The sequence below is a fragment of the Lynx rufus genome, unplaced genomic scaffold (assembly GCF_022079265.1).
Source record: "Lynx rufus isolate CCGP_SWC_20201006 ecotype Redwood Valley unplaced genomic scaffold, mLynRuf1.p SCAF_4, whole genome shotgun sequence".
NCBI classification, from domain to species: Eukaryota; Metazoa; Chordata; class Mammalia; order Carnivora; family Felidae; genus Lynx; species Lynx rufus.
The window spans coordinates 50072673-50143433 of record NW_025814856.1 but is presented as its reverse complement, the minus strand read 5'-3'; the positions used below and the strand labels follow the sequence as shown (position 1 = coordinate 50143433).

The 70761-nt window shown below is 48.3% G+C and overlaps 1 protein-coding gene across 4 annotated transcripts; it reads left to right on the top strand.

Annotated features, from left to right (window-relative positions):
- Nucleotides 1–38433: 38433 nt before the first annotated feature.
- On the top strand, nucleotides 38434–59086 carry SSUH2 (ssu-2 homolog). Of its 4 annotated transcripts, none has more exons than XM_047096872.1 (12): nucleotides 38434–39015; nucleotides 41771–41869; nucleotides 42249–42330; nucleotides 43925–44054; nucleotides 45314–45374; nucleotides 46451–46575; nucleotides 48085–48147; nucleotides 49842–49927; nucleotides 51045–51137; nucleotides 51680–51785; nucleotides 53840–53947; nucleotides 58427–59086. In XM_047096872.1, exons 1-12 carry the CDS (start codon nucleotides 38982–38984, stop codon nucleotides 58571–58573), a joined length of 1134 nt encoding a protein of 377 aa, XP_046952828.1. In that variant the 5' UTR covers nucleotides 38434–38981; the 3' UTR covers nucleotides 58574–59086. The 4 variants fall into 4 exon arrangements, with proteins under 4 accessions (XP_046952828.1, XP_046952827.1, XP_046952830.1 ...); XM_047096871.1 differs by having other exon boundaries at nucleotides 43922–44054; XM_047096874.1 differs by lacking the exon at nucleotides 38434–39015 and having other exon boundaries at nucleotides 41853–41869; nucleotides 42249–42708.
- Nucleotides 59087–70761: the final 11675 nt, after the last annotated feature.

Genomic DNA, 70761 nt, shown 5'->3' with positions numbered 1-70761 from the left:
GATCACATCTTTTGCAGAGTCTCTTGTGCTCAAATCTTGTCCCTTGTCATGGAGATGATATTAACTTGGAGCCTGTCTCCACCAACCCTAGGGAAGTCTAAACCCTTGCTCCCAAATTATAACTCCAGGTTTCCTATTTGATAGCGTGACCAGGTAGTGTCTGTTTTGTGGTTTTCCTTTTTCTGTTTTAGAACAAAGCTTCTCTAACTTGCATTGATCACTAAGCAAACTCTCCAAACAATCCTACAGGCCGGCTAGATGATTAAGTGCAATGTGGAGCATTATCTTGCTTCTGTGAGCTGGCAGGCCCAGCTCTGTCCCTACTCTTGTGCTGTCTCCCCACACAGCATAAATTTCTAAAGCTCTCTCACATGGTAACAAATTTAATCATTGAGATTGCCTATGAGGCAGGTAGGACAGGGACTAAAATCTTCACTTGATATGTGAGTGGGGGGTTTAGAGGGCTAAGAAATTTCCCTGAGTCTCAGGCTATGAGTGGAGCCCAGGACTGGGTGAGTAGCAAGGGGTCATGGCTGGCTTACCATTGACTGGGGCAAGTTCAGCCTTTGCTGAAGTTCCCAAACCTCCAGGCCACAGGGCTGTCTGGTTGGAAGATCAGCTCCTGCTCCTACGTGCTCCTCCCTTTGGGGATGCCCCAGCCCATTTATACCTCTAAATATGACCTTGAGTGTTAGAGAAGGATCAGAGTGCTGCAACCAGTGGTTGGCGACTTAGGGATCTGCCCTTAGCCCTGTCTCCATGCTGCCTGCTGTGTGTCCTCAGGCAGGTCATTTCACCCCTAGGCACCTTGGGCAGTCAACATCTGGCTCAATCTTGTGCTAAATGAACTTGTGCTTTGGCTCATTCTTGGCCCCCAGATTGCCTTGGTTTATGACTCTTTTGCTTTTAATAGCTGTTCCCTTTCTTTCCTCATTGTCAGCTGCCACTTCTTGTTACTATGAGCTACTTTTCCAATTTCTTCCCCCTCTTAATTCATTATTTCTCATTCTTTGTGATCTGGAATATTAGATAACTAACCTGCTTAAAATTGAGTCTCTAATATAAGTCCTAGCTATGGATGAGGGCTTTGGTGCATGAACTTGGTGATTACAATAACTTTGACTATGCCCAGGCCCTTTTGGCTTTTTTCTATATCCTTTCATATCTACAAACAAGTAAATACCTTCACTCTATGGACAATGACTTCAGGTCCTGACTCTTGGTGGTGGGCTATTAAGAAGCAGTAGCTATTGTAGCCAAGATCATAGGTCATGGATGCCACTGAAAGGGGACCAACGGTATTAATCCCAGAACTAGAGAGTTTAAAAGGGAGTATTCCAATTATCCAGTGTTCACATGCACATTTAAAAAAATCCAAATTTAAACATTTTTTAAAAGATCATCACAATTATTTATAATGACAAAAAGAAATAAATTAAGGTACACATATATTTACAATGGAATGCTGTAGAACAATGATAATATGTAAAGAATTTCTGATAATGTGGGAAACTGCTAATTACACAAAGCCAACTGAAAAACACAAGTGAGGAAATTGTTAATATAAGATGATCTTGAACATCATCGAGAAAAAATTATTTGCACAAAGGACAGGAAAGCTATACCAAGTGATTATAAGTTTGATGACTGCAGGAACCCATGCTTGATAGAAATGGGTGACTCAGAGCAGGTGTAAACAGTAGGGAGTGGTGAGTACTGAGGCAAATTGGAGATAAAAGGGGCTTTGGGCCAACTGTTGCCATGTATTGCTAGCTCTTTAAATTTTTAAAGGCAAGCTGGAAATCATGGTATTTATGTGACACTTTGATAAATAGCCATAATCTTATCTGTAACTATGAAATGCTGCACAATTGCTATGTGCTAATGCTCTGTTAAGCGCTTTGTATGCATTATACCTTTCTGAGCCTAATTCCTCATTTAAAAAAAAAGGGAGAATTATATTCTTTATCTCGAAATGTCCTTGTGAGGATTTCAGAAAATCTAAGGAACGTGTAGAACAGAACCCAATAAACAGCAGTGCCCTTTGTAGTTCTGGGCTGGGTTTCAGCATTGGTAGAAGCTATTAAATTTCACCTGTTCCCATGAATTCAAGGAGACTGAATGGATGGTGAGAATGAATAGAATAGATTACCTATTCAAAATATCTCATTTCCTCCTTTCTAATGCTTACTCAAAATATGTAATTTTTCCTTTCTTGGTGTCTTAAAAGGAGGACGCTCATTCTATTCCCTGAGATGGTTTAGGAATGGGAAGTAAACTCCAGTCCACTGTCCTGCTTTGCTCCAGGTACACCCTGAGAACAATCGAGCCCCACCCACTGTTTTCTGTGGCCACTGTGTGGCACCTGAGGCTTTTTTATGCATGTGGCTTCTACTTGTTTTTCTTAAAAAAATTTTTTTAACGTTTATTTATTTTTTGAGAGAGATTGACAGACTGTGAGCAGGGGAGGGGCAGAGAGAGGAAGACACAGAATCCGAAGCAGGCTCCAGGCTCTGAGCTGTCAGCATGGAGCCTGACGCAGGGCTTGAACCCATGAACCATGAGATCATGACCTGAGCTGAAGTCGGGCGCTCAACCGACTGAGCCACCCAGGCGCCCCTAAGATGGAGATTTTTAAAAGCCAAGTTCTGGTGTAGGCACTTGACACACATTAGCTCTGTAACTCTCATGGCAACCGTGAAAGGTGGATAATATTACCTTTTTACATATGAGGAAAATAGGCTCAGAGAGGGGAACTAATTTTTCCCACATCACACAGTGACTAAGTGGGAAGACTGAGATCCAGTGCCAGGACGACTGGTGCCAAATAAATGTAGATTTTCTGTGGTTGCCACAATAAAATATCAAAAACAATTATTTTGGTGACATCGTCCTGTAAGTCAGAATATGCTCTACCTTTGCCCAAAAGAAATCGGCATAAGGGCCCACAAATCTGCCTTTTTTTTCTTCCAAATTTTTATTTAAATTTAAAATAAATTTTATTTAATAAATTATTTATTTTTATTTTATTATATATTTATTATTTATAAATTTAAAGTTTATTTGAAGAGTTAACATATAGTGTAATATTGGCTTCAGGAGTAGAATTTAGTGATTCATCACTTACATGTAACACCCAGTGCTCATCCCAACAAGTGCCTTCCTTAATGCCCCTCACCCCTGCCCACCTCCATTCATCAACCCTCAGTTCTCTATTGTTAAGAGTCTCTTCTGGTTTGCTTCCCTCTTTCTCTTTTTTTCCCCTTCCCATATGTTCCTCTGTTTTGTTTCCTAAATTCCACATATGAATGAAATCATATGGTATTTTTCTTTCTCTGACTTATTTCACTTAACATAATACACTCTAGTTCCATCCACATCCTTGCAAATGGCAAGGTTTCATTATTTGTGATGGCTGAGTAATATTTCACTACATATACCACATCTTCTTTATCCATTCATCTGTCGATGGACACTTGGGCTCTTTCCACAGTTTGGCTATTGTTGATAGTTCTGCTGTAAACATTGGGGTGCATATACCTCTTTGATTCTGTATTTTTGTATCCTTTGAGTAAATACCTAATAGTGCAATTGCTAGTTCTATTTTTAACTTTTTGAGGACCCTCCATGCTGTTTTCCGCAGTGGCTGCACCAGTTTGCATTCCCATCAGCAGTGCAACGGTGTTCCCCTTTCTCCACATCCTCACCAACATCTGTTGTTTTCTGTGTTATTAATTTTAGCCATTCTGATATGTGTGAGGCAGTATGTGGTTTTGATTTGTATTTCCCTGATGATGAGTGATGTTGAGCATCTTTTCATGTGTCTGTTGGCCATCGGGATGTCTTCTTTGGGAAAATGCCTATTCATGTCTTCTGCCCATTTCTTCACTGGATTATTTGTTTTTTGGGTGTTGAATTTAATAAGTTCTTTATACAAATCTGCCTTTATGCTCCATTAAGCGGTGAGATGGAATCACAGGCTGCCACTGTCTGTGTATAGGAAGACAAACAAGAATTGATCTCAAAGATTGCTGGATTCCTGGGACTGCTCTGCCCCCCACAGGTCATCACTAACGCTATTCGTCACCCTGAAAGTGCAACCAGTCTCTCTCCTCATTGTTGTGTTCCTCCCCTCTTTTCTTGGGGTGCTGCTTGCTGACTACGGCAGAAAATCCTCCTTTTCTCTAAATTTATATGGCTTGTATCAAGTATGGATGCACGTTGATTGCAAAGAATTGGATATAATTTCTTTGAGATGGGTTATGTGTAAAAATACTAACAATGCAACCATATAGCCCTCTTGACTTGACCTTTGCGTCAAATATAGTGTGGCAGTAATGAAGATACTGACATATTTGCAGCTTCCCTGCTATCTTGAAGTGTCCCTTGTTACTTGCTTTAGACTCTGGTGATGGAGCTCATGCTACCAAGTGGGTAGGAACATTTGCAGGAGCCAGCAAGGTTGAACTGGTTTCCATTGGAAAGGAAGGGAAGGAGCCACAGGGAATGGAATAAACTTAGTAGATTTAGAGGGCTGGAATATAGTGGAGAGACAGAGGAAAGGTTTTTGAGCAGGGAGAGACCCGGAAATAAATCAGGATCCATATGTTTTGTTGGACATCCTACAACAGAATGTCTCTTTGGAGCCTTTTTTTTTAAAAAAAAAATTTTAACGTTTATTTATTTTTGAGACAGAGAGATACAGAGCATGAACGGGGGAGGGTCAGAGAGAGGGAGACACAGAATCTGAAATAGGCTCCAGGCTCTGAGCTGTCAGCACAGAGCCTGACACAGGGCTCGAACTCACGGACCGTGAAATCATGACCTGAGCTGAAGTCGGCCGCTTAACCAACTGAGCCACTCAGGTGCCCCTCTTTGGAGCCTTTTAAAGAGAGTTCTATAAAGGTTAAATCAGTAAATATTTACCTTCATCCCTACAATAACCCGTTTTTTTAAAACAGTCAAAAAACAAAGGGAAAACCTCAATAAATGTGTGTGTGTGTGTGTGTGTGTGTATATATATATATATATATATATATATATATATATATATATATAAAATGAGCAAAAAGAACCCATAAAATTAACACTGAACTGGTCAGTTCAAGGGGTGAGATGTTTGGGGAGTGAAGGCTAAATTTTTTCTCTATATCTCCTATTCAGTTTGACTTCTTATAATAATCATGTACTACTTAAGAACAGTTAAAAAAATAATAATTGTAGACTTACAGGAGAGTTGCAAAGAGAATTCTGAGATTGCCTTCATTCAGCTTTCCATAATGATACCATGGTACATTTGTCCAACACTAAGAATCAACACTGGCACAAGACAATGAAGTAGATTACAGACTTGGACTTTATTCGGATTTCCCCATAATGTCCTTACTCTGTTCTAGGATCCCATCCAGGGTCCTGAGTTATTCAACCATCATGTCTCCTTGGTTTTGTCCAATGTGGGATAGTTTCTCAGTCTTGTCTTTTATGACCTTGACAGTTTTCAAGAGTACTGGCCAGGTATTTTGTAGAGTGCCACTCAATTTGAGTCATAGGATATTTTCTTATGGTTAGATAGACTGAGTTTGTGGATTTGGGGGAAGAATGCCAGCAGCTGAGGTGCCCTTCTCAATGTGTAGCATTAGTTACATGACATGGGTATGTCTGTAACTGCCACTGTTTACCATCATGTGGTGTCTGACAGATTTTGCACCAGCAAGTTGCCATTTCCCCTTTCCTAATAAAGAAATACTTGGAAGGAGGATTCTTTGAGGTTATCAAATACCTTGTTTCTCCTTGAACTATTCCCCACGAATGTTAGTATTCACTGGTGGATCTGGCATCAGTTATCATTATACTACTCAGATGGTGGTTTTCTATTTTTCCCTTCCCTTTCTATTTGTTAGGAATCCTCCTGTCAGGAAGAGTTACCACTTCTCCCTTGTTTGCTTGTTTGTAGGTGTTTGTTTTTAAATTTTTCTTTCAGTGTTTATTTATTTTGGAGAGAGAGAGGCAGAGCACTAGCAGGGGAGGGGCAGAGAGAGAAGGAGACACAGAATATGAAGCAGGCTTCAGGCTCCGAGCTGTCAGCACAGAGCCTGATGCAGGGCTCGGACCCACAAACCGTGAGATCATGACCTGAGCTGAAGTCGGACACTCAACCAACTGAGCCACCCAGGCACCCCTGTTTGTAGGTGTTTTTATTAAAACACTGGAACGGGACAGGCAGGAAGAGCTGCCCTCCCCTATTTATTTACTTATTTAATCGTTTAAAAATATTGGGCTCATGGATATTTCTTTTACTAATTTTTAATTAATTTAATTTATTTGGGGGTCCTAATAAAATATCATAGCTACTTATTTTATTGCTCACATTGTTCCAGCTTTGGCTAATGGGAGCTCTTTCAAGTCAGTTCTTGTGTCCTTTTGACATGATGTATGGCTTTTATCATTTAAACAGTGCAAATAAGTACAAATAATTAAAATTGCTGTTCACTGCTTTTTATTATCTTCTGCTGCTGTTTATTTGAATGGGAGAGGATGCTGAGATAGCCGTGAGGCAGCCTTGCTTTTACTTGAGTTACACAGACAAACCTTTAACAGATGGTGGATTATTTTTTCTTTCTTTTGTATCACAAGGTGCAATTCTCTTTGGCATTTGAGGCTGGATTGTACTCGAATTGAAAATCAGGACTCTAGGTTATGAACATCCGAATTCATTGGTTTTTTTTTAATCACAAAGAATGACAAGCACTTCATGTTGAAGAGACTCATGAAAACCATGAACTCTGAGTGTTGCCAAAACTTCACATGGAGAGAAAATTACAAATCAATTCCAGAGTATTGTTTTGTCTGATTTGACAGTGAAAGGCAGAGAAGATGAGAAAATCAAATTTCAAGGTTAATTCATTACTAGTGAAGGAAAGCTGTGCTCACTGCTTGTTTATGCATGCTGCATTGGAGAGCCTGGGAGATGAGCCCTGAGGCTGACGATGTCTTTGAAGCACTGGTCAAAATTCTTTGAGGGTAATGAGCTTAAATAAAGAGAGAAAAAAAAAAGTGGGTGTCCAATGATGCTATTTCAGCAATGCCTGGTTCAAGATCAGCATTTGGGACAAAACTCCAAGAGAAGATTAACATTTTGAGGATGCCTTATCACTGCCAAGCATTGGATTGAACAATTCTGTGAGGGCAGCTCCATCTAGCTACCAAGATAGCCAGTGCATGGAAAATAGCATGTTAAAACATCAGGTCATTTCCCTTTTTTGTGTGAAGATTTGGGAACTGATCCCAGAATCCTGAGGTTTGTAGGGAAGTTAACCTGGCTGGGATCTGTCATTCTATTTGGGGGATACCTGGTGAAAGACTTTTTCAAACTTTCAAACATGTTAACTCTCCACATACCTTGGTACAGCAAACATTCTCAGTGCTTCACCTGGAGCCCTTGGGTCTCTTTTCCGGGTTTGAGCACTCATGTCACAGTTTCTTTGTGCTTTGCTTCCATGACTTGTACCTGCTATTTTCTTCCAGGGCCACCCTTGGGCAGGTGCAGGGAGCCTAAGTGCCTCTGGGAGCTTGTAGCCCCTGGGAGTTTGTAGACAGTGACTATAGGGCTGGGTATGAAAGTCTTTCTCCCTTGTGTTGGGGTGGGGGCAAATTTGGGGTGTAACTCATCCTCCAGAGTTCCCCAAGGGACCAGGCCATAGTTGGGACCTTGAAAGGCCTCATTGCCTATCCTCACTCCATTACATCTTTCTTCTTAATAAATACCTTGAACATGCATCCTCACCTAGGGTCTACTTCTTGGGAGCCTGACTTAAGATACTTGGCATACTTAACAGATACATTTGAAGCTTTGAATACAGTAATCACGCAACTTTAAGAGATAAGCACCCACCTCATTTGTCAGTATTTTGTATGTCAAGAAATTATAGCCAAATTTTATAGATACATTATATTGGTGTTAATTTTTCTTTTGAGTGTTTGGATTGGGTGATATTCTTGCCTTCAAGGAAAAAAAATATTTCATCTAATGTGTCTGGGTGAATTCAGGATATACGCTTTTTTCCCCCTGGTATTGTGGCTGAAAAGCACATTTATAACTTTGTAAGGAACCCCTTTCTCATAAGTGCTGTCTTTGTCAGATCTCTTACAGGTGTTATTGGAAGTCAAACTTGATTTAGTGGCCAAGACACCTTACATCAGATTGACTTTAAACACTTGCAGGAGTAAATTATTTCTCTCATTTCCTAAAAAAAAGTAAGCATTGGTTGTAAATTATTTTCCATTTTCATCAAGTATGCAAAAAAAAAGGTATGCAACAGCCTTGATGTTGAAAATGATCTTGGGTTTATTTTAGCTGCCATTCTTGACTAAAGAGAGAAAAGCTGGTAGGCAAGTAGATTGATACCATGTGAATAAATAAAGATTTGGTTTCCCTTGCAGAGAAAACCAAATTATTTTCATCTACAATTGCCATAGTCTTGCTTTGTTTTTAGTGATGATATTTGATCTGTTTATACCTTCCAGATGACATTAAAGGAAACCAGTGTTTTTTGTTTGTTTTTTGGCTTAATGGCAAGGAGAGAAGCATTGAAGGTTGTAAGAAAGAACTCCTGTGGGCATCTCTCCAGTCTTGCCCTGCTCTGACATCCTTTGATAATAAGATCCTCTTTTTTCTTAGCTAAGATTTGTCTCTGAGTCAGAATGCCCTTCCCCCCAATTAGGGGATGCTGTGGAAGTTCCATTAAACTTTGGTTTCAAGCCCAAGCACTGAGGAGAAGAGATTGCACAGTGAAGTCCCTCCTGTTTCAACAGACATTACCAGTAAACACTGCCATCTTTGCCTCTTGTGGATCCCTCCGGTGGGGAACTTAGTAGATGAGCATGGTCCTAATTATCAACTCATTCTCCCTGCCTCCTTTCATCCCTGCCCCTCCTTCACTCCTTTTTTCCTTCACCCCCTTTTCCTCTCTTCATCTTCCCTCTCTTCCAATGGCTTTCCCTCCTTGATTTATTTTTCTTTCTTCCTCTTTTCCCTGCCCCCACCTCTTTCTGTTGTGGCAACTGAAATGCACCCATACCGGAGTGATTGCAGTCAGCTTCTTACCCTTTTGACAAGAAACATTCCAGAGAATTGACACAAAAGACCCCCTACAACTGGACATTAAAGCAGAATATCTGCAGAAAAATGGTAGACAGTGGGGTGGGTGTAGATGGCAGGGACCCTTTGTGAGGACTGTTCTTAAAGAAGGCACTTGTAAAGGTGGGGTCGTAGGTGCTAGATGCTAGAGAGAGAACAAGCTCAGTGTTTTTATGATCCTCTTCCAGATAAGACTTGCAGGAATCCAAAGATGTCTTTCTTGAGGAATGTTCAAGAGTCAAATGGATGTTGATGTAATAACCAGCCCAGGTTGTCTTCTAGACGGTTTAATCTGCTGCTCTGTGAGATGGGAACAGTGGTCTTGGCTCCTTTCCATATGTTAGAAATATTATGAGGGCTGATGGCATGGGAGGTCTAGGAGGGCATCATGGTGAGGAGGCCAGAGGCCTGGACTGAGGAGCCAGGACACTTGGGTTTTAGTCCCAGCTCTGCTATTTCTTGGTTTGTCATTATCAGTATGCAAATAGCTTCTGAAGATCTCAATTTCCTCATTGTGAAATGGGAAAGCTGGGTGTCTCAAAATGGGATGCATTTCCTCAATTCAAAGCTACCTCACCCCCACCCCACTGGCACTCTTGGCTATGTGTTTCTCAAAAGCAGGGCTTACCATAGAATCTGGCAAGAAGCAGTTACTTGGAAATGTTGTTGAATGAAGGGATGAATAGTCACAGTTGGGGAGCCTGAGTATGGTTGTACACAGGTCCAAGGGAAGGGGGACACCACTCATGAAGGCTATGATGGGAATCATGTCCCTGCAGTTGGGGAACATGGTGGCCTGCTTCCAGTGGACAAGCATTCAGTGACTGAAGTTGCCAAGATGAGTGTGAGGCTCTTGGAAGATGTAACGTACCTTATGCCCCTGGGCCTAGTTTCATTTCCTGGGAGCTGCAAAACAACCCACGTGGGTCTTCATCTCTCTCACCTTACAGAAACACAGGCCCGTGAACGCCTTCTGGAATAGCAGCGGTCATGGGACTCCATGACCTGCAAAGAGCCTCCGGCAGGACAGCCAAATGAGCAGACCCCTTTTATTGATAAGCCAGAAGAATTTATGAAATAATCCGACTCTTCAGTTCCTTCTGTTAGAAGCTGTATTTTGGAAGTTAAAGGGTCAAAGAGTCCCTCACTTTCTAACCTAGGAAAAAATTAATAGCCTCGTCAGAAAGCAAATCCCTTTTTTTTTTTTTACCGAGTACATTTAAAAGAAAACTAAATTTTCTTAGAAAATACATAATAATTAATTTTAATTAAATGTTTCAATGTTTATAATTTAGTTTTGAGAAAGAGGCAGAGTGTGACTGGGGGAGGGGCAGAGAGAGAGGGAGTCACAGATTCTGAAAGCAGGCTCCAGGCTCTGAGCTGTCAGCATGTAGCCCAATGTGGGGCTCAAACTCACAAACTGCAAGATAATGACCTGAACCGAAGTTGGACACTTAACCGACTGAGCCACCCAGGCGTCCCAGTAATTAATTTTTCTATAAATTAATCTGTGTGTCTTTTCCATAAGTTCATCTGGGTCCATCGGTGTGGTACCCATGGAAGCCTCTCTCTGGGAAACCCTCTTAAAGCAAGGCCTCCTGCAGAATTTTGTATTGAGGCTTAGTTGATCAGTTAACAAATTCATAGCGCCCCCTGGTGGAAGTCGCTGCTCTAATTGACCATGGAATTCTTGGATTTGGCTGAATGGGAACTAGAGCATTCCCAGTCACACTGCTGTGGTTCCCGCTCCACCTCCGCCCCCACCTTCTTAATTTTCTCTGCATTTTTACGTCCTTTTTGTGTTCATTTCTCACAAAGTCACGGTGATGCTATCAGAGAACAAAGGATAGGGGTACAGAGGCCTGGACCCAGAATTAGCATTCATTGAAGGTACTTTCTCAGACTCGGCATGTGCCATTGCTATTCTGAGGCCTTCCATTCCTCTGTCAAACATGAGGGAGAAGGTGATTTCCAAGGCTCTTTGTAGCAGTGTAATGCAGTTTGTTAAAGCTTGGGCTTTGGGGTCAGGCTGGTCTGGGTTTTCGGCTGAGCTTGGAACTTGAGGCAAATTACTTCATCTCCATGACCTTTAGCTTCTGATTTGTACAGTGGAGCTGATGATAATGGCAGTCTTGGGGGTTATGTTGAGCGTCAAACAGGAGCATCTTTGCAGAGGCCTGGCTCAGGGCCTGGCATGTTCATTAGCACACTCAGTGGCTATCTTCATTAATGCCCTCGTGATCCTCCAAAGGTTTGGTCCATGGGATGGCTACGGAAGGGAGCAGATCAATCTCTAACTGAGAGCTGAAATAGTGGCACGGATGTTGTCTCAGTACGCATTTTGCATTTGGAAAGATTCCAAAATGATTTCGTTTATACCTGTTTTTCAGTGGGCAATAATTGGTCCCAAGCCAGCACCCCCAGAGCCTGGGGCCATCCTCAGCCACGTGGATTTCATCAAGTCCTGTCTGTGAATGAAAAGGCAGGATGGAGACCAGAGTCAATGGTGGAGGAAATTATATCCTGCCTGAGTGCACAGTCGGAGCCTGGGGAAGGGAGGTGGGTGGGTAATAATGTTTTCTCCTTTCACAGCCATGATTCTGCTCCCTGTTCAGGAGCTGAGCCAGGCCATTCTGGTCCATGCGCTCAGCCTTCTCCTTGTGCACACCTGTTCCTTTTTCCTTCTTTCTTTTTTGCTAATACATGGAGCACTTACTGTGTGTCAGCCTGAGTACCTCACAGGAATGTATTCATTTCATCCTCCCAGCCACCCTGTGAGCTAGTTACTGTTACTAAGCCCCTTTTACAGATGGGGAAAGTGAGGCTCAAAAGTGAATTCCATGACTTGCCATGGCCACCCAGCTGGTAAGAGGCAAGGTTGGACCAGAGCAGGCTTCTCTGGGTCTTCACACTCTACTGCCTTTTCTTGATCCTGTCTCCACCTCCTGTGTGTGGCTGAGAGCCAGACCAGTCAGGTTCTTTATTACCTGGAAACTCTCTCCCAGTATGGATTATAATATCACCATGAATCCTGGCATCCACTGGAAGAGAACCACCAAGAGGGACCAGGTTGGGGCTCTGACTGGATACTCAGCTGTGATGTTTGTTATTAGGAGGGCAGAATGAGACCAAAGATGTGTGTGTCATATTCATTGGGTACCCACCAGGTTCTGTTGTGGGCCAGTTCTCCATGGGCCTCTGGTGTTTCTGCATGGTTTGCCAGCAGAGGCCCTGTTTGTGCTTTATTTGGAAGTATCTTTTCCAGGATGTTTGTACAGTAGACATCCTTGAGAGACAGAGCTAGTGTCTTCCTCTGGAACAGATTACTTACTAGCCACTATAAAATATTTGGGTTTCTTAAGCATGGTGGTGCTCTCCTGTAATGCAACCCATGGCATGAATGGGGGTTACCTGGCCCTCTTTATGTGGTCCTGTGGGAATTGGAGCTCTGGGAACTGGGGCAAAAATGCTGATTGTCTGGCTACCACTATTTGTGGAAGTAATAAAGTCCTTTGTCTCTGATCCAGGAATCTTGTGTCTTCTGCCAGCAGCCATGAAACTGGCATGCTAATTGAGGCGCCTGGGTGGCTCAGTCTGTTAAGCGTCCGACTTCTGCTCAGGTCATGATCTCGCAGTTCATGAGTTTGAACCCCAAATTGGGCTCTCTGCTGACAGCTCAGAGCCTGCAGCCTGCTTTGGATTCTGTGTCTCCCCCTGTCTCTTTTCCTCTCCTGCTTGCTCTCTCTCTCTCTCCCTCTCTCTTTTGAAGATAAAAAAAAAAAAAAAAACTGGTATGCTAACCTGTCAGCTTGCAGGTAGGGTATGCTTCACAGTTCTTGAGAGATTCTAGGTTCATTAGTTGGAGGAGGCAAAGATTTAAGGTTTCAAAGATGAGTCAGCCACAGCCTCTGTCCTTAAAGAGGTGGAGAGTAAAAGACACATGAGAGAATGATACGGGTCCTAGAAGGTGAACGCTTTCTGAGTAGAGAAGGGAAAGACTCTTGGGGACACCACCTGTGAGTGTGGCCTGAAGGAGGCGTGGGATTTTGATGGGTTCAGAAGCTGGGCAAGGGAGTTCCAGGCAGAGGGAACAGAAGGAGCAAAGGCACAGAGGTGTGAAGGCCAAGGGTGGGTTCAGGGGATAGCAATCATTCCAAGTGTGCTTGAGGCAGGGACGCTGGGCTGGATGCTTTGTCGGTCCCTCTGGAGTCACCTCCACCCTCTCTCCCTGGCTGTCTGCTCTGGCTGGGTTGGTCCATGGGAGGTACCAGCAGAAGATCAGCAGGTAGAAGAAATGTGAGGTCAGGGTGTGGCTCCTCTTTGCTCCCTGCCTGTGAGGTTACCTTGGGCCACTCGTGCCCATCAACAAGGTTGCTGTTCCTCTTTGGGGCCTTTACCCAAGTCTCTGCTTCTAGATTTTTACAGACTTTCCCTGTCCTCACCCTTTCAGGTCTAGTGGGTTGTGATAGCTCTGTTACCACTAGCCAGGTGACCACACGGAAACTACCTGCCTCTTTCTGTGTGCTTGTCCCTATTAAAATAAACACTTGTTGCATGATTCTGACTCAAGTGAGCCAGGCTGCCCTGTTGGGACCTGACTAATACAGTGGCTGACAGGGGCTGAGATGTGGGGTCAGCCTCTGGAAGGAGTACCGAAAACCTGTAAGATTGGTCTAATGTCACCTAATGAGCCTGCTCCATTCTTCCTGTGAGACCCAACTCAGGTGTCCCGTCCCTGGCAAGACTCCCAGGATCTCCATGCCTCCCCTTCCAGGGCACTGACCGACTAACTCTGTTTCACTTTCCTGTCTCTATCCCCTCTGACTGTGGGTATCTAACTGACTTCTGTGTCATTCATTCAGTGAATAAATAAATATGTGGGTGGATGATGCCTGGAGAGAGGGATGAATATGATCCTGTGCCATGGAAGGTTTGGGGACCGGGGAGTGATGTGAACAGCCAGAAGCACAGACATAACCCCTGACCTCCAACAGCTTCTAGCCCAAAAGGTGAAATACAGCATGGATGTGTGAAGTCTCTAATCTTAAAAGGCCACATCTGCAGAGGTACTCCAGGCACTCATACAGTGGGATAGGAGGTCAGACAGGAGGGAGCTCACTCTGCTCTGGGCAGGGAGATCAGGAAAGGCTGCCTGGAGGAGGTGAGGTGGAGCTGGGCACCAAAAAATGGTGTCTCAGTCTGCTCAGGCTGCTATAACAAAAACATAGACTGGGTGGCTTAAACAACTGATATTTATTTCTCACAGTTCTGGACGGTGGAAAGTCCAAGATCAAGGCACTTGCAGATCTGGTGAGACCCATGGCAGAGAGCAGAGAGAGGAAGTTGTGGTGTCTCTTATAAGGGCATTAATACTATGGCCAAATCAGTTTCCAAAGGCCCTACCTCCTAACACCATGTTGTTGGGGGTTAGGATTTTAACCTGTGAATTTTGGAGAGATACAAACTAGGTAGGAGGGGCCAGACTTCAAGTGGCCTTGAAGGCCACACTAAGGAGTTTGGAATTTACCTTGAAGGTGCCAGAAAGCCAGTGAAAATACCCCAGTGGGGTTTCTTACTTAAAACAAAAGGGAAAACCAATGGAAGAATCATGTTTTCTTTTAGTAAGGCATCAGGAGAAGTGTCTGTAGGAAAGAACATAGATTTCAGAGTCAGGTAGCCCTGGGCTTGAATCCCAGCCTCCCTGCTTGCTACCTGTGTGACTGTTTTTTTTTTTTTAATATATGAAATTTATTGTCAAATTGGTTTCCATACAACACCCAGTGCTCATCCCAAAAAATGCCCTCTTCAATACCCATCACCTCCCCTCCCCTCCCTCCCACCCCCCCATCAACCCTCAGTTCTCAGTTTTTAAGAGTCTCTTATGCTTTGTCTCTCTCCCACTCTAACCTCTTTTTTTTTCCTTCCCCTCCCCCATGGGTTTCTGTTAAGTTTCTCAGGATCCACATAAGAGTGAAACCATATGGTATCTGTCTTTCTCTGTATGGCTTATTTCACTTAGCATCACGCTCTCCAGTTCCATCCACGTTGCTACAAAAGGCCATATTTCATTCTTTCTCATTGCCACGTAGTACCCCATTGTATATATAATTTCTTTATCCATTCATCCGTTGATGGACATTTAGGTTCGTTCCACAATTTGCCTATTGTTGAAAGTGCTGCTATAAACATTGGGGTACAAGTGCCCCTCTGCATTAGCACTCCTGTATCCCTTGGGTAAATTCCTAGCAGTGCTACTGCTGTGTCATAGGGTAGGTCTATTTTTAATTTTTTGAGGAACGTCCACACTGTTTTCCAGAGCGGCTGCACCAGTTTGCATTCCGACCAACAGTGCAAGAGGGTTCCCGTTTCTCCACATCCTCGCCAGCATCTATAGTCTCCTGATTTGTTCATTTTGGCCACTCTGACGGGCGTGAGGTGGTATCTGAGTGTGGTTTTGATTTGTATTTCCCTGATGAGGAGCAATGTTGAGCATCTTTTCATGTGCCTGTTGGCCATCTGGATGTCTTCTTTAGAGAAGTGTCTATTCATGTTTTCTGCCCATTTCTTCACGGATTATTGGTTTTTTGGGTGTGGAGTTTGGTGAGCTCTTTATAGATTTTGGATACTAGCCCTTTGTCCGATATGTCATTTGCAAATATCTTTTTCCATTCCGTTGTTTGCCTTTTAGTTTTGTTGATTGTTTCCTTTGCTGTGCAGAAACTTTTTATCTTCATGAGGTCCCAATAGTTCATTTTTGCTACCTGTGTGACTTTGGACAAGTTACTTCACCTCTCTGAGCCTCAATTTCCTTTTCTAGAGAATGGGGCTTGTAATAGGTACCTCCTAGGGCTGCTGTGAATGGATGATCAAATGAAGGCAGCATGACTGTCCTACTGCTTTTTGTATGGTAAGTGCTCTAATATTATCGTCATTATTAATTAGTATTCCTACTGCAGCCTTTTGGGTTTTTTGTTTGAGAGAACTTGGCCTTGAGGGTCATGTGCATTGTCTGTGGTGGTGTTGGCAGCTGTGTTTGTGGGTAACAGAAGGAGGAATCATGCAGCCATGGAGCTTTTTTTTTCTTTCTTTTTTTTTTTCTTTTTGGCCTGAAAGAATGAGATAGTGGAATATTAATACCGCTATCTGGGGGCTTGACGCTGGAGCCTGGCGGGGGCTTGTTTTTACAGCCTGAAATAGTCTGGCATTTGCCTTTCCAGCCGGCAGACTGCCAGGCCCAGGAGTGTGTAACCACCCAGCCTAACAAAGCAAAACTATTTTTACCTTGGGGGGGCCCAAGAATGCAGCCCCACCCCGCCCGGCGGCCTGAGTCAGTCGCCAGCAAAGCCTGGTCTCCTGTAGGCGGCAAAGGGAAGCAAACAGCTGGGTCCCTGGGGGACCAGTGTCCCTGGCAGGCAGGCCAGGTGTCCCAGAGAGTCCTGGAGTGCCCTGCCCCCCGCCTTCTTCTCTCAGCTGGGAACTAGGAGACCAGAATTCTCACTCAGAGAGTTTCTGAAGTCATCGCACAAGAAGCAATAGGGTTTAGTTTAATCCTCTACTAGGATCTGCATAAATGCAGTACTGCTAACAGTAATGACCCACTGTCTGAGATTCTACTGGATGTCAGACATTATGCTGCCTACTTTACATGCACCATCTCCTAACGTCGTACCTCTGTGAGGAATGGCCCCATTTTTCAGATGTGGAAACTGAGGCTCAGGGAGGTTAAGTGACTTGCTCAGGGTTAACCAGCTGGGAAGTGGTTTGGCCTCAGACTTATTGGCTGCACCCTGGATGCCCCTGTCCAGGCAGGAGAACAAGAACAGGGAGGAGTCAGGGGGCCTGCCTTAGTCCTGATGTTACCCTTGACCTGGACAGTGAATCTGTGGCTTCTTCATGCCTTGGAGTTCCTATGGGGGTAATCATGCCTGTGCTCCTGGCCATGAAAACAAGGAGGATGGAAACAAGGCCTATGAAAACAAGGAGGATGGAAAGAGACTTTGGAGAGCCACAACAGCATATTAATGCCAGCCCATGATGCCCACACACTCGAGGTTGAGTTGTCACCACACCAATTCTCCCCTGAGTAAGGGGGAGGTGAGGGGTCAGAATCCTGCAGAGCTGAATCCTCCGCAGGTTACCTTAGAGGAAGCTTATGTTCCCTGCTTCTCTCCCTGCCCCTGTCCCCACCTCTCTCTGTCTAATTCTCCTCTCTCTCTTCCTTCCTTCTGTACTCACCTCTTGGTAGGATGTAGCAGAAAGAGCCTGGTTGATGTAGCAGAAAGAGCCTGGTCTTTGGAGTCTACCTTTGTTCCCTCCTCTTCTCCATCTGTCTAACTCTCCTTGTCCTCCAGTGTCCAGCTCCAGCCCCACCTACTCCAGAAAGCCTTCCCTGACTTCCTTTGCTGCCCAGAGCAGTGTGGGGGTACTTTTCATCTGACCTCCTGTCTCACCTCCTCTATCTGTAAATACGGGGTCTCTCGGGCGAATTGGATTGTCAATGTTAGAGACATTTCAAGGGTCCAAGCCAAGCCTTCCCAACTGGATCAAAAACTTCTTGAGGGTAGGGGCTGAATCTTGTGCTTGTCTACATCACTTTCTATCCCTCCCCTGCCCTCAGATCTTCGGTGACATCCTCCTGCACACAGGATCCAGTATCCATCCGCCCACCCATTCAGCAAATACTCAAGTGCAATGTTAAGGGTGTGGCGACACAGTGGCCAGGACCCAGAAGTCTGGCTAAGGAGGGAAGCAGTCACAGCTACCACGGGATGGTAAATCCTATGAAGGAGGAGGCAGAAAGGTTTGGGGCACCAGAGAAATCCATAGTCAGGTCATGGCTCTGCCACTTCCCAGCTGGGGGAGCTTGGGTCAAGTCTGTTCCCTCCCTGTGCCTCAGTTTCCCCATCTACAAAGTGGAGACAGTCATAATTCGCGGTCACAAGGTTGTAGTGAGGACTAGATGAGACGGTGTGTGTCAGGCACCTGGCCCTTTCCCCCTTTCTATCACACTTCTACTCGGGCAGGGCGACTTTGTGGAAAGGCTGTTTCTGCACCTCTGGGTACCTGTTGCTGGTTGTGGGGAGCTTGGAGCCTGGGAGTTGAAATGATCAGGTTGTGTACCAGTTTGGTCCTAAATATGCTCTGAATCACCCTTCCAATCAGTCGACCCTTTTCGTTTCTCTCCTGCCTCTGGTCTGTACCGTACGTTTTGGTAAGGGGGCAGTTTCTAGCAGTCTGCCTTCCCTGGTCCAGCCTCCAGCCTCACCCCGCGAGCGGACAAACCACAGCCCAGAGAAAGGGCACAGAGCCAGCCAGGTCACATTTAATGTTTGGATCCAAACTCTGGTTCAACTGATTGCTTTTGTTCTCCTGATGGCAAGATTGCATGGGGCCTGACTGCTCGTATCCCCTGACCGCCCTCCCCCCCAGATTTCCAAAGGACCCCCACCCCTCCCCTGGCCTGCACACACTATTCCAAGAGGTCTCATTTCCCATGTGTAGTCGGAATACAAATACTAGAACTTGTCCTGGGCCAGACCTTTTGTTCCCTTTCCTGCAGACTTGTTGATGGGAAAATTAGCTGTTTAGTAGGAGACAAAAAAAGAGGGAGGGTGTGTTGCCAGATTTGGGGTTTCTCGGTCCTGAGCCTAAATACGAAGCTTTTTGAGTTGTGTGTTCTGCTTGCACTCTTTCTCGTAAAATCTTATTTCCTTGACCATTGTTGAAGTGGGACACACATTATGATTAAAAACAAAAACAAAACCTTGTTTTCATAGCAGCAAAGGCTTATATTTAGTTAGAAAAATATCCTTTTGAAATTCAATTTCCCCTGCTCCCCGGTGGTGCAAGGGGAAGGAAAAAAGTGGAGAAATCTGAAACATTTCCCTGGTGTCCTGAACTTGAAAAAGAGTAGAGTGGGCTTTCCAAATCCAGGTCTGTGTCTGTTTCCCTCCCCCGGCCCCAACGTGCGCCAGAGATCCGGGTCTTCGGCTTCAGAAACCATCAAGTGTTACCTCGGAAAAACGCTGTGTGGTTCTGAGGCTGTATGAGTAGGCTGCCTGATTTGCTGTGAACAAAAAAAATGGGCAGTGTTTTTTCTCCACGCAGTCAGCTTGAAATGTCAGTCAGGAAACCTGCCTGAGGCGTGTTGGGGATTCTAAGGAGTTTTCGTGTATAACTAACTCCAAGGGAATATTTTCAATGTAGAGACAGGTAGTGTGGACTGATGGGGCAGGTGGGGCAAGTCAGGGAGCGTGTCCCTGGCACTACCTCTGCTACCCACTCACTGTGACCTTGAAGTGGACACTCAGTGCGACCTTGAAGAGAGCATTCACTTAGTGTGACCTTGGGAAGCCCATTCATTGTGACCGTCAGAGACCGTTCACTGTTAACGTGGGGAGACCATTCAGTGTAACATTGGAGGGACTGCTCACTGTGACTGTGGGGAGACCATTCATTCATGTCACCCACTGTGAACCTGGGGAAGTCCTGGACTGAAACACTGAGGTGTTCACATTTTCCCCTGAGCCCAGCATCTGTCCGTAAAATGAGGCAGTTACAGCACTTCTGTTTTTCCTAATCTACCCTGTGGAAAAATGCATACATGTGCAGGCATGTGTCAAGGACTTTTTTTTTTTTTTTTTTTTTGTAAATCACGATGCTTTTTGTAATTGCAAAAAATAGGAAACAATTTGGGAGTCCATCAAGAGAAGCGTGGTTGTTGGGGTGCCTGGGTGGCTCAGTCGGTTAAGCATCCGACTTCAGCTCAGGTCACGATCTCGCAGTCCGTGAGTTTGAGCCCCGCGTTGGGCTCTGGGATGATGGCTCAGAGCCTGGAGCCTGCTTCCGATTCTGTGTCTCCCTCTCTCTCTGCCCCTCCCCCGTTCATGCTCTGTCTCAAAAATAAATAAACGTTAAAAAAAAAAAAAAAGAGAGAGAGAGAGAGAAGCGTGGTTGAATACATCACAGCACATTCCTACCATGGAAAGCTGTGACATATTGGAAATGGATTGGGCTGGGATGCCATGGGCAATTCCCACAAACGTAATGTTGAATGAAAGAAGCCAGGCACAAGAGAGGCTTGCCGTGCTCTACGCTATAGCTGCCCCCCTGTCGTGCCCTCCCCGCCCCCCCGACTCAAATCCAGCCACTATAGCCTTAACCAGGGCTTGGTATAATGCCATGGTAGTTGGGGGTGGTGCCTTGAGGAGGTGATTAGCATTAGATGAGGTCATAAGGGTGGGGCCCCCATCATGGGATTAGTGCCCTTATAAGACCAGAGAGCACCCTTGCACTTGCTCTCCGCGCCCCCGCCCCTCACCATGTGAAGACACAGCGAGTAGCTGGCTGTCTGCAAGCCAAGGAAAGCACTCTCCCAGAGCCCACCATGCTGGCGCCCTGATCTCAGACTTTCAGCCTCCAGAAGCGTGAGCAAATAAACTTCTCTTGTTTAAGCCACCTGCCTATTGTCATGGCAACACCAGCTGGCTAATGTAAGTACCTAGTATAAGAAGTTCAACAACTTCCAAGTATATCAAGCTTAACAACATACAAAACCAAGCTGTGGCCAAGTTAAGGGAGCAGTTACCCTTGGGGCAGGGGCAGGGCCAGGGGTAGGGGGTGAGTACCGGAGAGAGGCTTTGGGATCTGGTCGTGTTCTGTCCTTGATCTTACTGTTGATCACACGAGTGCCTTTACCTTGTGAAAATTTATCATTCATGCTTGATATTTGTGCATTTTTATGATATGTGTTATATTTCGGTAAAATTTACAAGAGAAAAGAACTCATCCAAAAAAAAAAAAGAATGATTATCAATAAAAAGAAAGGCTCATGACTCATATTTCAGTCATTCTCTGTGATTGGTATCTACCCCAGTGCCTGGACTCATAAGTGTACAGTAAAAGAAAAATTTGCTACAAAATTTACAAAAATGAACACAGTAAAAACAGAAAGCTATGTGATACATTTTGTGTTTACTAAAAGGTATGAAGTAATATTTATAATATAATCTCATTTATGGTTTAAAAAATTCTAAGTGTATGTACAGAGATGTGCAGATCTAGATATAAATTTTTACATGGACATTTTAGCTGGGGAGTCACTAATTTTTAACTTTTAATCTTTTGTGGGTTTGATTTTTTTCACAGCATTAAGGTATTTCTTTAGTAGATATAAAAAAGAATAGTGATGAGAAATAAAAGGGGAAAGGAAGTGAACAGTTTGGAGCAGATGATGTCTGAAATGTCATGGAGCAGATGATGTCCCCTCTTCACGCTTTGGGGTCTATGATTAATGTACACCTTTGCACCCAGCAATACTGATGGTTTCCGTTGTGTGGCACTGAATCTCCATTTGTGTGTGTGTGCATGTGTGCGTGTGCGTGTGTGTGTGTGTGTGTGTGTGTGTGTGTTTAATCTAGATCCAAGGCATTCAGCCTTGTCCATTCATGTAGCTGTTGTTCTGCGTTTTTGCTGTACATTCTTTCTGTAAGTCAAGTTTGACATCTGGAAGCAAGGTGTAATGGATGTGCCGTAGGATGGCCACTCAGGGAGCAATTCCCAGCCCGCGCCCCTCCCACCTCAGGAGATGCCAGTCACAAGCTCATATCCATCACTATGCTCATATCCATATCCAGCCTGTGGAGAGTGGTGTGGAAATATGGGGGAGAGAACAATTGGTTCTGCCCAGGGAAATCAGGGAGGGCCTCCCGCAGGAGAAGGCATCTGGAAGTGGTCCTTGGAGGATAAGTAGGAGTTTGACAGCAGATAATTGAGGAGGAGGATGTTCCAAGTGAAGGGTACGGCACACGCAAAGGCTTGGGGTCATGATGGCTTGGATGTTGGGGTCAGGTAGGAGGGTAGTGTGACCAAGAACTCATGACATGGGTCAGTAGAAAGTGTGAGGGTTAAGGCTGGGAAAGCTGGGAGCCACACCGAAGATTTGGACTTCATGGTGATGATAATAGGGACCCATAGATGGTCTGAAGCAGAAGATTTATGCACATTGAAATGAGGCAGGAGGGAGCTTTTGATCCTTCTGTTCTTTTCTCTCTCTTACCCTCCCTTCTAGAGAGGGAGCCTCTGACCAGTAGGAATAAAGACAGTCTTGGTAGACATTATAAATTGGCAGGATTATGTTGGGAGAGGCAGTTGACACAAAGGTTTGCCGCCTTGTGGATGTTTTATGTGGAGGAATGGAGGGCCGGTGAAGCCATGCACGTTCTGAGTCCAGAAGCTACGCCTGTGACTCAGGGAGACCTTGAGACCCTGGGGTGAGTGTGAATAGGTGGAGCAGAGGCAGGAGAGCAGAGAGAAGGGGCCCACGTGGGCTCCGTATGGTGAAGACTCACCGGGAGAAAAGAGTCTCCCCTTGTAGCATCCTGTGGACGCTGAGTGTGCTCATGCTTGGCTGGTCATCGATTCCCCCCACTGTGACCTGGCCGTGGCTGGTCCCCGCAGAGCATGTGCGGGGTTAGAGCTCCTCCCCCTGGGCACTGACGCTGCGCAGCAGGTGAGAGGAGGCGGGGCACTGCGTGGGGGCTGGTGGGGGAGGGACAGAACCGGGCAGTCCCTGCAAAGATTCCGGAGAGATCGGCAGGAGGCATCCACAGTGAGGAGAGGCAGGAATTGAGGATAACTAGAGGGTTCCAGTTTGTGGCTGGCGGCGGTTGTGCGGTGGGCCAAACAGAGGCCAAGGAAGGGAGGGGCTGGCCAGGGAGGAAGGTAATTATTCAGAGTCATGGCAGCACATCTAGCATAGGGCTGTGTCTCCAACTGACAACAGACAGGAGGCCCAACATCAGGGCAGAGAGGAGAAATCATTTCCGCCATTTTTGCCTTCACTGGGAGGCCCCTTAATGGGGCTATGTCTGTTATCACTTGTGGCTCCAGTACCCATCAAGGTCTCTACAGGGAGTTAAAGCTTGTTGATGATGATGATGAGTGAAAAAATGCCCACTTCCTAGTCCCAATCAGCTCCTAGCTCCCTGTGTGGCCTTCAGAAGTCACTTCACATCTGGGGACCTCAGTGCAAAGCATGAAGCACATCTTTCCTAGAAGAAATCCTAGACTATGACTTGCTGCTCACTGCCATGTGACCGTGGGCAAATCCCTTCCCTTAGCCTGGCCTCAGTTTCCCCATGTGTTCGGTGAGGAGGTAGAGCAAGGGGATTTCAGAGGTGCCAGCACAAGTTCATGACCCATGATGATGACCCCCTCCTGGCTGCTTCCCTTCCTTGCTGGGTGGTGGAGGGAGGCACAGGCTGGACCCTGAAGCACTGATGACAGAAGCATCCCTCTGTGTCCGAGTGCTGGGGATTAGTGCTGTCCCCAGACCTGGGAAGGCTGGTGGTGCCTCACAAAGCAAACTGAATTTGTGGTTGAAAATTTAAGTGACCAAGAGGACTGGCCTTTTCAAATTCCAAATTGGGTTTGGAGACCAACAGATTGGATTAGTAGGAAGGGACGGAGAAATGGACAGATAGCTCCATGTGTGTGGACTAGCTGGCGGGCAGCCTTGCTCAGAATGAGATGAGCATTTCTGACTTTTGCTGAAAACAGACCACTCTGTTCTCCTTGCCTGCCAGGAACCAGGAATGAAAACCTCCCCCAGTTTTTAGCCCAGATAGGACAACAGCCAGGCCACAGAAACTGGTCCTCGGCTGTATCTGAAGCAGTCTGGCTGGTCATCACCTTGGTCCTGCTCAAGAGCCCTGTGAGTTACGTCTTTTAGAGTCATGCCACAGACTGGATCTTGAGCTGTCATCAGCCAGTTTTCCGGCCCCATGGGGACAGAGCTTTCCTTATTTCCAGCTTCTGGAAGCCTTAGTTCAGCATTTGAGCCTCAGGGTCAAGTGAATTCTCTCCTCCTGTCCCTTAATGAGGCGCTCAGAGACTGGGCTCTTCTGTTGTTGAAAATGTGAAAGTCTAAAAACAGAAACTGATATTTAAAAAAATTTTTTTTTAGTTTATTTTTGAGAGAAAGAGAGAGAACAGGGGAGGGGCAGAGAGAAAGAGGGAGAGAGAGAATCTCAAGCAGGGTCTGCTGTGTCAGCACAGAGCCCCACATGGGGCCTGAACTCATGAACCGTGAGATCATGACCTGAGCAGAAATCAAGAGTCAGATGCTCAACTGACTGAGACACCAGGGTGCCTCTGATATTTAAAAATTATTCATGGCTCTCTCTCTCTCTCTCTCTCTCTCTCCCTTTCTCCCTTCCCAGATGATGGAACAAACTCATCTTTGGAGAAATCTGCTCAGAAGTCCAGAAATAGGATGATAAAGTCCCTTCACGATAATGGAGACTGTGATTTCCCCAGCTAGGTTCTGGGAAGTCAGTCTGCCTGGTTCTAGAGACCTACAGACAGGGCCTCGCTAATGTCCATGAGGGGAGGGGTGAGGAGCCGAGGCCTAGAGGAGGTGAAGGAAGGGGAGAGCATCAGACCAGGGTGGCACAAGTGTGTACCCAGCATATTAGTGCAATGGTGAGCATTCCTTGGCCACTTCCAGAAAGACCTGGGCGGGATGCTTGTTGAAGTGTGACTTTCCTGTTGTCAAGGTGACAGAGGTTCAGACGATTATCACTCAGCCAGAAAAGGGCAGGGTGGAAGGGTGACCTTCTAGAAGGCCGAAGAATTGCAGGAATCGCTCCTCCATTGTTTTCCTAGTCAGCGAGGAAGAACACCAGGTAGCCAGACTTCCAGGGACCAAGCTGTTTTCTGATGGGAAGACCACGTCACGGTGGTCACCTTCCCCCCAGCTTCTTACAGTGACACATCACAATGCGCACAAGTGTTCGTAGTTTCTACCTTAGGGCCTTAGTGCCAACAGATCTTGCTCGAATCCTGGGTTTACTGCATGTGAGCTGTGTGACCTTAGTTAAGTCACTCACCTTCTCTGAGTCCCTTTTTTTTTTTTATCTATAAAGAGAATATTATCTACCTTATGGGTTGTTGTGAGGGTTTAGGCGGGAAAGCACCCATGAAAGCGTACCCCTTCATCGCTGGCATTTGGGAGGCATCAGAAGACCTCAGTGTCACTGTCTCTGCAGTCAGGTGCCTGTGACTTGAACCCAAAGGGATGTGCCAGCTTCCCTGGCTCTCAGGGAGAGGGGGGTGCTTGGGTGCAGCGTTCCAGGAACCTCCCGCTTGGGCAGACTTCTTATTTGTGTCAAGACCATTCTCTTCCACTCCATCCTTGGTTCCGGCTGTGGGCACTGCTGGTCTCCATCCAGCCAGCCTGCAGATAAGCCAGGAACAATGTTATCGCAGCTGCCAGGCCCTTTGGGCAGAATTCCTTTGTTGGGCAGTCTTGGCTCCTGCGGGGGGTTCTGGGTGGATCCGGGTTTAGACAAAGTGCTGAGAGGGTCTGGGGCAGGGCCTGGCTCCTAGTAGATGCTCAGTGAGTGTTCACTGGATGACTAAGTGATGGAGAGCCCTATCAGATGGGGGGCGAGACCTTCATCTGGAAAGGGCAAGACTGGTTTTGGAACCAGTGCTCGCGTGTCACCGCGTGGCAGGGGGGCAAGGCAGGACGGGAGTTAGGAGGCCCCAGGCTGCCTCCTGACTTTGTGGTCCTGGACAGCGCACTTCATCTCTTCAAGCCTTTTGAAAACATAAATAAGATGTTTTCTTATTATGTTAACATAAATCTGCTTCTGGGCATATACCCAAAAGGTCTGAAGGCAGGGTCTTGAAGAGATATTTGCACACCACCCCTGTTCATAGCAGCGTGATTCACAGTAGCCCAGAGGTAGAAGCAACCCGGATGTCTGTCAGTGGGTGAACGGATAAAGGAAACGTGGTCTGTACATACAAAGGAACATTATTCAGCCTTAAAAAGGCAGAAAACTCTACTATGTGCTACCGTGTAGATGAACCTTGGTGAAATTAGTCAGGCACAAGAGGACAAATACTTTATGATTCCGCCCTATATCTGACGTACCGGGGTCCTCAAATTCCTAGAGACAGAAAGTAGAACGGTGGTCGCCAGGGGTTGGCGCAGAGGGGAATGAGGAGTTGGTGTTCGAAGGGGACAGAATTTCAGCTGAACATGAAGGAAAAGTTCTCAATATGGATGGTGGTGATGGTTGTAGAGTGTGAATATACTTCATGGCACTGAACCATACACTTAAAAATGGTAAATGGGGTAGATTCCCTGTTACGAGAAGTTTTCCACAATAACCTTTTTAAAGTGCTTTACGACCATCACCACCATTGTGACAATACCTTGTCTTGACTGGAGTTGAGCCTTTGCGCTTGCCTACCTGTAAAAAATGGCCGAATCCTGAATAATTTAAAATTCTGGGTGAACTCCTGATGCCATCAACTCGTCAGCAGATGGTTACGCATCTGTATTTGAGTGTCCTAGGGTTACTCAGCCTGGGGCTGCCACCAACTGAGGCAACAGCTGGAACTCTAAAATGCTTTCCCAATTCTCACTGTGGTTATTGCTCTCACCCCCATAGCACTGGTGCCCTTGAAGGAGGAAAATGAAAACCCATGGGTTGATAAGAGAATGACCCCTCTACAGTACCTAGCTCACTCTTATGTCTTCATCTTGAACCCAAGAAAGTGCCCCATCCCCCCCCATGAAAAGAAAAATCTAAGACAGATGGTGAGGTAATCACATTAAACATGTAGTGGTTGTATCTTAAAATGACTCTTGTATGAAAGAAGTTGGAATGCTGGATTTACCCTGAGTGGGTTCCTTATGTCGGTGTTTTTAAAAATGTAGGCAACCTGAATTGGACTTACTTGGGGCTCTGGTAAAAAGAGACACACAATCCAGGGTTCTACCTCACACATACTTGATGCGGATTTCTGGGGGTGAGCCTGGGAATTTATATTATTTACAGACCACTTCCTACCGACTAAACTAAGAAACGAGCCCAGGGCCAGCCCAAGTGAGTTTATTAGGAAGCCTGGGAGACACAGCAGAGACCCCATTTTGGTGGGAGAAAAACAGTGGTGGCCAGCAGGGGCCTGAGGTTTAGTAGTAGGGAATTGGCAAGCAGGGGGCTTGGCTAAACCGATAGTTTCTGATAATTTCTTTAGTCTCAGAAGACGCAGCTTCTGCTCCCTTTTTGTTAGAATCTACAGATGGTAGTTTCTTTCTCTCTCTCTCTCTTTTTTTTTTTAACATTTTGAGAGAGAGAAAAAAAATAAAACAGAGTGTGACTGGGGGAGGGGCAGAGAGAGAGAGGGAGACACAGAATCCAAAGCAGGCTCCAGGCTCCAAGCTGTCAGCAGCACAGAATCCGATGCGGGGCTTGAACTCACAAACCGGGAGACCATGACCTCAACTGAAGTCGGACCCTTAACCAAGTGAGCCACCCAGGCCCCCAGAGATGGTAGTTTCGATAGACGTATTGTATGCTAGGAAGGCAAAGCTGTATTCAGAGTATCTGTTTGTTTCAGAAGAACAAAGCACTACTCCTTCCATGATGGAAGTGGTTAAATGTAATCAACTGGCCACCATCCAGCTGGCTAATCACCTCAGAGAGTGGTGCCATATTGGGACCAGTGTTGCTCTTTGCTGCTGGCAGACTGAGCATTTAGCTGTAGCCAGGCCAGCACTGCTGAGTGGAAGCCCACGCACAACCTCCAGCCCTGTCACTCTGACCCTCCAGGCAATGACAGCAGTGGCTGGTGCCCACAATTGGGTCATGTCATCAACTTGATTACTGAAGTCCCCCTCTGCTGAAGTTGGTGAGCAGCATCATGGGACATGGGATATAAATTTCTTCATATTCCTTATCCATTCAGAGAAATCTATCAGTATACCTCTTCCTCAAACCTCCTGTCACCAATTTTCTGGTGATGTTCCTCCCAGAGTTCCTGACCATCCCGTTAAACCCTTTTCCATAGCCCCTTGGTGTAGACCCTTCCCTTGTGGCCCTTTCTTCTTGCAGGCAAAATGCACAGCCAGGTGCATTGTTAACAGTTCTTCCCCGTCACCTGTCCACAGAATTTCCCATCACCTGTCCTCCAGGGATGCTCCAAAAAGGGTCATTTGGGCTTTGAACACAGTTACACCAGCTCTGAAGCCATTTCTGTTAACATTGTATTACTGCCCACTTTGTGTAACTGTCATGCTTCTGCTTGAATCTTCAGAAAGGCTCAATCAAACAGAAGGAAGCTTTACAGTTTACTCACTAGACAGATACTCCTTTTGGTAAGTTGCAGATGGCCCCCCATTGTGGACCAGCTCTCAGCACGCCTGCTCATCAGTGAGTATCTTGAGAGTCAATTCTGCCACCTTCTCCCCCATGACAGCTGTTTAAACACTCGAAGGTATTTGTTAAACCCTTCTATTTCTCTTGCCATCATATTCAACTGCAGTCTTACAAGGTGACTTCTTGACTTCCTTCTAAAGCCTCTACCGCCCTGACATGTTTCCCTGAGCCACAACATACCCTCCAGACCCAGAGACCATCCAGTAAGGTTACATAGACTTTGTTTCCAAGAATAAACAAGGTTCACAGTCATAAATGAATGGGTGGAGTCAACTCTTGGACAGCTCTGTTCGTCCAGCGAATGTTTCATGAGTACTTACCATGAGTAGAAGGGACAGTGATGGATCATACCCATGGACCGCTGAGGACTGGTTCAGGAAGAAGAGCTCTAAGGAACCCACTTCCTGACATCAATGGCAGTGCTACAGAATGACTGTAAGAAGCCTGTCTTCATGCACACAGTTCATGCCTGTCTTCTCCTACCCAAAGCCCCTTTGATACAAGCAGGAGGTGGGAACCAGTATTAGCTTTATGCTGGCCTGGGTCCTAGAATTAGTGAAGCCTGTTCCCGCTGACACCACGAATACTAGGTGGCAATGGGTATATTATTTGCCGTCAGTCACTCTAGCACATGGTTACAGACAGCTTTCCTGCCTTGATGGTTAAGCAAGATTAGAAAGGTCTAGTAGTTGCTTTATTCATCTTCCATGTATTTTAAGAGATGTTTATTAACATGTGCAGCAAGGGACTATCACCCTCTTTGGTCTGCACTCTCATTCTTAAGATACAACTCATGGTTATCTGCATTTCTGCAGGCTCCAGATTTCTGGTGTCTTTAATACTCAACTCTATTTAACATTCTGTTCCTTCTGTTTGCCATTTAAATAATTTCCTATAGTTTCTTTCAAATGCTGCAGAGGGATTTAGGCAAGCATATATTGCTGCTTATAAAGTACTTGAGGTGTAATAGTGGTATATTATTTTAGTTAAGCCATGAGTAGTCTATCTATCTATCTATCTATCTACTTATCTATCTATCCATCCATCCATCCATCCATCTATCCATGTATCCATCATCTATCTATTGTGTTTAGGCTCAAATACACACACACACACATACAGACACAGACACAGACATAGATACACATACACAATATGTTTAGAGTAAAATATATGCACACCCAGGCACACACATTCATGGTAATCCTGTTACTATGGAGTCAGTTCTACAAGCTCTTAAAAACTGCTTACTGTATAAAGGTATTAAAAGACTATATCCAGTAGGGCACATACAGTGTCCATAAAAAAAAAAAGACTATATTTATTTTTCAGGATCTGGGTCTTTCTCATGCACATGCAGTAATGAAACTTACATAACTCTCAAATTTAAGAAATTCAGTGCCCCTGCCAACCATAAAAGCCTATTTGAGTCATCTGCCTGTGTTTAAGAAGCATTTGCCAAGTTGTTGCTACTGCTTCTTTACTTTTATTACTGCCACTAGCATTCTGTTGGGGGTAGGCAGTGCGTGATGAGGGTGAAAGAGGCACAGAGAGAGACCAAAGGTACTTTGTGGGGTCCCTTTAAGCCATCAGTATGTACATTGTGGCCATCCAAGACAGGCCGCTGACAAGTTGGTGACAATGTATCCCTTGGTGAATGCAGTAGTCAGTCTTCACTGAGGAGAATCATGGTACAACCCCACAGCCATTGCTGGCCTGGGCAAGCGGGGTATGGGGTGCTTGCTTTGCCCTACGGAGCAAGGCCTCCCTGGCCAGAGGTGTGGGGGGTCATTGCCAAGGATGCGGGGCAGGTGGCTCCAGCTTACAGCTGTCTGCTTCCACCTCCAGGAGACCCAGTCGAGGTGTTCATTGTTTAGACTCATCCAGAAGAGAGGAGTGATCCTCTAAGCATTGGGTTCAAGCGGTTTCAAACTCCAGTGCAAAAGGCTCTGGAAGAGACTTTGAAAAACCCACAGATACTTCACAGGGGGATAGGCTGGTGTGGTGAGAGCAGTGGCCATGCAGCCTGGGTTGGAAGCTGGCTCTGCCTGCTACGTACTGCATGGCTCCACCTCGTGATCCGAGCCTCACTGCTTCCCCAGTGAGAGGAGGAGGTCAGAGCTGGAGACTTCAGAGACCCCACCCGTATCTTCTCTCCCCCTAGGGGAGGTAACCTCTGTGTGCTCTTACATTTCTCTGTATCCCTTCCCCTGTCACCCCACGACACTTAGAAGCCTGCCTCCAACACATGAGTAAGCTAGCAGAGTGGTCAAGATCTCCGACTTGAGAGTCACACAGATGAGGGTTTGAATCCCAGCTCAGAAAAATGGGCACCAGTGGCTAGAGGCACCACGTAAGAGCCTGGCAAGTAGAAGTTCTTGTGAGTAGGAGCTGCAAGGACCCCTGCAGATTGGGTCCAGAGCAGCAGCTCGGAGGGACACTGTGCTTCCCTGAGATGTTTCCCTCTGTTGTATTCAAATCGGGTAACAATGGGCCCGGCATTCTGGGAGGGCCCGAGGGTGGTCCCTCAGATCCCAGCGGCCTGAGCCCACTGGGAGGGCAGACACCTCCTTGGCTGGACATCTGCACCATGGACAGGGATCTGAGTGAGGATGACAGTAAGTACAGCCGGGAGACCTGGGGCGCCAACTTCTGTGGCCAGCGCTGACCAAAACTTTCCCTCTGGCCTCCGTGCTGTGTCGGGTTCTGGGTCTGTGTTGCTGAGGGCATCCTTCCTTCCTTCCTTTTGCTTGTAAAGCTTATTTGCAGCCTGTTGGCTGTTCTTCCATTATGTGCCTCTCTCTGGACAGTGGGGGAGGATGGTAACAACCAGGAGAACTCTTCTCCCTGATCGCGGTCCAAGTCTCGTGTTCTTCAATCTTCCTTTCTCTGGCTGACAGGCCCCCCACCCCCTCCCCCAGCTACATGTAAGCCAGAATACCTCACTTGGGCTCCGTTCTGAGATGAAGTTAATTTTAAAGAAATGTCATGGATTGTCTTTACTTGTGATCTTCCTCTAGCAAAGAGCTGCTTATTCATTACTGCTTAAGGAACACAGTCCTCATGACCCCAAGGCTGTCATTCCTGGGACAGAAACACAATGCAATCTAAGGACTATTTAAATAGATGAAGAAGGAAATGGCATTTTAGGAAGAAATGTGGTGTGTTTTAAAAATAAGAGGTTTTTGCTCCTGATCTGGAAGGAGCAGTGTGGTAGAGTATCAGACTGGGGGTTGGGAAGGTAGGGTTCAGGTCCTGACTCTGCTGTGTGATCTCAGGCAAGTCATCTAGCCTCAGTTTCCCCATCTATAAAAGGATGTGGGTCAGGAGTTCTTAATTTGAGGAACATGAAGGTGAGGGCAAAATGTTGTATGAATGTACTTTTCTGGGGGGGTGGAAAAGTATTCTCACAATTCATTTGAATCCTGGAGAGGCCTGTGACACTAGTAAGTACGTTTTCACAGTTCCTGAACTTGCTGACTTTGAATGTCCTGCACAGGTCCAACACTGCTGTCTTTAATGTAGGCATCTCAAAGCTTTAAGTTTCAGAGCTGAGGTGGGATATGAAATAAACCCATGTGAAATCTTAGAATTTAAATTTTTGTTGGAATCCCTTTTCACATTGAAGTTGGAGACTGTACAGAGATATTTTAGCATGTATTTGGGCAGGATCTGATCTCTGATATATTGGAAATCGTGTATCCATAGTCTTATAAGCTTCTACTAATATTAAAATGCAATTTTTCCTCTTTAAAACACTGCTCATTAGCAGTCTTGCAATTTATAATCAGAGTTTCTCTTAGTAGCAGTGGGCTTGGTCAGATATGGATTCACATCCAAGCTCTGCCTCCTGATTGCTGGCTGATTTTGCTCAAGTCACTTAACCTCCCTGAGCTACATTTCCCACAATAAAAATGGAGATCATGTCATCTTGAAGAATTGTAGAAGATTAATTGGATGAAAAGTGCCTACAACATTGCTCAGAATAGAGTAGGCACGGAATAAATGTTGACTCTAGAAAAATTATCAGATTATGTGTCCCAGGGCTTTAAAATTAAACTTGCTATTAATGAAAAATATTATCATCTGTAGTGTTTCTGTTCTGGCATCATGACTTTTGGCAAGCCAGGTGAGAGTAGGGTAAACTCTTCAGTTCCCTTAAAATTCTAAACACTCTGATTCTGTCGTAGGGTCCAAACCTCCATGCTGGTTTCCAATATAATTGAAACTTTAGGTCTACTGCAAGGTATGGGATTATCCAGAAAAGTTTTTATTTTTTAATTTTGAAACGTTTATTTATTTTTGAGAGAGAGAGAGAGAGAGAGAGAGAGAGAGAGAGAACAAGTGCTCAAGTGGGGTAGGGGCAGAGAGAGAGGGAGACACAATCAGAAGCAGGCTCCAGGCTCTGAGCCATCAGCACAGAGCCAGATGCGGGGCTTAAACTCATGAACTGTGAGATCATCACCTGAGCCAAAGTCAGATGCTTAATCAGCTGAGCCACGCAGGTGCCCCCAGAAAAGTTTTTAGAAGCAACACTGATGAAATCTGAAACTAGGTCAATATTTGCCCAGGTTTCAGAAAAGGAGACTGCTATGGGACTTATGTAATTTAAATGTCCCTTCTTAGGTAAGAGACGGCTGCCCATTTATCCCAATTGAGTTACCCTCCCCAGTCATGAAAATGTTGTCCCCTCAGTTTTTGAGTCTGTAATGTGGGCAGCTTCAGAGAAAGAATATCTTCTAACAGTGACACACTTTGGGACCAAAGTGGGCATGGATAGAGACGTTCTGGGATGTGGCACCCGTGTGGCAGTCACCATGAAGACCTCTTAGCACTGCCACCGTCGGCTGCTGAGACACCTCTGACAGCATTCTTGGCTGGAGGCAGCACCTCCCACCATTGGTTGGGACACCTCCAGTGATGGGCTGGTCCCCCTTCCATAGCCGAGGCCATCATGAATTCTTCCGTACATTGAGTTGACATCTCTTTCCTTGTAACTTTTACTCTTTAGTCTGCATTCTACCCCCCAAGGCTACTTAGAACATGTCTCTTCCCTGTTTAAAATAAGAAGTCTTCAGAGTCTTTTCTTTTCTAGCCTGACCAGGTCCTGTTTTTCCGATGGTCCCAGATGTAATTGTGGTTTCAATCTCTCTTCTCTTAGAGGGAGACATCCCAGACCAGGGATGAAGAAGAAAAATCCCCTCCCTTATTCTAAAAACCATATCTCTTATAATAGAACTTATTTTATTACATACCGAGCTCCCTCCCAGATTTGGTATGCAAGAGCCTCTTCAAGTAAGATAAGGTCCCCATAATTTGAGGAGGGGACTGCTGTGATTCTGGACAATAGGACCTAGGTGGCACCTCCTTTCTTCTGGGCACTGATAGCTGGGGAGTGCTTGGAGCAGTGATCTGAGGCCATCAGTGGCCCACTTCCCTTGGTACCCAGGCCAGCTCTGCTCCCCAAAGGCTTATTCCTTAGTGTTCCCCCCACCCCAGCTCTGAGTTGGAGACTAGAGACTGGGTTAAGCTCTCAGGATACCTTGGTGGGAAAGATGCTGGACTCCTGGCAGGGGCCCAGCTTCTAGGAGCTTTGGTGACTGACTGTGGGGCCTTAGCCTATGTCACCCATCCCTTAGGATAGAGGCACGGCCACCAGGAGTGCAGGTGCTCCCGGCCAAGTTGGCCCTGTCCTCACAGGGCCCATCTGGTCTTTCTTGTAGGCTGTCCTGTTTCTGGAAGGGGCTTGTGGTTCCCACAACTCCTAATGGAAAGATAGGGTGTCCCCTTTGGGGAACAAGGAATAAAAATCTTTAATGAAATCATACTGCAGCTGAGAAAGGGTCCCAAGGACCCTCCCAAATCATTGGCAGAGCCTTCTCTTATCCATCTTCCCAAGTGCTCCTGTCAGCAACCAGATTCCCTGAACCCTCTTGTAGGGAAAGAAGACCAGGACCATAAAAAATAAAGTGACTTCCCCCCCAGACCACACAGTAGGCTAGCTATTTGTTGCTGCGCTCATGGCTGGGGGAATAAGGATGATTCATTGATTTGCCTTCCAAGTGTTTAAAGCCTCGTGGAGGAGGCAGACCCCAGATGGACGTTCTGCAAATAACTCTTGGAAAGCCATTTGGCAGAAACAATGGTAGAGAGTGGAACAGAGTACTGAGGGGCATGGGGAGGGGGAACCACACCCGGGCAGGCTTTGCAGGAGGTCAGGTCTGGGCTGAGCCCAGCCAAAGGGGGTGAGGGGTGTGTGTGTCACAGGCAGGAACAGTCAGAACAAGAGCTGGGAGAAATGGCACTCTGCCTGTGCCAGGGGGGAATGCACACATCAGTGTCCCCAGGGGACGAGGCCGCACTTACAAATCCCACCCCCACGTGGCCCTATCTTGGCATGATGACACTTCGACAAAGCAAGAGTTCCAGCTAATCGAAAATTCGTTGTAACGTTTGCCGGGGTCTCTCCTGACGCACCAGAGGGCCCTGCAGAACACCAAGGACAACTTCTCCTGGCCTTCTCCCTGTTTCTCTCGATGCTGGCCTCGCTCCCATGGTGGGCTCTGTGTTTGATCTCCCAAATGTGTTCTCAGTGGCTCCCACCTCAAAGCTCCCACACCCCTGACTCCTCTCTGGAGCCCCAAGCAGGCTCTTCTTTTCGCTTCCCCTTTCTGCTCTGTTCTTTATCCCCACCCTCTCCCCTTCCGCAGCAACTGTTTTCCTTCCTCTCACCCTGCTCTGGGCTGTGTGGGGAGGCTTTTCCCCTCAGGACTGAAGAGACTAGAATCTTTTCTTCCTGTCCGTGGGTACTCTAGGGCCATTTAACACAGGACCTTCTCTGCTAAAGGCAGGAGCTTAGACATTAGCTGTGGGCAGTAGTGAGCCACTGCGGTGTTTAAGAGATGGCATGGCCCAGTCAGGCCCTCCAGTCTTGCTACAAAGACTTTTATTTTTTATTTTTTTTATTAAATATTTTTAAAGTTATTTTTGAGAGAGAGACAAAGTGAGAGAGAGAGAGGGAGAGAGAGAGTCCCAAGCAGGCTCCACGCTGTCAGCACAGAGCCCAATTTGGGGCCCGAACCCACGAACCGTGAGATCATGACCTGAGCTGAAACCAAGAGTCAGATGCTTAACCGACTGAGCCACCGGGCACCCCCAATATGAAGGCTTTTAAATAATAGAGCCAAGTATTTGTTCTTCTTGGCAAAGCAGGATTTTTTTTTCTTTCCTTTCTCTTGTGATCACCTGACTCTCCTGTTTTTATTATTTTCAATTGTGATAAAAGACACATCACATGAAAGTTGCCATCCTAAGCATCTTTAATTGTGCTGTCCAGCAACATTAAATACAGTCCCATTCTTGTGGGAATATGATCACCACCATGCATCTCTCAAGTCCTTTCATCTCTAACCCCTTTAAACAACAGTCCCCCACATACCTCTCCTCTTTGCTGCCAGCCAACCCCATTCCATTTCATGTCTGTGTGGATTTGACCACCTGAGTCTCTCCTGTCCCATCTCAAGTGTACAGATCACAATGTAATTTTGTGCATCGACTGTATACAGGAAGGGGGGCGTTCCCTGTCTTAAAGGGTCTCCCGCCCCTGTTGGAGGCGGCAAGGGCCGAAACAAACTAAAGCAAGTTGGCAGTAGGGAGGCGTGTGAGTGGAGACATGGCATGATTTCAGTGCTTTTAAGATGATTAGTACTGGAATCTAAGGCAGAAGATGTGGACTCCTTTTTTCCTCTGGAATAAAGGGAATGGCATTTTACAAAGTGGAAGTTAAAGAGGTTGTCCACTAATTGTAACTTGCTCCACAAGAAAAATTCCTTTTGACACAAAAGAAAAATAGCTGGCAGCTGGTGAGCACTACCTTAGAGATGCTTTGCAAAGCTTTCTCAGCAACCACTTGATGACATTTGCACAGATCAATAGGGTGTTCAGCTAGGTGGAAAGGACATTGGCTTAGCATTAGACTCTAAGTTTTTGTTTTTAATTTTTTTAACATTTATTTATTTTTCAGAGATAGAGTGTGAGTGGGGGAGGGGCAGAGAGAAGGAGACACAGAATCCGAAGCAGGCTCCAGGCCCTGAGCTGTCAGCACAGAGCCTGACGCGGGGCTCGAACTCACAAACTGTGAGATCATGACCTGAGCTGAAGTCAGACACTTAACTGATTGAGCCACCCAGGTACCCCAATGGTTGTTTATTTTTGAGAGAGAGAAAGAGAATGAGCGGAGAAGGGTCAGAGAGAGAGGGAGACCCAGGATCCGAAGCGGGCTCCAGGCCCTGAGCTGTCAGCACAGAGCCTGACACGGGGCTCAAACTCACAAACTGTGAGATCAGGACCTGAGCTGAGGTCGGAGGCTTAATTGACTGAGCCACCCAGGCATCCCAGGATCTCAGTTTTAAGTACTCTTTATTTCTGGCTCTGCTATGAGTGTGTGAGCTCGTTGCCCCATAATCACATCTCTGAGTCTCACCTCGGTTTTCTATGAAGCAGGGAAAACAGTGGTTGTCATGAAATGCAAAAGAGATCATGCCCGCACCATCCCTTTGTGAGCCACGGGACACAATGCATGTATTAGGGTGGGGTGGCTGCGCTGGAACTCGACCCTGACCCCATGGAAACAGTGACACGGCTGGGGACCCCCTTCGAAGTGCCCCACGCTGGGCGTCACACAATGACCTGTGACGTCCACGTTCCTGTTGTGCCCGTTGAGATCTGCACAGGAAATGACACATCTGCCTGTAGGTCAGCCGGAGTCCTTTATTTTTGTACATAACATAATGGTGAGATTAATTTAGCTCTGACGAATTACTACTGCCCTGAGAGGTCAGGGTGGCTCCTGGTTGATGGATGGAGCTGTGAGTTTCCCACCTCTCATTCTTCCCTTCTTCCTGCCTCTTTGTTTGGTTTCCAGCTGGACATAGCAGCCATATGGCATTTTTCTGTCTTCTAGCACTGGAGAGTATGGATGCCCCAGCAGACCCCAGACTTCCGGGTGGGCGGGGGGCCTTCCCCGGGGAGAGAGCTATGAAGGTCTTGCCTTTCTTTCTGTGCTCGACATTTTCACCTCTTGTCCCCTGGCTTAAAGGAGCACAAAGAAAGAGGAAGACTCGCCCTCCTCAGGTCCAAGGCATTGATGAAGCATTTATTAAATGCCAGGCTCGGGGCCATGAGCTGTGTGCACGCTGTCTCATTAGATGGGCACTAATATTGTCTGCCCTGGTTCACAGCCGGGGGTGGGGGGGGGGGTTGATTTCTGCAAGGATGGGTGGCTGGCACAGAGTCATGTAGTGCATGACTCAGACATATCAGAGCCCAGGTGTCCAACCACCAATTCTGACTCCAGACACTCTTGGCTACAGTCCAACCCTGACCTTCACCCTTAATTCTGACAACTGGGCTCACAGGAGCTGCAATGACATGCATGGGCCCTGACGCCAGACAGGTTGAAATTCCAGCCTCCTTCTTTCTGACCCCCTCAAACGTACCCACACAGGTGAGTGTCAAGGGCAGCTCAAGGGCCAAGTCTGACCCGCTGCCTGTTTTTGTAAAGTTTTATTGGAACAAAGCCATGCTTACTCAATTGTGCATTATCTATGGCTGCTTTCGCCCGAGTTGAGTAATTGAAACAGGCCGTATGGCCCACAAAATCTACAGTATTTACTCCCCAGCTATTTGCAGAAAATATTTGCAGATCCCTGGTGGCGAAAATAGCTTAAAATGCTAATAAACTTAGTAGGAGCAAATACTGAGAACCAAGGTATGAATATAATAGTTCCTGATGAATTATCATGTTGGGGATTTCAGACACGTTGGCATACACCATTGTGCAGGCCTGGGATGGTGTCTCCTTGCGTCACACCCACAACTGTCCAAGGTCTCTCACTGGTTTCTGTGCAGAATCATTTGCTTATAAAGTTTAGCTTTCTTGCTCAGAAAGACACTCTCCGTATCTGGAAACACTCTCCTCTCTCAGCTTCCTTTGTAAATTTCCGGCAAGGAGAAACCTTACAGATACATATGCATTTCTTATTGTCAGAGGGCTGAGACGTACTCTGAGGGGAGTGGTAGAATGAGATGCTTCATTTGTCTTAATGACACCCCTCCTCCCTCCATTGTTCTCAGCCCACTTCCAAATAGCCTCCGCTGCTCCAATTTACAAGATCTGTTTCTTCTTCTGGACTCTGTTTTTATTAAACTTGAAAGGACAGGACATATTATTTTTATTTTTGTAGAGGGAAAGAGCTATTAGGCTTTCAAGAGCTGAAAAAAAAAAAAAAAAAAAGGAGGGATCTAGGGGGTAAAACAGATCAGCTGTTGACCTGAGTGTGTTCAGTGACTTCATGCAGAGCGAATTTCTTTCCACAGACCACTTATCAACTTACCCTTTTAAAGTCAACTTCCCGTAATCAAATTGGCCACTGGAAAGACAGAGCTGAGTGGTTCTTGTCCGCCAGCATGAGAGCTTCAGGGAATAGGTTTGAGGGGTGGCCAGGTGTGCTGGAGCTGGAGCAAGGAGCGTTTATCCTGCTCTGATTTCACTGCTGTGTATCCTACGAATACTGGAGTAACCTCTCTGAGCCTCAGACTCCTCATGTCAAATGGAGTTAGAAGTCCTGCCTTCTGTATCTCCAGGTGAGAGAGTGGGTGTAGCAACAGGTATGGGGAGGTGCTTTCTGAGTTGTCTAGCATTTCTTGGAGTCAGTGCTTATATTATGCTTTCTTCTGTGCAGTCTCAGGACTATGTGTGTCTCTGCCATAGCCTGGCAGATCAAGCTGAGGTGTTTGGTTTTTTTTTTTTTTTTTAGTTTACTTAAATTTAAATTGGGGCACCTGCGTGGCTCAGGTGGTTAAGTGTCAGACTCTTGATCTCAGCTCAGGTCATATCTCACGGTTTCTAAGACAGCCCTGCATCGGGCTCTGTGCCGACAGTGTGGAGCCTGCTTGGGATTCTCTCTGCCTCTCAGCCCCCACCTCAAAATAAATTTAAATTTAAATTTTGAGAATTGAAATGCAATTAACATACAGTGTTATATTAGTTTCAGGTGTATAAGGTGAGGTTTTAAAAGCAGATATGTAGTGAGTGATTCTTCCACAGGGGTCGCCTCATGGGAAGTAGGTGGGAAGGACGTGGGCTTTGGAGAGCAACGAGCCTTCGTTTGAATCCAGCTGCATCACTCACTGGCTGTGTGATCTGAGGCGAGGCACAGCCTTTCTAAGTCCATTTCCTCATTGGGAGAATGGATAATATTCTGTGTCGGTTTGGGTCACTCAAGAAGCAGATACTAAGATGGCAGATGTGTCCGAGGTCCCTGGGAAACGTATGTGGAAGGAAAAGAGGAGAGGAGAGAGCAGGTGTGGGCAGGGACCGTCTGCAGGCTAACCGCAGGTTGGACCCCTGTGAGAGGAGAGAAGGAGGGAAGGAAGGAGCCTCAGACCATGGTGTAGCTCTCGGAAAGTTTTGTGAGGTTTGTGGGGAATCCCAGAGCACAGATTGCCTGATGTGGGGAAAAAAAGGCAGAAGGAAACTGTTGTGGGAAAAAAAGGCAGAAGGAAATGGCAGGTAAAATTGAATTTCCTGATAATCTGCAGCCCATTGATGAGTACTTGAGGAAGGCAGAGTATGGCATTTCTCTAGGAACTCCCTACTGTCTTGGTGTTGATGCTTTGCTAGCGGGGAAAACAACGTTGGCCTGGAGGTAGTTAGACCTCCCACACCCTGTGAGTCTTCTTTGGCATGTGAAAATTCTTTTCGAAATTCCCCTTTGACTTTACCTTTCCCAACTCCCAAGTATGTGATCAGTCTCTCCTCATCATCCCGGGGCAGCTCTTCCTGCCCATGGGTCCTGTCCCCATGCTTTAATAAAATCACCTTTTTGCACCGAAGACATCCCAAGAATTCTTTCTTGGCTGTCGGCTCTGGACCCCACCATGACTCCACTGCCCGTTAGAGGAAGCTGCACAGAAAACAAGTCTACACCCCAGCGCCTTAAAACAACAACGATGTTATTATAGTTCATGATTTTGTGGGTCAGGAATTTGGGCAGAGTCGGCTGGCTTATTCATCTCCTCCTTGTATCATCCATTAGGGTCAGTTTAGGCTGCTGTGACAAAACATCATAGACTTCCTGGCTTAAACAACATGTATTTCTCTAGTTCTGGAAGCTGGGAATTCTAAGACCAAGGCACCCTTAGACCCGGTGTCTGGTGAGAGTCCACTTCTGGCTTGTAAACAGCCACCTTCTCACTGCATGCTCACTGGGGAGAGAAAGAAAGATCCTTGGCCTCTGGGCTCTGTCTTTTCCTGGCAGGGCACTAATCCCACCACATGACCTCATCTCAACCTAATCACTTCCCAAAGGCCCTACCTTGTAATACCATTCAGGGTTTCAACATATGAATTTGGGGGGACATGCAATCCATGACAGGGTCACTCAGTGGTATTCAGCAGGAAGCTGGTCTGGCCTGGCGGGTCTGTGATGGCTTTGCTCGGATGCCTGGTGGCTCGGTAGGATGGTGGAGTGGCTGGCAGGCTGGGCTCCACTGGGCCCCTCTGCGTGTGGGCTTATAGTCTGCCTGTAGTCCATGTGGTCTCCCCAGGACGGTAGCTGATATATACATGGAAGTTCAGGGCTCATGAGGGAGTGCTCCAGGAGGGAGTGCTCCAAGAGAGTGCTCCAGGAGGGAGTGCTCCAAGAGGGAGTGCTCCAAGAGAGTGCTCCAAGGGGGAGTGCTCCGAGAGGGAGTGCTCCAAGAGGGACTGCTCTGAGGGAGTGCTCCAAGAGAGAGTGCTCCAAGAGGGAGTGCTCCAAGAAGGAGTACCCCAAGAGAGTGCTCTGAGAGGAGGTGCTCCAAGAGGGAGTGCTCCAAGAGGGAGTGCTCCGAGAGGGAGTGCTCCGAGAGGAGTACTCCAAGAGACAAGAAGTAGAAGCTGTGGTCTCTTCATGTTTCCCCCATGTTCCCTTGCTTGAAGCAGCCTCAAGCCTGTGAAGGTTCAGGGGGAGGAGATAACAGATACACCACTTGAAGACAGAAGCAACAAAGAAGTGTGGCCATCTCTAATTCAGTACCTGTCTCCTAGGGTCGTGGAATATGATCATGTTTCTATATGATCATCTGTCATGGGGGACTGGCACAGAGTAGGTACCCAGCAAACAGGAGCTGCCATTCTGAAAGTTTTTCTCATCATTATTATTATTGCTGCTACTATCACACCCCCACCCCATCCCCGCCTGCCCCACAGATGTGTTGTGTGTCCCATGGTGCCAGAGTGAGATTGGCTTAAACTGTCAGCCTTTTTGTAACACGCCCACCCTGGCTTGTCAGCTTCCAGTGAAGTCACCACTGACTCCCCTCCTCCCAGAAGCTCAGGACTGCCTTCCTTCCACAGGTGTGGTGGACCTCAGTTTTGAGGCCGAGAGTCCTTTGGCGCCGCCAGCTGAACTCCTGGAGAGACTGCCCAGCTATGACTGGCTTTTTCAAAGTGGTGGTAAGTCTGTCGGGTCTTGGTTCCTACAGCCTCTTCCTGGGGCTTATGCTGGTTGCGGAGACCTATCTGGAACAGGCCAGCTCCGGGATACCGCCCCTTTCCCCTGGGGCCCTGGGAAGCCTCTTATCACCATTGGGAGGGACAAGGAGCACATAGGGACATCAGCCCTGTGTCCATGAACATTCTATGACCATATCCACAGGTATTTAAGACTGGAATCATGCTGGTTTGAGAACCACTCTTCTTGCATTAGATACATTAGCATTTCCCTTTGTCTCATTCAACCTCCCTTTCAACCATTCTATTCTTCCTTCACCCTGCAAATACCTGTGCCTTTGAGCTAGGCTGTGGAGCCCCTGACTCCTCCCCTCTCCTCCAGGACAGCAGATAATGTTCCCACCTTTGGAGGCTCCAGGGAGACCCCTGGAGCAAAGGTGCTGGTCCTCGTTCCTGGAGCACAGGTGAGCTGTGGTGCCATCACACAGGATCATGTGCAGTGACCCTCACATCACCCCCACCCCCACTGTGCCAAGAGCCCTCCTCACGGATTTTAGGGTCTACAGATCTCAACCCTGACAGTGCATCAGGATCCCAGACCTACTGGATCAGATCCTCCAGGGACAGAGGCCAGGAATGTGTACTTTACCAAGCAAGCTCTTCAGGCTGTTTGGCTATCAAGCTGCGGTCGAGAAGCACAGTGTCGACCAGGGGTTGGGATCTGCAGCTCCCTGGGCCAAATCCAGCCGCTGCTTGCTTTTGTAAATCAAGTCTTATTGGAGCAGAGCCATGCCATTTATTCACATACTGTCCTTGGCTGCTTTTGTTCTACAACAGCACAGGTGAGTGATTGAGGCAGACTGTATGGTCCATGAAGCCTAAACTATTTAGTCTCTAGTCCTTTGCAGAAGGAGTTTGCTGACTCCCTGGACCCAGGACTCTGGACAGAGCTCTGGCTTTCCAGCCAGCTTTGTGCAGAGAGAAGGTGGAACCCCCTGCTTTCTGGGTCTGGCCACTTGGCTGGGTGGCTGTATCCTGCCTTCAAGGAATCTCCTGGGTGCTCCTGGCCACACTGCTGCCTAGAGTGCCTCCCCTTCCCCTCCCTGGCCGCCCACCTTCCATGCCCAGGGCAGACCCCGCTTCCTCAATGGAGTGCTCTTGGCCATTCTGGGCCCCACACCTCCTGCATGTGCGCAGGCCCCTCTGTGCACCAGACCAGAGATGCTGGAGACATCGCTGTGCATGAGAGGGGCTTACTGTTTGGAGTCAGGCTGCTGTGGAGAAGTAAATGAAGATGTGAGGGAGGAAGAAGGAGGGGACTTCTGCTTCCTGGAGGTCTTGGTGGGGGAGGGCTTTGCTAGGAGGGGGCATGGCAGCTGGGCCTCAGGGAAGAACTTTCTAGGAGGAGAGGGAGGCATGCAGAGAGAAGGCCAAGGAAGGGGCCATTTGTTGTCTTCCTTCCCACCCACTGCTGCGCTGGCCCAGCAGGCTCATGGTGGGTCCCTGTGGGCACCACGGCCTGGTAGTTCTTGGCAGGGGCTTTCTCATGAACACTGCTCATAGCTCCTCTGGCTGAGGGGGCAAGGTCCCCAAGGATAGGAACATGGGAACGTGGTCTGGCCTAACTTTGCCTCCTCCTAGCTGTGTGACATCGTCTCCAGACCTCAGTTTTCCTCATCTGTAAAATGGCGTGATTCGTCTTTAAGTACATCTTTAAGTGTGTGTGTGTGTGTGTGTGTGTGTGTGTGTGTGTGTGCATGCTAAGATTCTCTAAGCTCTTCTCCTGAGCCCTGCACTTCAGCCACAGCAGTGTTGCTGTCCTGTCCTCTAGAAAGAACTGCCTTGCTCCCGCTGTGGGCATCTGTTCACACAGTTCCCTCTGCCAGAGTTTCCTTCCCCAGATGGACCCCCGAGTGCCTCACCACTACCATGGCCCACGGCCTGGCCCTTCCCTTCTCCTGACCTCCATTTCCATCTGCATCAAGAGGGAGCTGGCTGGCCCTGATGAGCCTGCAGGCCCTTTCCAGAGACCCTGCTTCTGTGCTCTGTCCCCAGCAGAGTCCCCTTGGTGACAGAGGAAGTGGCCCGCGAAGCCCTCCTCAGCTTTGTGAGCTCCAAATGCTGCTATGGCAGCACAGCTGCTGGTGACCTCATCATCCAGGAGCTGAAGCAGCAGACGTTGTGCAGGGTAAGGGGGCCTGGGCCTGGCGGTCGCCTGGGAGAGCTTTAGGCTTTGGGGCGGGGGGTGGCTTGTGTGAGGTCGAACAGGAGAAAGGAGTCTTGGGGGGGGTCAGTGCATGTGAATAGCGGTGACACTGAAGTGCCTTTTGCCACTCCTCTAGTCTGTAGTTGTGAATGATGACACAAGGAGTCCTTATTACCAGTCTTCACTGCAAAGCTCAACTGTGTTCAGCATCATGGGTGGCACATTACACGTATGTCTTATGAAGTCCCACAACTGCCCTGCACAGTAGATCTTACTGTCACCAGTTAAAGGGGAGGAATTGAAAGTTTAGAGAGGTAAAGTTACTTGCCCCAAATTTACAGCTAGAAGTGACAGAGCTAGGATGTAAATTGGGTTCGCCGTCGCCAAAGTCCGTGTCTTTAAATACATGAGTAACCCGCTTCCGGAAGAGGTGGGCCAAGAAAGGCCCATCTACTCCCCTTGATCCTGCCAGTCACATCTGTGCCAAGGAATCGTTTATTCATGACCCCTGGGCCTGAAGCTCCAGGGAAATCTTATGTCTGTTACTGAGACCACAGTGGGCACTTATGTCCCCTTCTGCATCGACAGGGCCAAGGAACAGCTTTTAAGTTCACATTTTCTAGTGCCACTGGCACAGCCATCCTCTGGCGAGTGCACCATCACACAGAAAGCATGGAAGCCTCACAGGGAGTGGTTAGAGCAGGAGCCTAGGGGAAGAGGCCCCTGTGTAGCTGTGTGATCTTGGTCAAGGCAACTGACCTCTCTGAGCCTCTGTTTTCTCCAGTGTCAAAGGAGGAGCCAGGTGATGTCCAAGATCCCTTCTTGTTTTGTGATTTTGTGGATGAGATCAAGAGGGAGGACCTTGACATCAGGCAGAAAAATTCCTCCAAAGGGGACGTTTGAGGCAGCAGATTCAACTGGCCTCCATCTGTTAAAGGGCAATTGCTGTCCCACAGCTTGCCTTATAGAGCATTTCTGGGTGTAAAGAAATGGGAGCTGAAATCAGCCTGTGAGCCCATTGGGGGAGATTTCCTGGGGCTGACTGACCTCCCTGCAGGCGTCCAGGGGCATCTGGAGCAGAAATCATCTTTGCCAGCTGTTCAAAGCAGCCTGTGGTGCTGGGTGTGGGGCCTTTCAATTTCCCGGGGAGCCTCGGCAGGTGGAAAGCTTCGTCTTTTTTCACAATGCTGTCTTCCTAAAGGGCATGACTGTGAACATGCTGTTTTTTTTTTTCTCTATAGTATCGACTAGAGACTTTTAGTGAATCCAGGATAAGTGAATGGACATTTCAACCCTTTACTAGTAAGTGAAATCAGTTTACTTGGGAACAGATATGGCAGGGGCTGGTGGAAAATATCAGGATATGTCTTATCCACTAACCCTGAGTGAGATGCTCTTTTGCTTGGAGCCCTGGTTTCCCCATCCTCTGTAAAATGAGAGGGTGGGCTTTTATCCAGACTTTCCAGTGTGGAACTTGGGAAATAAATCCTTCCTGTCTGGAAGTGGTTTGCAGAAGGGCCTGAAAAAGTCTAGGGTTTGCCTTTGGCCACACACTGGTGCCACCACACGGGGCTAGATCACAAAGGCAGCCTGTGTGGTTGGGTTTCCGCTTGCCTTCTAGGCCATCCCCAGTGCCTCCCTGAGTCTTGAGGACCCCATTCACTGTGCCATCCTGCCTGCTGCTGAACCCCACTAGCTGCTGAAGGTTCTCTCTGGGAAGCCCTAAGCGCTTCCTTCTCTGCTGACCACTGGTTCATCCTTTAAGACTCAGCTCCTGTGTCACCTCTTTTACGAAGCCTTTCAGGATTTCTTCACCTGCTGACCCCTTATCCAACAGGAGTCAGTCTTCTGAGTTTGCAGAGGCTTTATGCAACTCTTGTCCCAAGCACTTTCCATATCCTATTACATTGTATCATCATTGTAGCTGTGCCTTATCTCCTTGAACAGAGGAGGGGAAGGAGAAAGGACAAGAAAGTGGGGAATAGTCACCACAGTGATGGCAGTTCTTGCTTTTGATCCCTCTATCATGTGCCACCCCTGTGCTAAGCATTGCTATGCCTTCTGTTTAATTTCACTACCATCCTATATGGAAGGTGCCATGTATTCCCCCCATTTTGGAGATGAGAGAATTGCAGGTCAGAGAGGTAAATTAACTTGTCTGGAGTTGCGCAGCTGGGAAGCAGAAGAGTCAGGAGTCAAACCCAGGTCTGTTCGACTTCAACGCTTGGGTGCTTAACCACAGACTCTGAGGGGGCCCTTAGCGCAGGATCTTGCCTAATGCCTGGCATCAGGTGAAGGCTCCATACTGTTTGGTAAATAAATGAAAGCTTGTTCTTGTAGCTGTTCACTGGCCTTACAATGATCCCTTTCTGTGTCAGACCAGTCAGTGGATGGGCCACAGAGAGGGACCTCTCCCAGGCTTTGGGACATCAAGGTCCAGGTCCCCCCGATGTTTCAGGAAGACACGAGGAAGTTCCAAGTCCCTCATTCGTCACTAGTCAAGGTAACGTGATTGTTGGAATCTTTGCCCTTCTCTCTGAGTTGGTTTCAGACTTCATAGTGCTGATCTTAGGAAGTCACTGGGTATTTCCTCAAACTTTATTTATTTATTTATTAAAAAAAATTTTTTTTAACATTTATTTATTTTTGAGACAGAGAGAGAGCATGAACAAGGGAGGGTCAGAGAAAGAGGGAGACACAGAATCTGAAACAGGCTCCAGGCTCTGAGCTGTCAGCACAGAGCCCGACGCGGGGCTCGAACCCACGGACAACGAGATCATGACCTGAGCCGAAGTCAGACGCTTAACCGACTGAGCCACCCAGGTGCCCCTAAACTTTATTTTTTAAGAAAAGAAAATCCAGAATGCAGACTGGTGGTTCATTCCTTGGCTATTAATCGGGCTAATTCTAAGGAAACCCAGTGCAAGGAATATAGACCCATCCAAAATTCCATGCAAATTAGGGGCACCTGCCTGGGTGGCTCTGTGGGTTGTGAGGCTGACTTCGGCTCGAGTCATCAGCTCATGGTTCGCTGCTGTCATCAGAGAGCCTGCTTTGGATTCTCTGTCCCTCTCTCTCTCTGCCCCTCCCCTGCTCACTCTCTCTCTCTCTCTCAAAAATAAGTAAACATTAAAACATTTTTTTAATTCATGCAGATTAGAGAATAGTCACATAGCGAAAGGATGATTCCATTTACTAACCTGTCACCAGCTTTAAACAGTGAACATTCACATTCCTAGACCCTCAGTGTGTTTTTATTTTTGCCCGACCAGTAAACAGTAAACGGCTGAAGTGCTGAATGAAACTGATACAAAATAAAGTTCAAACTGTTTGGATTTTCAGCAGAGTCATTAAAGGGACAGAATTGGACTTCCGTCCTGTCCTATGAAAATGTAATTGAGACCTGCAATGAGGCCAACATTGTAACATATTTTGTAACATATTACAAAACCACACACGTGATATTTCCTATTCTGTTCTCATCTCTTTACCTGCCTTATATTCACCTTAGAACTTGATTCAAGCACGTAACCTATGAGTTTTCATAGTGTCACGTGATGACCAGGACTTTGAGAGGTCAGGAGGAGGTTCCATTCTTTTCTCAGGAGTGGAAAAGCTATTTTGATTTGGTGATTAAATTCCAATAGCCAGCTCTTTGCCTTGCACAGAAATGCTGTACAATTTTTATGGCTTCTGTTCCAAAAGACCTCTCAGCTACCCAGTGGGCCAAGGATGTCGGCCTTTGTGGTGTAGCCTGGGAGCACGGAGTTCAGAGAACAGACTGGGCTGGGGCTCTGAGGAAATGGTAACATGACCTCCTTGGCTTGGCATTCAAGGCCCTTTGATGAGGATTCAATCCTCATCAAGTGAGAATGGCTACCTTCCCTCGCTGGGCCTTACTGGCTGCACCTCTGTTTGGGCTGGTGACATCGTGGAGTGGGTGTGGGGCAGGTGAAATCAGGAGGTGCTGGGGCTTGGGAAACTGGAGCCCAGGAGAGGTTTTCACTTTCAGGAATGCCACAAATGCCATGGGCGCGGGCGTTACAAATGCAGCGGCTGCCACGGGGCCGGCATGGTGAGTCCTGTGTGGCCTCTGGTGAGTAAGTGATGATGTGGGAGGAGGCACCACGCGGGGACAGAGGGCTCTGCCCCGGATATGGGGCTCCCCCACTAACAGTGCGACCTGAGGCAAGTTGTCCTCCCTTTCTGGGCCTCCATTTGCTCACCTGCAAAATGGGTAAGTTGGATTGGGCGTCTGCTACTGGCCTTTGTTCACTGCAGTGGTTTATGGTTTATGATTTCAATTCTTTTCCTTTTTTCTCATTCATTTACAAACATTTGTTGAGACTGAGTACACGCTCTGTGCTGGGCCCTGTAAGAGGACCCCGTAAGAGGTGGGCTTTCCCACTGGGAACCCTCTGTCTTTGGGTAAGACCGATAAGCGACCAGCACTTGCAGGATGGGGAGATGAGTCTGAAAAAGTGACATTCATGGGAGCTTCTAGAGGCAAAATATAGATGGGGGCCTTGTGTTCGTGTCCTAGAGAGCATGATACATTACCACAAACTGGGGGTGGGGGGGCTAAGACAACCGATTTTTATTCTCTCACATTTCTGGAGGCTGGAAATCCAAAGTCAAGGTATCCATGGGGTTGGTTCTTTCTGGAGGCCCTGAGCCACATTTCCAGCTACTGGCAGCTGCCCCCCAGTCCAGTGCACCCTGGCCGGTAGGTGCACCACTCCATTCTCCACGTGTGTCCTGGGGCTCCCTCAGAATGTGAGGACACCAGGCACTAGATTTAGGCCCCACCCTCGTCCAGCATGACCTCATCTGGACTAATTCTATCTTCAAAGACTATTTCCAAATAAAGGCACATTCGGAGGTTCTGGTAGCTATAAATTTTGGGGGGTGGTGGTGAGGGAGATACTGGTCAACCTAGTACAGGTCCGTAAGCACACTGCCAGGCTCTGGTGCCATCAGCCTTCGGGGCTGCTCACCACACTGGGAGTCAGATCATGCCCCTTATGTGTCCTCAGCTCTCCCCATTTGCTCCTGATCTTTTGGACACATATTGACCACTCGCCACGTTAAGCCATGCCTTCCTCCATCCTTCCCTCTGCCCACCTGCCTTCCACCCTCTGGATGCCCACCTTCCACCTGCTGTGTGCCTTCCTCTGCCTACTCACAGGCCACCTGTGGGGCCCGCCTATGCCCTCCCACCCGTCTCTGTCTCCTGTGCCCTTGCTCCTGCCATGCACCCCCTTGCAGCCTTCGTGGAGCCCCTCCCTGTGATCTTTTGTGTTCCTCCCTCCACCCCTGCTCCCCTTCTTCCCTTCCCTCTTCCCTGGAATGTCTCCAGAGGCCTTTGTGAGCCAACTGTGGGAACGAAGCCTGGGGGCCTCTCCAAGACTGAGCTCCCCATTCCCAACTCCAGACCCCTCAGCCAGCCCGCCCCTCTTCCCAGTCCCTCTGGCCGTGGCTGTTTGGTCAGGGCAGAGTCTCAGGAGTCATGGGAATCAGAGAGGAGCAGGAGAGGATGATGTCTCAGGAGACACACAGATGTAAGGCTGTAGCATCTTTGAAGGCAACAGCTGGTGGGGCCCAAAGGTACAGTGTTCCCCTTCCATCTTACAGATGAAGGGGCTGAGGCCCAGGGAGACAAGCGGCTTGTTCAAGATCACCGGGTTGGGATTTGAACCAGGTCTCAGGATGCCCTTTGCCCCCTTCCCTGGGAGGCCAGCAGGGGCTGAGGCCGTGGTGTGTCCGCAGGTGAGGTGTCCCTCCTGCAGTGGAGCCAAGCGCAAAGCCAAGCAGTCCCGGAGATGTCAGATGTGCTCGGGGTCTGGCAGGCGGAGGTATGAGCGGGTCTCCCAGGCACCGAGGTGAAGAGCGCTCCCTTACCAGCTCTCTTGCTTTTCATTGTCTGCCCTTCTGGAGGGCAGTCGCGTACCCTGTCTTGTTGCTCCTGGGCCCCAGAGCTGTGTGTGTAGTAGGTGCTCAGTAAATATTTGTGGAGTGGGTGAGCCTTCCTCCAGGCTTGATACTTCAAGAAGAGACTAGAACTCGTCCAGCAGTCTGTGGGTAGAGATGTAAAGAATGAAGTGCTGCAGAGAGGAAGGGAGGGAGGGTTTTAGGAGGGCAGACTTCTTCCCGCCCACGTGGTGGGGAAATGAATACAGGAAACCACTCGAACCAGATATCCTTAACTCTCTGAGGATCGGGGCCTAGGCAAATTCTTATTTATAACTCACTGCAGGGCCTGAGTGCAGGAGTCAAGGGAGGTTGCTTGATTGACTGAACAATCAACAGAGTTCCATCTCTGTTCGCTCAGGTTTCTTTTATTTACATGTGAAAGAATCCTAATTCAAACGAGCTTAACAAAAAACCCTGCCCTTGTGAAAGAAAAGTCCAGGATTATATTTCTGGGATGGCTTCAGGTACAGCTGGATCCAGGTGCTTAAGCAATGTCACCAGGACTCTCAGTCCCTCACCTGGCATGTCTTTGTGTTGACTTCATTCTCAGGCAAGCTGTCTCTTGTGGTAAAAGAGGGGACAGCCAACAGCTCCAAGCGTAGTAGCCTCAGTAGATAGGGATATCCCTCTCCTGATAGTTTCAGAAACAGTTACAGGGCAGATCTCATTGCACTCAACTGGGTCATGTGCTCATATCTGTGTCAGCCACTGTGGACATAGAGATGGACTGAACTGACTGGCCACGCCCAGGTCCGAAGCTAGTCATAGAAGGGGTGGGGGAAAGCCCACAATCCATGTGGGCTAGGTGGGGAAAGGGTGGTCTCCAAAGGGAAACTGGGGCACTGCCACCAGAAGCAGGAGGTCTAGATGGTGGGGAGTGGAAGCCAGTGGTGTTCACCTTAGTCCACCTCTATGAGGAAGGATTTGGGGGTGGGCGTGCTGGAAGCCGCCAGGACCCCGTGACTTACGTGAGTGGTGCCGACCATGTGCCCCTCTCAGGTGCAGCACGTGCTCAGGGAGGGGAAGCAAGACCTGTGCCACCTGCAAGGGGGAGAAGAGACTGTTGCACTTCATCCAGCTGGTCATCATGTGGTATGTGGCTGTGGCCCCATGGGGGAGGCCAGGGGACATGGCCTGGACTGGTTTCTGCAGAGAAACTCCACTTGGTTGGGGCTTTCACAACGCAGGGTTCTGCACTGGGAGAAAAGGGCTTTAGGCCACTTGGGAGGGGGGAGGTCCCTGGGGAGAGGCAGGGTGGGTGGCTAGATGCTGGCATGCTCCACAATGGACAGACCCGAGTTCAAATTCTGACGTTGCCAGTTTCTAGTGCAGCAGCCACTCAGTGCCTGGGCCTTCCCTTCTGGGACTAGAGTCCCTGTGTCTTAAGTTCCCATGTCAGGGAAGGCTCCTCATGCGCTATGGGTTTCCCTTGTTGGGCGCCATGCTAAGGGCTTCACAGGCAAGGACAGAATGAGGTAATAGAACAGAACTGTCAGTACTTCAGTTTCCCACTGTACAGATGAGGATGCTGAGACTCAAAGAGGCTAAAGAACTTTCCCAAGGCCCCACCGGTAGTCATGCAAGCCCTCCAGCCCACGCCTGTCCGATTCCAAACCTATCCTCTGCACTTCCAGGAAAAACAGCCTGTTTGAGTTTGTATCTGAGCACCGGCTGAATTGTCCCAGGGAGCTCCTTGCCAAAGCCAAAGGAGAAAGCCTCTTTAAGGACGAAAACACTGCGGTAAGGAGGGATTCGAAGACCGTCACATGGCAGCTGGGTTTGCCCTCCCCTCCTGTGTGTGCTGCGTTCACTCGGAAAGACAAAGACGGGCTGGGTGACGATGGTGCTTGCTGCCAAGCAGGAGAGTGACTGCTGGGGCCTGTGGGGCCAGTTCTCTCCTGAATTTCACATGCTCGACCCTGCGTTTCCTCCTCCTCCCCCCACACCCTCACACAAGCCTTGAGACCCTCTGCCCATACTAGGCACTATTCTAGGCCCCGGGGATACCGTGGAACAAAATGCTCACCCTTGTAGATCTCTCATAGTCCGGTGAGGGAGAAGATAATAGTATTCCACCCTAATGTCAGATGGTTGTAAGGGCCACTGAAAATATGCAGGCAGGGAAAAGAGACATGGAGGGGTGTGGTTTCAGCTGGTGGCCGGGAAGTGACCCTGGGCAAAGACCAGAACGGTGCGGTGGGGGAGTGGACCATGTGGACTCGAGCCAAGGGGTCCAGCAGAGGGAGCAGCAGAGGGCAGTGGGATAGGAGGGACTTGAGTCGGGCAGAGCAAGCAGCTAAGACATGAGAGGTGTCAGCAACCAAATCAGGGAGAGTCCGGTAGGACAGGGGTTGGCAAAATCTGGCCCTGGCCTTGCTTTTATAAATAAAGTTTTATTGAAACACAGCCATGCCTGTCTGTTTACTTATTGTCTGTGGCTGCTTTCGTGCTGCAAGGGCAGAATTGAGTAGCTGAGACAGAGGCCCTATGGCCTACAAAGCCTAAAATATTTACTGTGTGGCCGTTTGCAAAACAGATTTGCCAACCTCTGCTGTAGGTCTTGGCAGGGAACTTGGCCTTTATGGGATATCTGAGCAGGGTCATCCTGTTTTCTCTGAGAGAGACCAGGTGCTCAGCCTTTTTCTCTTCTCTCTCTCTCTCTCTCTCTCTCTTTCATTCATAGTAAGTAGCCTTTTCAGATTGGCTTCTTTCACTTTATAGTATGGATTATTTTTTATTTATTTTTTTTAACATTTATTTATTATTGAGAGACAGAGAGACACAGAGCATGAGCAGGGAAGGGGCAGAGAGAGGGGGAGACACAGAATCCGAAGCAGGGTCCAGGCTCCGAGCCGTCAGCACGGAGCCTGATGCGGGGCTCGAACCCACGAACTGCGAGTCCATGACCTGAGCTGAAGTCGGATGCCCAACCGACTGAGCCACCCAGGTGCCCCTGTAGTATGGATTTTTAAAAGTTGAGGCACAAGTGACATACATCATATTCATTTCAGCTGTATAACACAGTGATTCAATATTTGCATGTATGGTGAAGTGATCATCACAATGTCTAGTTAACATCTCTCACCACAGTTACAGTTTTTATTTTCTCACGATTAGCACTTTTAAGATCTAGTGCCTTAGCGGCTTTCAAATATACAACACAGTATTATTAACTATCGTCACCATGTTACATCCTCAGGACTTACTTATTTTATACCTAAGTTTGTACCTTTTTACCACCTTCTCCCATCTCACCTTCCCCCGCCCCGGCAACCACCAGTCTGTTCTCTATCTAGGAGTTTGTTTTTTAGATTCCACGTATAAATGAGATCATATGGTATTTGTCTCTCTCTGAATGATTGATCTCATTTAGCATAATGCCCGCGACGTCCATCCATGTTGTCTCCCACAGCAAGGTTTCCTTCTTGTTTATGGTGGCATAGTATTCCTCACCCGCCTTTCTTCGCCCCAGTCTGACTTCCTATGGGCTCAGTTCAGGCATGACCCTTCAGGAAGCCCCACCCCAAGCCCGAGTCAGCAGCAAAGGTGTGCTGGGTGAGAGTGGGCTGCAGGAGAAGGATTGCTCTCTGTCCCACAGCCCCGCTTTCTTGGTTGGAATTCCCCAGGAGGTCAGGGGCACCTGGAGGTTCAACAATTCCCACCCACTCACTTCTTGGCCTCGGGGGCCCTTCCCTGTCTGGGCTTGCTTTCTGCCCCGTGTGAATCAGAGCTGTAAGGCTCCAGGTGCTCTCACCCTGGGTCAGGGCAGCAAGTCGGCTGTGTCTCTCCCACAGGTGTACCCCATTGTGGATTTCCCGCTGCGGGAGATCTCTCTGGCCTCCCAGAGGGGCATTGCGGAGCACAGCGCTGCCCTGTCCCCCCGGGCCCGAGTCCTGCAGCAGGTGAGTGGGGTAGGGGTCGGGGGCTGTGGGGAGGCCAGGCTTCTGGGGCCAGGCTGGGGCTCCTGCTGGGGGGGGGGCCCTTCCAGACAAGGGCGGGAAGGCGTCAGTTAGGGGAAGGGTGGAGGACAGGAGCCCCAGTTTAGGAAGGGGGTCAGTACTGGAGACTGGCCTGAGACTCGTGTGGCTGGAGGGCAGAGAGCAGAGCACTGTGGGGCCTCCACAGAAGGTGGGACCACTGGAAATTGTGTAAGATTAGGATTCTTATCTTGAGAGCAACTGGAAGCTATTGTAGGGTCTCAAGCAGGAGTGTGGCAGCAAGATCTTGATTTTAACCTCGTGGGTTAGAATCTTCAGAGAGGGGCGGGTGGGGAAGTTCAGGATTCAGGGCTTACGCAAGTCTGGCACCTAGAGTTCTGCCCTTCAGGGCACTTTCTAAATCCAAGGCCTGTCTTCTCCCGCTTCCCTTGGGGAGCGGTGGAGGGCCCCAGGGTTAGGTTGCTTTCGTGCTGTGTTGGAATGGCCACTAGGTAGCGATGTTGCCTCTTGCAGCTTTGAATGGTCCCTGCAGCCAGCTGCTTGATGGGGGTCCCTGGAGGAGATGGGGGTTTGGCCCCGGAATGGCCAGGGCTGAGCTCTCTAATAGGCTTAGATCCAGGTTCTCCTGTGTCCTGACATTCTCCTGGGCCAACTACTTCCTCCTCCTCGAAGTCTGGTTTCTCACCAGTGAAAAAGAGACGTTAACACTCCTTCAGAGGGTTTGCTTTAAGTGCTTGGAAACTGCCGCTCAAAATGTCCCTTTTCCTTCTGGTCCCTCTGCACTGAGTATCTCCCCTTCCCTTTCTGCACATCTCCCCTGTTTGCAGGGGAGAGAAGGATGCATTTAATTAAACAGTAATGAATCCCATCTCGGAGCTGGATTGGGGGCACCGCAAACTCAGAGACCTGCCACGGCCGGGTGGTAACATGAGTGAGAGAGCCGTCTTCTCCAAAGGAGCCAGCCATGACTCACCTTTGTGCAGGCACAGGGGCAGAGATTTTGGACCCTCTGAAAGCCAGACTTTTATAGGAAACCTTCCAACTTTTCAAGATTGAGAACAAATCTTTAAAAATGCTAGGAATACCATATGGGCTGATGGGCTGGCTTTGGCCTGTGGGGTGATGTCAGCTACCCCTTAGTCTAGCCTGAACCCACGAGTTTTCCACTAAATCAAAGGAAGCTCAGAGAGTGGAAGCAATTTACCTAAAATCACACAGCTTCTTAGTGCAAGAACCCAGGAGTAGAACCCACTTCCTAGCTCCAAGTCAAATGTTATTACTCACTGCACTCAAGGCACACCAGCGGCTCTTTGAAAGCCAGTGCAGGTTTACAGGGCTATCAGCGAAGGGGGATCTGGGGCCAGACACTGCAGGGATGGGACCTGCTTGTCATCTCTGGCACATACACGTGGCTCTGAGCCACGCTCTCCCCTCCTGAAGGCCTTGGTGTCATCTTTCAAATGAGCTGGGTTGGACCCTGCCTTAGGTTGGGCTCTGCAGAAGCAGCTTCAAGACGACAGCTTGTGTGCAGGACATTTGTCAAGGAAGGGCTCCCAGGAGGAACCTGTAAAGGACTAGGGGGGCCAGCATAGGAGGGGCAGGGGTCACACAAGGGTGAGGTGTGGTGAGGGCCCAGCCACCACCCTGTCCCAGGGGACCTCTGTGCGCTCGTTACACCTCAGCAACTCTGTGCCTGGAGACGAGGGAACTGGCCTCTTGCTGTTTAGCACCGTCCAAACATCGGGCACAGCTTCCCAGGCACTTTGTGCATTCTCTGTGAGACATGGGCTCCGTAACTCAAGGACAGGGCTCTGAGGAAGGACAATGGGCTGTGAGCAGCAGAGAAGAGGCAGATTTGCAGGAGCATGGGTGGGACAAGAACCTTGTTCATGGAAGACCCAGAACATCGTCTCTGTGGGACTTTGCTCTTGTGGAGCTCATATTCACGGTGTGGGTCACATGGAGAGCCCCCAGGATTGAGGTGTCTACTCTAGGAATGGGCCTGTCAGCTTGTGACACTCGTGATTATCCTGAGATTCTTTTATTTCTGAGACTGATAATTTGAATCCTTTCTGGGCCCTTAATTTTGACAGCTGGGGAAACTGAGGCCTGAAGAGGGGAAGTGACCTGCCCGAGATCACACAGGATGTTGGTGGCAGGCCTGGGTCTCCTGCGGCCTTCCCCTAGAGCGTAGTCTTGTCTTGGGCAACACAAGCCCTCTGTGAACCAGTCCCGGAGCAGGGAAATGTAAGCCAGGGGCAGACGGGTGTGTCGTGTTAAAAGGGATTAGCACTGAGAGAAAAGGGCTCTTGTGAATCCCTTCCTCGAATTGTCCTTTGGTCCTGCATCTGGAGACAAAGGTGTCCGAGGATAGTTTGTTCAGGTTTGAGAAGTTAGCGAGTGGAGTCAGCCCGAGGACACACCCCTCATGACACCGTACCCCGTGCCCCACTCTTGCTCTCAGACTTGGAATCTGCTCATCCTGGGGGCATGACCAAGGCGTGTCAACAGATCCGTGGCTGATTACAAGGTAGCCACCTGATGGCAGCTGATGTCCTAACCAATCAGTAGCCTCAAACCTGAAGACCTTTTGCATCAGAAGCCAAGGGAGGCAGGAGAGGGTGGTATTGGTGTTGCTCTCCATTTGGTTCTGGTAGAAAAGCCTGGAAATGAGAGCGGCCCTGACCATACTGCCCAGGCATTTGGAGCAGTGATATGGGTTCCCACCTCCTCTTGCCTGTTGGTTCTCATTTTGTGTCCTCCATACCAAAACGTCAAAGAGGGGTCTTCTACCTTTTATTTCCAAAACTACCACTCAGAGACAACTTTCTGGCTTCCGGGAAGTCTCTGGATCTCATTCGGTTATCTCAACAACCCTGTGGCATAGGAGGTCTCACCCCCATTTCCTAGAGAAAGGAAGTTAAGATGGCACAGAAAACTTCATGGAAGATGCGCTCCTTGACTCTGAGTCCCCTCTTCCTGCCACAATATCGCACTGCCCTTCAGCCGCCCCTCCAGTGGAACAGGGGTCCTTTTTTTCACAGCCCCCCTCCCTGGCCTGTTTCTCCTTCCCTGAAGGCCTCTGGACCTTCACCTACAGTGAGAGAGCTGGAGCTGTTCCCAAAGAATGGAACATCCTGAAGGAGGAAGGTCTAACCCTGGGCCATCCACACCACTTCCCTCTGGGTTTGGGATCCCCCAAGATGTGAGTCTGGGACAAAGAAGCAGCTTGTGCTGGAGAACGTTGGGGTTTTGACACAGAGCCTGGCCCGCAGTACATCCCCAAGGAAGCTTAGCTTGAGTGATGAGGAGTGACTTTGCTGTGTCCCCTGTATGGAGCTGTCCCAACACAGCAGCACCTAGCGCTAATGGGGGTGGATGTTTCAGCTGGACGCCCGTGTTCTCTCCCAAGGTGGTCTCCCACGTTCTATGCAGGGCCCTGCAATTCTGGAAGGTTGTAGAGTAACTGCTCAGCAGAGGGGCCAGAGAATGGGACACTTCAGGACCGCTCTGCTGGGGGAAGTGAGTGCCCCAGGCTCTCAGGTACAGGCCACGTGCTGGGAGGAGTGTAGAGCACTACCCACACGGACCTTGACCTGGATGATGTTCCCAACCTGAAATTCCATGAGCCCATGGGCCTCAGTTTCCCTGTTTGTAAAGGGAGGGGGGGTGTTTGAGAAGGACCGCTTTCAAAGGGAGGTCAGAGCAAAACCATGGTGGGAGAGGGAGGGTCCTATGAAAATAGCCTGAAGCAGACTAGCAGACTTTGGAATTTCTTTGGTGTCAACGTTTAACCTTATATTTTAGTTCAGATTGTGTCGTGGACTCCCTAACATCTCCGTGGTTGTTTTTTTAAATTAAACTTATTTATTTACAGAGCATGGGGGAGGGGCAGAGAAAGATGGAGAGAGAATCCTAAGCAGGCTCTGCGATGCCAGCACAGAGCCTGACATGGGGCTCAAACTCACAAACTGGGAGGTCATGACTTGAATGGACATCAAGAGTTGACCGTGGAACTGACTGAGCCACCCAGGCACCCCTCCATCGTTGTTTTTATACAAAAATGTTTAAAATGACTTTCTCTTCCACCTTTCTCTGCCCTTCCTCCCCATCTAAAAATTAATGCTTCTGGAAGATGTCCTGTTTGGCTGGTGGCTTTCCATACACCCTGGGACGTCCCTGGGGATGACTCCCTCCTCCCCCCCCCCCACTTTCTGAAACATAGAATCAGATAGTGGCTAAAGCTGAGAAGTCGGTTTGGGCCAGAGCTCAGTGTGTTTGAAGGAGTGTAGTATGAGGTACATCTAGAAAGGCATATGGGAGCCAAAACGCCAACTCCAGAGCATAAACTTCATCCCACAGAGTAGTAGGGAGCTACTGAAGATTCTTGAGCAGGCAAGTGACTCGAACACTGAAGTTTTTCTCGGCCCGTTGTTTCCCCAGCGCCAGACCATTGAGCTGATCCCCGTCACGGAAGTCCATTACTGGTACCGGGGACAGACATATGTCTACTACATCTATGGCACTGACCACAGGGTACATGTGGTGGACTACCCGGACCGGTACTGCTTTGGCTGCACCATCATCTGACAGGGCACAGCTGTCTCCACGGCCTGCCAGTCTCGTTTGCCACGGAGCACAGCCGAGGTCCCCGAGCTCACTCATCGCTGGCTCCATTGAACCATCTTGTATAAACCCTGGTGTGTCCTTTCAGACAGTTCGGCTTATCATCTGTCAAGCCACAAGTCTTCCCCAGAGCTCGCCTGGTGGAATCCAGCACACGTTTAACCTACACACGTTTCTTCACAACACATCATTGAAATGGCCGGGGCCACGCCTCTGGTCTCGAAGCCAGCGCCCCGATCGAGCGTGCAGTTTGATTTTGCTTCTTCCTTGACTTGCTTGCCTCAGTTCTTTTGTGCCACTGTCAGTGCCTTTGGCCCAGCTGAGCGTTACTGAGATGTTTAAAGGTCTCCTACAGATTGGCTGCCTCTTAATGCATACCAAAGAGTGCTCTCGAAGCATCAAGAACAAAATTTAGGGGTGCCTGGGCGGCTCAGTTGCGGAAGCATCCAATTCTTGATCTCAGCTCACGTCTCGACATCAAGGTCGTGAGTTCAAGCTCTGCGCTGGGCGTGAAGCCTACTTAAAAAAAAAAAGAGAAGAGAAGAACATTTACACCCCGTTCTGTGGGCTAGGAATTCAGCTACCGTCACAGCGGAGATGGTTTATCTCTGCTCTGTGATGTCTGAAGCCTCACGGGGAAGATTTGAACACTCTGGTGCCTCAAAAGCAGGGGACTGAAATCATCTGAAAGCTGGTTCACCGAGGGGTCTGGCTGCTGATGGTGGCCGTTGGCTGGGACGTCCGCGAGGGGCCATGAGCTGGACACCTACATGCGACCTCTCCGTGCAGCCTGGGCTTCCTCTCCACGTGGCAGCTCCAGGGGTAGGCGCCCCGCACACACACCCCAACTGAAAAACTAGAGATCTGTTTCCAGGCCAGGGGACAAAGCTGCTGTATTGGATGGTGACACGGTGCATATGCGAGGGTCGGCTTTGGAGGGCGATTTGGGGTATATGTGGGTTTTTACATCACCTGCCTACCTTAGAACCTGCTCACGTGGCAGGGTGTCCTGTGAACCCAGTCACGTGCAGCAAGGCTGGGTGGATACGGAAGATGCTCTGAAGACTGAACGCCCAGGCTGTTTTGGGGAACAGGCAGGCCGCTGTGCAGCTGGTTGGGGGTAACCAGAGGCCCCTGTCATACTGTTCCATCCACACCCTACCCAGAAGGGAATCGCTACACACCGAGAGGGTCAGTCCGCGCCCTCTTGATCCCCAGGCCCCTGCTGGCCTGCAGCCCTTGTCCACCTCGGTGTGCGAGGATGTGGACATAACAGGCCGGGTTAGAAGAAGCTTGGGATGTCTGAGACCACCCCCCCAGGGCACTGTTGACAGATGGTATGCAGATGAGCACTTCACCTTCACCTGTTACACCCCACCCCCGGGACTCGCTGTGTCCTGTTCAGTTACTCCTGTCGCCCCTTCCCCACCAAGCCTGGCCGAACTACGTACCGGTGGGGGTCTTGCTAACAGGGAGCCGCAGCCCTGGGAGGGGTGTCCTGCTCGCTTGGGACCACCTGGCAGACAAGGGGAAATGCAGAAGCAAAGGGCCGTGAGCTGGGAGACCCTGAGTCACCTGAGCTGGCAAACCTTCCCGGCTCAGACTTGGCCCCTGGATCCAGCTGCCCCCCGCCAATGCCACAGGCTCCGCCTATAGGGGAGGCTGAGGCCAGGATGAGGTGCACCCCTGGGTGGTGGTGCATTCTGCCCCTGTGGACGGACTACTGCAGGAGAGTACTACAAGCCTCCCTTCCTCCTCTTCCTCCTGTAGCTCTGTCACGCTCAAGTCTGGGAGGCCAACACCTCTAACCCTGCGGTTCCTCCAGCTTACCTCTGTGGGCCTCAGAGGGGATGCTTCTGGGGGCGTTTGTACCAACGGAGGGCACGGGCTTTGTTTGTTGCAGTGATTGGAAGGGACACGGTTGGCATTTGGTAGACGGAGTCCAGGAAGGCAGGATGTCTAGCAATCCGTATGACGAAGCCTGTATCACATCTAACACAACTTGCAGATACCCCACTGACATTCACAGAGAACCTGGTTACACAAAATCTCAGCAGTGGCTGAGATTGATGCAGTGGTAATTCTTATTTAGCGTTCGGCTCTGTTCTTTGATTTTCCTGCATGTCTTGTTTGAAGTTGCTTCTGGATCTCTTATTACCCTGAAGTCCAAAGGAGTAATTCCCTGACGACCCCATTACTGCTCCTCGTGCAGTCCTGCCTGAGCGTCCACAAATTCACATAACGTGCATTAAAATATTACTTTCTTCTCATTCCTCTGCAATAGTTCAGTTTGTGCATTCAATTGCTTTTTTGTTTTCTGTTTTTAAAAACAGGGTAGGTAAGTGGTCTATACATGAGTGTCCCTTTTAGGATAAAAAAAAAAAAGTGTCCAGTGACCAGTACATACTGTTGGTGTGTGAACCCAAAGAGAAAATCTAGCTGGAATAAAGTGGGTCCGGAGAGACACTGTTCCAGTCGAGTACCGGTGGGTTACTAGCCACAGGGCCCTTAGTTCCCGTGGTTCTGGCAAAAGTCCCAAATAAATCCTGGGTCTTCTGGCTGTTTGATAACAGTCGCTTGTTTCTCCCTGCAGTGTTAGCTATTTTTATGACCTTCGCTGCAGCCAGGGTATGACTTCATTTTCTATTTCTGCCTCTTTCTATTATCCCCGGGCTGAGTTGGCTGTCCGTGTGTAGCCCTAAACCTAGTTGAAGTCACTGGGGGGCGGGTAGAGATTAGAATATTAGGACAGCTTGGACCCCAACACTGGCCACCACAGACTGTGGCTCTGGTCTCCATTCTGTTTTAAAAGGACACAAACTCAAGTGATTTGCTTATTCTTTGTTGCTTTCCCAAAGGAGAGCCCTAGCCCTGTTCTTCTCTATTCACTGATGGTCAGTCTGCCAGGCGGCCAGAACCATGCTGGGCTTTGTGAGGGTTTCATGGAGATCTGCAGTCTCTGCCCTAAGACTATAGAAGAGACTATCAGACTGTATACTATAGTATATAAGACTATAAGACTATAGTAGGAGAGAATGTATGCAGGGGACAATGAAAGAATGAATGTGATAGTCAGGTAGCTTTATAAGAGGGGGATACCTAAGACCCAAGTCAGTAGTAGTGATTACAGGTGACAGTGACTCAAATTGACTCATTGATTAGCTCTTATCCCTTAATAAAGTTTACCAGCTTCAGGTATAGCTGGATCCAGGGATTTGGAGGATTTCATTCCAACGTGGTCTCTCCTGCCCTCCTTCCCTCTTTTTCCTATCTGCTTTTCTCTTTTTTGCTTTTGTTCACAGGCAAGCTTTCCATACCTTGGCAGTAAGACAGCTACCAGCAGCTCTGGAATTTCATCATATGAGTTCAGTGACCTCAGGAAAGAGGGGGCTGCAAGCTAATTTTCCAGAGACTCTCACACAGAGGTCGCAGGGAAGGTTCTCAGTGGCTTGTTTTGGGTCACATGCCTATTCTTGAACCAATCACTGACCAGTGAATGTAGTGACTGAACTGGCCAGTCTAGGTCACGTGGAACCCTCTCGCCCTAAACTGGGGGCAGCCTGGGACTATCAGACCCCTGGAAGTTGGGCACCTGTCCACTAGAGGCACACACAGAAAGTGCTGAGTTTATCCAGGGATGATGTTCCGGAGTTTTTTTGTGTACTCTGCCCCAAATGACATCTTAAGCCAGAGAGGTGAAATTGGGATTGGGTCCTTTCCCTGTCTAAACCCTGAACTTCCCTTCCCTGTATTTGCTGGGGTTGTAGGGCTGCTATCCTCTGCAGTTTGGCTGTTAAAATAAGAATTTGGACTGATCTTGGTCTCAGGGGAGGGATATGGTCCTGGAATGAGAGAGGATACATGTGTGCTTGTGTGTGTGTGTGTGTGTGTGTACATATGTGTATATGTGTGTACATGTGCATGAGTGCATTCATGATATGTGTGTACATATGCATGGTGTATGCACATGTGTGTATATTTGCGTGTTTGTGTGCATGGAGTGTGTATGTATAGGGTTGTGTGCATGGGATGTCCATGTATAGGGTGTGTGTATCCTGTGTGCATGTGTGTGTGCATGAGGTATAGGTGTATAAGTGTGTGTGTGCATGTTTGTGTGTGTGCATTGGGTTTGCATGTATAGGGTGTGTGTGTGTGTGTGTGTGTGTGTGTGCATGTGTGTATGGAGAGTGCATGTACATTGTGTATGTATGAGTGTGTGCATGTGTATGTGTGCATGTATATGGTATGTGTGTGCATGTTTATGTATGTGTGTGCGCATGGAGTGTGCATGTACATTGTATGTGTGTGCATGTGTATGTGTATATGTCTGTGTGTGTGCATGTATATAGTGTGTGTGTGTATGGGCTGTGCATGTATAGGGAGTGCGTGTGTGCGTGCGTGTGTGTGTGTGTGTGTGTGTGTTTGCCAAATGGGGAGCATACTGCTTAGAAGGCTGGAGGAACTTCCTCCCCTGACCTAGTTTTCCTCCCTTAGCTCCAGGACCCTGTTAATCCGTGTAGCTCCCAATACCCAACCTTCATTGTATGGTTAGCTTGTTGAGCCCACGGCCAACTTCAGTTTCTAGTTCACATGCAGCCCTTGCTATGGAGAACGAAGAGACAACTTTTATTCACAGTCAGGACAAACAACCCAGGTGGAGTTATGTTTCTCAGCAGGAAGAGAGACCCTTCCGGCTCAAGCAGCCTGGACTCCGCTGGCTTACCCTCAGAATTCCAGGCTGCATATGCTTGTGTCTAGTGGTCGGGGACTGTGGAGAGGACGTGGCTTTGGGGGTCATATACGCTCTGGTTGAAGCTCTGGCTCTGCCTGTTGTCAGCCGAGTGACACAGCAATTCACTCATCTTGCTGAGCGTGTTTCGCCACCGGTGAGATGGGGATGAGAGCACTAGATTTGCAGGGCATGTTGGAAAGGGACGGGATGTGCAGAGCTCAGTCAGTAGGTGCTCCATACTGGGAAAGGCTGTGTCTTCCCCTGAAGGAGAAGAAAGAGGTGACCTGGATATAGGGAGCTAATATTTTCAAGAGCTAATATTTTAGGGCAAAATTAGTCACTGTCATTTTAGTAACAGTTTCTGTCCCATGGTCGGAAAGCCAGGCATGACTTTAAGGGGGTTGGGGCAGAGGGTGGGGCATTCTGTAGGGGAGATAGCACAGTGTGCACAAAGCCACATGATGTGGCCTTGTGGCCACAGCCTGGGCTTCCCATTCTGGCTCAGCCACAATTCACCATGTGGACTCATGCACCTTGTGGGAGATGCAATGAATAGTGTGTGTGGTTTGTGTGGCATTTGAGTCCTCAATGGTGTGAGAGGTTAGTAGTATGTATAGGTTAATAGTATACAGGAAGAGGCAACTATTGGGAGGGAGAGATCAGACCCTTAACATTGGGGGTAGAGCAGAAGGAGGGTGCTGTAGACTATGTGTGTCCCCGAAAAATTCATATGTTGATACCCTAACCCCTGAATATGATGGTATTTGGAGATGGGACCTTTGGGAGGTAATTAGGTCATGAAGGTAGAGCCCGCATGAATGAGATTAGTGCCCTTATAGAATAGACAGGGATCTCCTTTGCCGTGTGAGTATATAGTGAGAAGACAACGTCTATGAACTAAGAATCAGACCCTCACCACACACTGGTGGTCTTCTGGTCCCTTGATCTTGAACTTCCAGCATCTAGAACTGTGAGGCACAACTTTCTTTTGCTTCTAAGCCACCTAGTCTATGGTACTCTGTTAGAGCAGCACAGAATAAGGCAGATGGTGTCTAAGTACAGAATCTAACGCTATGTGATACAAGGCAGTGGTTTCCAAAAGCCAGTCGGAGTGTTGGGACCTGACTGCAGCAGCCTTCCCTAGAAAGTTCGTCAAAGATCAAGATTCCCAGTCTCACCCCTAGATATTCAGGATATTGGTGTCTAAGATTCTGTAACCTTAATAAATGCCCCGAGACGATTCTTGTGCATAGAACAGGAAATTGGCATTTGGAGTCAAAATGATTGGGCTTTGGAATCAAAATTGTCCGCCTCAAATTTCAGTTCTTAGCTCACTGTGGGCTTACTTTCTCAAAACCTCAGCTTCTTCTATGAAATGGGGACAGTCCCTGCCCTACCTACATCCCAGGGTTGTTTGAAGGCTCACATAAGACTTGGAATGTGAAAGTGCTTGTAAATCAGCACACCGCATATATATATATATATATCTTTCTTATTACCAGTGGGAAAGATAACGTTGATGGTTTCTAAGGTTTCCTGTTACTTTTGACCCTGCCCACCAGGGGGCAGCAGGTGCACGTGCACGAAACCTTGGAGCAGTTTCTCCCACAAGTGAGTTCCTTGTCTGATGAAATCAGAACTTTAGGAAGGTGGTGCTCAGCAGTTCATGGGCCACGGAGACCCTTGCAAGGTCCGGGCCTCAGGGAGATTGAGGTGTCTCCAGAAAGTTCTTCAGGAATGCATGCAGTATATTTATACTGAATAGCATTCAGAGGCTCCAGTTAAAATGTTTTATCCTTCCAGAAGGACATCATGGGAAACAATACTGACTGACATTTAGGAAGCCAGGCTGCAGATGCCAAACCAGAAGTTAATGGTTGAGGTCAACACATTGGCTCTCGAAACCAATTCATTCGTTCACTCACTGACTCATTCGTTCATTCGTTCAGTAGATACGACTGACTCCTTCTCTAAGCCTCCGAATCTTGATTTCAGCTCAGGTCGTGATCTCATGGGTTTGTGAGTTTGAGCCCCATATGGGGCTCTATGCTGGCAGTGAGGACCCTGCTTGGGGTTCTGTCTCTGTCTCTGCCCCTCCCTCCTTTCCCCCCTCAAAATAAATAAATAAAACTTAAAAAAGAAACCCCAAAACCGAGACCTTCTCTGTGCTGGGCACTGACTAGGGCAGTCACAGGGAGAACAAAGTTGAATCAGGTCAGCCACTGACCTCCTAGCCTTGAGGACTGTTCTTTAAGATAATGGTGAACATTTTTAGAGAATTACTCATGTATCAGTTGCTGTCCTAGGTTCTTCATATGTGCTAACCGATGTGAGCCCTACCGGGTAGGTATTATTATTACCTCCACTTGACAGAGGAGGGCATTAAGGTCCAGAGAAGTTAAATCAAGGTCCCACTTTGAGGGGAGAAACAAGGATTTAGACATGGGCAGTGTGACTCCAGAGCCCATGATCTACCTGGTTTAGTGGGGGAGACAGGCATGATAATGACTTGGCAATAAGAGCTGTAAGACACTCATGCTTTAGTCACTCCTTGTTCCCAGGCACGCTGATGACGCCTTACTGAGCCGGGCAGGGGGGCAGTGCTGGGGAGATGATGTGGAGGTGGGGATTAGAGAATCAATAACCCCAGCTCCTAGGGCAGGATGACGCTGAGGTGTGCTCTCTATCGCCCTCTGGTGCTCCCCAGTGGGACTGAGCTCTAGGTGGCCACAGAGGTATCAGCTCCAGTATGCATGCTCCCTGCCTTCCTACTTGTTAGGTAGCATTTCCTCTCACTCCTACTATTGTTTCCTGGAATCACCTTCCAACTAAAGGATTGCGAGGACTCCCATTGCAATCCTTGGTTCAGGACCTGCTTTGGGGGGAGCCCTACCTGTGACACCTATCTCCCTGAAGTTTGTATCCCTTAAGGAGTAAAGAGCTGGATCCAGTTTATAGCTAGAGCCTCAGCCCCGAGCATTCTGGGGCTGAATGGAGTGGAGTTGGAGGCTAAAAAGACTTGGAGGGAGGGGGCATTGATTTGACCCAGTGGGGAGCAGTGAAGGCCCCTTGGAAGAGATGACATTTGAACTGCTGAATCTGAATTCAGCAGTGAATTTGAACACCCCTTACCTCTCTGCGAAGGGGTGTTCTCTCTTACTGATTTCCTCCTTGCCTTTGGAACCCACATGCTTCTCAGAGGTCTCAGAGAGTCATGATTCATCCCCCCGGGATTCCAGTGCCTGCTGAGCCCTGCGCTGTCAACCTCAAAGCACTTTCTTTCCCACGGATTTATCAGCACCGTGAACCAAATGATTGCTTCCGCTTGGCTTTCTTTAGCCATGTGAGGCCACAGGTCACCTTTTGGGGCCTGAGTTTCCATCTGCAAAATGGGGGCGGTAATGCTCCCCCACCAGGCACCTGTGAGTCTCAGTGTGACAAGGCGAGAATGGGCTGTCAGCTCAGGGCCTTCTGGGGGACTCCCAGCACAGCACTGTAACCTTGTGAATGAAGGTGGCTCATCATTAGCTGTTTACCTCTGCCCCCCTCACCCAGGCAGTCTTTCAGTCTGGTCTTTGCCCTCCGTGATGGTGTCCTGGATTCCTGGAAGAAGTCAAAAGGAAAGATGCTGTGTTTCTTGCCTGTTTCTTTTGGATGCCCCCAACACCCAGTAGAAATCCAAGCATCTCGCATTAGAGGCACGGGGCCAAATAGGCGGTCCTGACTCCATCCAGGAGACCCAACCCGACATCTGGACTTCATTATGCTAACAGAACCTCACCTCCTCCCACCTTAGTGTGCTGCACAGCTCTGTGGGATTCATCTAACCTGCCTTGGGAAGGCACTGCGATTCCTTCCAATTCCCTGTTCCCCTTTTCACTGATTGAAACAGGTAATAATCAAGGTGAACATTTATTAAGCCTTTACCAAGTGCCAGGCACTATTCTACCATTTTACAAGCGTTTAGCCCTAAATCTTCTTAACAACCTTGTGAAGGAAGGACAGTTTTTATCCCCATTTTACAGATAAACACATTGAGGCCCAGAGAGTTTAAATTTTTTTTTTAACGTTTATTCATTTTTGAGAGATAGAGACAGAGCATGAGCAGGAGAGGGAGACACAGAATCCGAAGCAGTCTCCAGGCTCTGAGCTGTCAGCACAGAGCCCGATGTGGGGCTCGAACTCATGAACTGTGAGATCATGACCTGAGCCGAAGTCGGATGCTCAACCGACTGAGCCACCCAGGTGCCCCAAGAGTTTAAATCACTTGTGCAAAGTCACAGAGCAGGAAAGTGCAGAGCCATGCTGTCTGGCTTTCAGTCCTGGGTGCAAATGCAGTGGGCCAGTATAGACGGTGTGCTTATGTGCCCAAGAGGGGGTGACCCCCAGGACTCCAGGGGAAAAGTGTGTGGAGCAGCTGACAGCAGCAGCAGGGCCTGCCCGAGGCCGGTGGGCGGACAGTGTGCCTGCCTGTAGGCGGCTGGAACAGCTGCGGCTTTTGGGAGGCCCCAGCCTGGCAGCTGCTGGAAGGAAGTGCATTGTTCTTCTTGGGCAGAAACTTGGGGCCCAACTTTCTCTGTGGCCGCAGCTGACTTGGCCTCTTCTCAAGGTGGCTGGATCCCAGGTCACCTCTTTAGCCACACCCGAGAGCAGGAACTTTATTTTGCAGTGCAAGTAACAGTCCTGTCCGTGGCTTCCTAGTTGTGATACCGTCCTGGGGAAGGGGGCTAACAGAGCCCTGTGTGATCCTTCTCCCCGCCAGGAATTCACGCGGCTAGAGTTACTCATATGTTCTACTGTATATGATACATGATATATCCCACAACGTGTGTGGGATAAATTGTAAAATCACCCCTACATTTGGATAAATCCCAGCTATGCTCTTTTTAGCCTGAAGACCTTGGCTCATCAATCTCTGAGCACTCGGTCTGCCCATCTGCAAAATGGGATGTTAATAGTAGTTCCTCCTTCAGGGGTGGTTTGAGCACTAAGGATGTATAATGCCTGGAAAGCCCCTACAGTGGGCCTAGCACATACTAAGCACTCCGTAGTGGTCACTGTCATTAAGCCAGTGCCAGCGACTATTATTATCACTCTTGTTGCGTCTGTCTCAGAGATCACTGCAGGACTTAATGACTTAATGCACGGCACACCGTAAGTGCTCATTAAAGAGCCGTTTACTATTTTGGTGTTTTATTTTACTAAGTTCTTTTATGCTCATTTGGTTCTCACTCTGGATCTGAGGGAAAGCTGGAAATGCGTTTCTCATTTGAAAGACGTTCCGGCAGAAACGTAAAAAAGCAAAATGTCTTGTTCCAGGTTTCCTAAAGAGTAAGGGTCAAAGTCGTGACTGAAATTCAAAGCATTCAGGCTCCAAATCCTACGTCCTTCTTAGGCATTGAAGTCTCTTTGAAATTGACCTTCTGTTATGTAGGAAACAGCCTTTCATCTTTTATTTTTATTTTTTAAAGTTTATTTATTTATTTTGAGGGAAGGGAAGGGCAGAGAAAGAAGCCGAGAGAGAACCCCAAGCAGGCTCCACACTGTCAGTGCAGAGCCTGACATAGGGCTCAAACTCATGAACTGTGAGATCATGACCTGAGCCAAAATCAAGAGTCAGACACTTAATCGACTGAGCCACCTAGGTGCCCTGGAAACAGCCTTTTAAACCACACCAGCTTCTAACTGCTTATTTATAAAACACTTTTCCACCTACTGTCCCAATCTGATGTACTCATTAACCCTTTGAGACCTATTTACTTTAAGACCCATTTCAAAGATGAGAAAAATTAAGTGCAAAGAGCTTGAGCGTCCTGTCCAAAGTCACGTGGATTGGACCAGAGCCAGGACCTTCTGGTTTCTTGACCTCCAGTATGGAATTGAAGAGAGTTCCTTTAAGACCAGAAGAGGTTCAGGAGTCCCAGGAGGCACATACTAACACAGAGCATGGTTCTTCCTTCCCTGTCCTCTCTTCCCTGCTCAGCCTCCCACTGTCTGTGAGGCCCCTGTTCTGACTCTAGTTTTGTCCCCTCTTGTAACTGATGACTCCTGTTGAGCTGTGTCCTGGAGCCCAAACCCGCCCCACTTCTCACAGTGCAGACCATTTTGGACATCCGGAGCCTTCTCTCCCGGCATCCAATCCTGGACGTCCCTAGGTCCAGCTTCCATGCTCTTATCCCAGACCTGCAAGCTTGCCACACATCCACCGTGCAGCTTGGCCAGGACTCTCACTCATCACATACTGCCCTCTCCACACCAAGGCAGGACACTCGAAGACAGAAGAGGAAGGTGTGCAGGGGATAGATGTTGCTGACTCCAGCAGCAAAGAGTGACCTAGCTACAGAGGAAGAAAAACATAGATGGACACGTGGCCGCTGGGTCACTTGGTTGTGGGTCTCAGAAGCCTTGCTCACCCTGATGGAAACAGTTTGTTGACATGCAGAACTGGAAAGCCTCAGGTGGTTTCTGGCCTGGGGCCTGGGTGCACCCAGAGGTTGAAACAGTGCCATGGGAACCTGTTTCTCTCCAACTCTTGTCCAGTTGGGTGACATGCTGTCCATCCACCTTAATTCCAGGCTTATGCTGACTCTCTCAGCAACTCTTACAGCTAAGTGCACATGGCTTTCCTGATTGTTCCAGAAAAGGTTCCAGTACTGAGACTCATTGGGCCAAATGGCCTGGTTTGGGCCAGCTTCGTGCCAATGCCTGTGGCCCGGGTGATGAAATGAGCTGATCAGCCAAGCCTTGATCCAAGGATGGAACCAGCTCCATGGAAACCTCCTGGATACAAAAGGGGAGAAGCTTGGTTCCCTTAGGATAATCTGGGTGCCATTCCCAGAATGAGAGGAGAATCCATGGGACCGAATAAACAATGCCCAGGGCAGCATTTGTGCACACTTTAGATTGGCACCTTCCCCAACCAACCTCTTTTCATCCTGAGACAGTGAGCTTGGACCTGTTCAGTGTCATACATGATAGAAACCTGGGTGCACAGTTTCCTTTGAGGATGCAGGGGCTGGGCTGAGACTCTCTGAAACTAGGCAGCAAAGTCAGGCTCTCCACTCTCCTTCCTCCCTGTGGCACACTCTCCACTGAGGATTGCTCTGCCTCAAAGTGGGGAGCTGGTTCAGGAAGACAAAAAGCCAATTGCTTCTAAGGGACACGTGCTGTCTTCAGGTAGTGCAGAATGCAGCCTCTTAGAATGACAGAGTGAATGAGGGCAAGCTGGGCTGCAGGAGCCAGTGCGGTCTGGCCTTGGGCACCGACAGGCAGACTGGGCAGGTGGCTTGGGGTCTGTGGTGGTTGGTAGTCATGAGGGAATCTCGACTCTTGCAAGGGAACAGACCATATTTCATTATGCAAACGTGAAAATCCTCCTGGCCTCTGCTGGTTTCTCTCATCCCTCCAGCTTGGCTCTGAG

Bases quoted from the DNA above. Each gene is read 5' to 3' on its own strand.
- SSUH2 (XM_047096871.1), top strand. From the start codon at position 38,982: ATGGAGTTAGAAGTCCTGCCTTCTGTATCTCCAG. The intron at 51,138-51,679 runs GTATGTGGCTGT...CTGCACTTCCAG, and splicing joins ATCCAGCTGGTCATCATGTG to GAAAAACAGCCTGTTTGAGT. The intron at 51,786-53,839 runs GTAAGGAGGGAT...TCTCTCCCACAG, and splicing joins TTAAGGACGAAAACACTGCG to GTGTACCCCATTGTGGATTT.